General features: G+C 42.5%; 1 protein-coding gene across 1 annotated transcript; it reads right to left on the bottom strand.

Moving 5' to 3' along the window:
- Positions 1-10,937: 10,937 nt before the first annotated feature.
- Positions 10,938-40,623, bottom strand: TET2 (tet methylcytosine dioxygenase 2). Its single transcript, XM_010166688.2, has 10 exons — positions 40,441-40,623; positions 29,939-33,323; positions 27,567-27,657; positions 23,873-23,966; positions 22,517-22,725; positions 21,550-21,700; positions 19,285-19,374; positions 16,537-16,674; positions 14,350-14,710; positions 10,938-13,303 (listed from the first exon to the last, which is right to left on the bottom strand). The coding sequence occupies exons 1-10, from the start codon at positions 40,621-40,623 to the stop codon at positions 11,898-11,900; spliced, it is 6,108 nt and encodes a 2,035-aa protein (XP_010164990.2). The 3' UTR covers positions 10,938-11,897.
- Positions 40,624-51,550: the final 10,927 nt, after the last annotated feature.

The raw sequence follows: 51,550 nt of genomic DNA, 5'->3' as shown, positions 1-51,550 counted from the left end.
TTAAACCGTAGTGATAAGATTGGGGAGGGGAAAACAAGCAGAGGGGTGGGGGGCTGCCTTCTACATATATCAAGTTAAACTAAAGGAAGATGATTTAGGTGTCTTCACCTACAATTATCTTACCCCTGATGGACTAGAGAGTCTGAGTAGAAAATACCCTTTGCCCCAGGGCCATTTGCAATCCCCACAGCTCTTTAGAGATCACTGCTGATCAGTGGGGATACGGCCCTTCTGCCTGCAGAGCTACAAAGTAAGTTGCACGTCTCTGCTTTACCCTCTCTGCTTTCACTGAAGGCTGCTTGGAAAAGTTTAGCACGATGGGCTGTTTCATTCAGCATGTTGTGCAGTTGTTGCTGAACAAGGCAACACAGCGTGCCTGAAAGCTGGTCCCTTTACATTCAACTTGCTAGACAACTAGGAGCATCGCTGTTGGATTTTGGCACTTCTCTAGCTGAACGTTGATTCTCACCAGTGGGGTTTTATTTATTTATTTTATTTTTTCCCCTTGCAGCTAGCCAGTACTTGATGTGGTATGATTAGAATCAGAAAAGAAATAATGCTGTATGGATTTTTACTGGAAAAAAAAAGCAGTCAGCAGCTCTGCATCTCTGGGGGGGGTATTTTTTTCTTTTTTTTTTTTTTTCCAGACATAACAACACCTTTCCCATCTCTCCATGATGCAAATAGGATTTTATGGTTCATAATGAAATATTTTATTGATCATATTATGAAAAATCAATTAAAAATGTGTCCTGGCTGTCAGTTCTGTGCTACCTACTATGTATGCACTGACAGGTTTGACTGCTCACCACTGTGGCTGAGAAGAGAATACTTCGGGGTGCCCAATTATAGCAGCGGTGAGAGGAAATTCAGAAGAGTAGTTTTGGCTTCCTTCATTGCCTTTGTGTTGGCCTCTGAACAAGTGGCCATCCCCCTCCTTTCAGATTTCACAGCAGCAAGAGCTCTAATGGCAATTCTGTGCAATTTTGACTTCTTGTGTCCATGAGATTGAATCAATGCTTTTCCTGCCACATTTAGTAAAACAATTTTCCTTGCACACTGAGCAGCTCTTCTTGTCTATGCCTGCTTTGAGATGGGCTAGATGAACTGGAAGATTTTATGGAAAGCCATCTCTTTCATTCTTTCTCCTTTGTGCTCCCCCCCACCTTTTATTTTTATTTTTTTTGTAAACTGCAGCTTGACAATGAAACAGTTCTCTAAAGGAGATATTTCTAAGGCAAAGACATGGAAAAGCCAAGTGTTTTATCTTATCTGGGCTTATCTCATGAGGGCTGGAAGTTTAAGGCAGGAAAGAAGAAAGTTAATGTAAACAGGAAAAAAAAGCAGTTGAGCTCTCCCAGTTCAAGGATACGTAATTCAGGTGCTGTTCCTATAGTGTCTGAACACTTACATTATCAATACATTTATTGCTATAACATTCCCTTGTGTTTGGAGCAGACCCTTTTGCCAAGGGAGCTGTGACCAAGAAACCTAGTTAAGGCGCTTGGGTACCTAAAGCAGGTTCTAAGCAGATTTAGATCCTGAAATGCCATAACTGTGGTCTGTATATTCCCTGTTCAGTCACTCCTTACCCCTGGAGGTGATGCATCTCCCTGACATCTGTGAACAGCTGGATTGTGCTTTTGTACTCGCCCAGGACTGCTCAGACTGGGAGTCCCGCAGCACAGCTCATAAGGAAGCGTGACTGACCCCAAAATGAAGTGTTCCTCTGCCTAAGCTCTGATCAAAGTGGACTCATTGCTCAGGGGAACTGAGTTCCTGAAGAGCATCATGCCTCTCTTTTGGCCGCTTTTAAATTGTAACTGGGGAAGGAGAGAGCCTACTGGGGAAGGTGCTTGTCTGTGAAGAGCAAGGCAGGGATCAAGTGCAATCTCTGAGCGCTGTCTTTTAATGTGCTGCTTAACATTAACATCACACCCATAAGCAGAAATAAGAACAGGCAGCAGAGCTCTCCATTCCCATACTACAAAGTCATGCTTCCCCTTAGGCGTAGTTCTCTCCCTCTGGCCCAGCAAATACATTATTATAATTTGGGCTGAGTGGCAGGAGGAATCCCCTTCCCTGAGGAGGAGCATGTCTTGGACTAATGCTCTCCGCTGCACTGAAGTTTTGAATCTCTTCTGGCAGCCATTTAACAATGGTGACCCTGCTTCCTGACAGGAGCCCCGCTGCAACTTCGGAAAATTTTTGCATGCATGATAGGCAAGAGATCTCTTTCCAGCCTCTGTGGCAAGAGGTCATGTGTAATGTATAATCTCTCCTCTTAACTGTAACTGATTGATCAGAGTTAACTGAACAAGCAAGAATGTTGTTTGCCCTTTACCAGGAGCTGTTTGGGAATACTGGCTAGCAGCAGGGCCCTCCACGGATCAAACGGTGTCTGCTCACTGCTTGGGCCGTGCTCTGGAGGCCAGCAGGCAGAATCAAATATGCAGCAAATCTCTTTGGTTTGTTTTTATCAGCACATGTATAACACAACCTCCCACACCTCCAAGAGGGCAGTGGCTTTTCTAGAGTGAGAGTCCATAAATTATGCTGTGGAGATCTACATACAGAGAAATCTAACAGCCATGCGTGACTGGTAACTATCAACTGACAGCAAGCTGCTTTCTTAGGAAGAAAACGGCTGCTAATGTTCCCAGGTAGTCGAATGTCACCTCTCGCTGACTATATGTGTTCTTAGCTGTGTATTTGAGTGGTTCTGTAGCACCTTACCATAAATGCATAAAAAGAGCTCATAGGAATACTTGTTGGATTCACAGAAACTTGTCAGGTTCTCTTCAGACTTCGTGTAGTTTTCCTTTCCCTTACACTTAAAGTGTGTGTGGGGGTTTTTGGGTCTGAGTACATTTAAGTAAGCTGCTCCCCTGCCTTTCCCAAGGAAGCAGCTGCTGCTGTGCAGCAAGAGTGACTGTGGAGGAGGAGGAGGAGGCAGCACTGCTTTCTTCACCTAACAGGCACAGCTGCAGGAGCTCTGAAACCTCGTGGCTACACTTGACCTGGTTTCCTTGACAAAAGCACATCTGGTTTTCAATTTGATTTAACCTGGAAACTGTGCCTCTGCCTGCACCAACGCTAGGAATCCTGAGTCACAAATCCTTCTCTAAAACACCAGTGTGCTGCTGCTGGGAAGATTAGCAAGACAGCAGATCTAAAATGTTCCCCATGTCCTCTTGGTAGTCCTGTGAGAGAGGCTTACCTTTGTCTTGCCACCTTATATGTCTGGGATTTGCTCATGGCAATTGGAGTGCTGTGGGAACTGTCAGACCCTCTTTTCCCACGTGTCCTGCTTTGATTTGGCTGGTATCACCCAGCACCTCCTCACAGTGTCCTTGTCTTGATACAGGTGAGTTTCCTCTGTGCTACTATTGGATCAGCTGGTATCTGTTGCCTGGGGTTTGGACAGGAGGAACCCAGGGTGTCCTCTGCGAGGCCTGTGTGTTGTGCCGTGGCCTCAGTCCCCATCTTCCCTGGAGCAGCTCAGCTGAGGAGTTTCTGCAGACTCGCCAAAAGGTGCCACAGCAGCCCACGTGGAGGTGGAAATAGGCTGCTCTTGTTTGCATCCTGTACCAGAGACACGGGCGTGCTTTGGTGCAAATGAGCAGTGGTTTTCATCTCAAGAGCTAGGAGAATAAATGCCTGCAAGCTGCAGTCCTCTGACAAAATTCATGCTTGCTTCTGGTATGGAGAGTGTTAACAGCAGAGAGACAGAGGGGAGATTTGCCAGGGTTACTGATTATCAGACTGTATAAATTCTTGAAGAGCAGGCAAGCCTGAGGTTTTAAAATTCTACCTCATAAGGTCCTGTCCAGTATCCTGTCCTTCTGCCTTTGGAAGGCTGTGTGGAAGCTGCAAAGGTCCAAATACAGATCTGGCATGTGGAGTCTGGATGTTTTAAACCAGGGCCTGAACTGAAGGGCTGTTGTGCCTAACAAATGGGCTGGGGATGTTGGTGGAGGAGGGAACAGCTAATAGATGTTTTCCCCTTGCTTGACATCTGTCGCCTCCCCCCATGCCAACCCTTCCTCTGTTTATAGCAAACCATTTGCTCCCATTTATTAGAACTGGATTCCTGCCATCTGACCAGCTTTATGCCTGTACAAATGTCAACAGAGCCAGGACTACACAGGTGGGGAGAAGGGCTAGTCAGGGGAGATCTGTTACATCTGTTTGGGGAGGGATAGATGCTAAAAAATGCCAACCCCCCATTCCAAATCAGGCACGTTGACTACAACAGTAATTGAAATGTGGACTGGGAGCCCCAGGATGCCACTTTCCCCATCCCTTTTCAGAGCAGACTGCACTTTAAGCCATCCCCTCCAGTTAAATCTCTTTACCAAAGCGGTCTGTGTGAAGGCTTACATACAAGAAGATAATGGTGCTGTCATTTTTACAAATAATCACAACAGGAGCAGAAAAATAAGAGGAAGATGATTACGCCTGAAAATCCAATGAGGTTCCAGTTGCTAATGCAGTGGAAGCTAAAAGGAAGCTGAACCACGCTCCCAAGCTGTTCCTGCCGGGCACTGGGCTGGCTTTTCTGCCACGACTTAGGAGTGTACAGCGGTGTTGCCATGACATTAGAAGGAAATGTGCTTACCCGGATGGTTTTCCTTCTTGCAAACACTACGAAGACGAAGTATTTAATGTGCTAGTTGAAGCAAATCCTGAGTGGGAGAAACAAGTTAACCTTGATTAGCTTGGCTGGATTGTAAAAGCAAAAACCTGCAAACCCTCTCATGGCCTCCTCCAGCAGTGAGTGCTGTGTTTCTACTGGGTTTATGAATCAAGAGAATGGCTCTGTTTTTACACTGAGGATTAAACCCCATCTTGAAAAGAAGTGGAGCAGCAGGCACTCCCTCCCCCCTCTCCATGTAATGATTTCAAGTATTTTTTTATGTGATGTGAGGAGCGGGTGATGTGATGTGTCTACGTGTACCCCAGAGTATTTTCAGTCTTCTACATCCTGTAAGATGGTGCTCTGAATCTGTTCAGGCAAGGAGGACCTGAATGTCAAGGTTGTGAGCACTCAGACCAGAGAACTAATGGCAAAATGGTGTGGGGGAGAAAGAGCAGTGCCTCGTTCCTACATCTGAAGGAAATGGGTGCAGGCATCAAACCTGGAAGGAAGGTGACCTGTTGAAGTCAAGAATCAAGAGATTTCTAAATGGAAAGGATTTGGGTATGTTTTCATACCATGTTGTGGGAAGTATGTAATTCCCTTCCCCATGGCCTGGCATCTGGGGATCCTTCCATTGCGTTCCCCTGCCTGGACAGGAGCCACCAGCACCCTGCTCTGCTGCAGGGTGGCTACAGTGAGTGTGGTGTTTGGGGCTTGTCTTGCAAGTCAAGTACACAGCTTCAAGCCCTGGTTTTCTATGTTGGTTGAAAAGAGAAGAAAGGATAGCAGTAGGTCTTTAGCAGACTTTTTTTTTTTCCTCACTTTTTTACTCCAGTGCAAGGCTTTTCTTTCCTCTAAACAGAAGGAATTTTTTTTTTCTTTAAATTGGCAACACTTTCTGTGTTCTAACTTCATGCACATCAGTTATTCCCTTTGCTGGTTAGAGCTGAGGCAAGTAAAACATGGAGCTGACTGACTTATTTGTAAGTTCTGCAAGAATCTCTCCTAGTACAATATTTGCCATAATTAAACTAACTTAGGGAATCATTTACAGGTCAAAGTAAAGGGACCCACTTAATACATAAACTTAGCTGAAAACAAAATGTCTCACACAGGGTGATGAAGGGAGAGCTGTTATTGTAGCTCGAGGGATGATGGGGTTAAAATTGTCAGTCCTCTGAGACAAAATGGTCATTTATTTGAATGCCTTAAAACTGGTAGTTGTGTCTGCATTAGGTAAAGAGAGTTGAGTGTAACAGAAACTTGACAGATGCATGATTTTCAAGAAAAAAAATTACTGCATCAGTTAAACAGCAGAGTATTAATTTACTGCTGAGATGATGGTATCTACCAATTCTAATCTCAGTGCTGCTGGGCTATCAGCAAGCTTCAGTGAGTTCAGCATGACACTTGTCACGCAAATGTAGGAGTAATGGGAGAGCCCTGCCTTGCAGATCTGCGGGTGGGCACGGTGCTGGACCCTTCTGAACACCCTAGGGGAAAGAGAATGTGCGATTCTATAAGCTCTGTTTGGCAGCTAGGTGTAACCCAGAGGGTTCACATTTAAATCCAAGGTCTTGTTCCCCTGCTTTGAGTTTTGCTTGAGTGAAATGATTGGAGGTTTTAAAAATATTTCCTAATTTGTATTTGAAAGTAATGGTGAAAATGTGCATACAAAGAAACCACCATTACCCACTGCTTCTTCATCCCTGCCCTCTTCTGTGAGGTGCTTTACTTCACCAAAAGAAATACTTTTAAGTTTTTTCCTTTTCCCTGCTCCTCCAGGCTGGATACCTTTCTGTACCTTTGAGCACAATCACCGGTTGCTCTTGCTTGGGGTTTATTCACCCTGGCTCGACTTGTCCTCACAGGCTTTTCAGTCATTCCCCTAAAAAAAGTCCTCTCCACGAGATGTCCAAAGGCAGATAATGACAGGAGAGATGGGGGAGAGAAGAGGAAAGGCAAGCCAGTAGCTACCTCTGGGAGCTGGATGCTCACTCAGCTGGGCACCCCCACTTGTAACTAACTTGTCAGGGCTCGCAGCAGCAGTGGTGATGGTAAGTGGTGCCTTGGTCGTGGCCACCTGAAGCACATGAGCAAACTGCCCCTGTCTCAGGGAGAGCCCGTGTTTGTGGGAGAGATGCAGTTGGCAAGTAGGGTTTGACTTCCCAGTGGCCTTGGCTGGGAGCGCCGTGTGTCAGCGTTAGCAGCGCCTCTGAAGTGAGATCTGTCAAAGTGCACTGAAGAGAGAGCCACTCACGTTAAAAGGCGTCTGGTGGGAAAGCTCATTACTAACGGCAGGAATTTTTCTGGGGAAGGCTAAAGGGGTGACAGACCTTTGTGAAAGCGAGTGCATCTGTCGGCTCCAGCTGTCTGATGCATTAAAGCGCACCGAAAGGAGCAGCACCGAAAGGAGCAGCACTTGGCTGCTGCAGCGCGCTGGCCTGCCTCAAGACATTCCCACCTGGGAAGGAATGTGCTGAGAGCCGGGGTGAACGTTACGGGGGGTTTTTGAGTTTTAAATTGCTGCTTCCCCAAGATGCTTGGCTATGTGAGTGTACAGAGTAGGGGGGGTTTCCCAAGGTGTGTGCCATTGATGGATGGGGTAACCAGGGCTGACAACAAACTTGGGGGCTTAAAAAAGCAAGTCCGGAAAGCTTTCAAGTGCCAATTGTTGCAGAAACATTTTGCAGCCTTGGAGAGAGCTCTTTCTGTCTCTTCCTACCAAAGAGAATGTTTCTCGATTCAGTCCTGATATCCCTTGAAATTAAAGGAAGGGACCATGAAAACAAGCTTTTGCCTGGTGCCTGCAAGAATGTATGTCCTGGTATTGATTCAGACACACTTTCTTGTTGCTTCTGCTTTTTTCTAGATTATGTGTCATGTGGATTATACATGAGGTTTTAGGCTTTTATAATTTTATTTTTTCTTAATAATAGAATAATTTAGATTGGAAAAGACTCTTAAGGTCATTGAGCCCAACTGTAAACTTCACACTGCCAAGCCCACCACTAAACCATGTCCCTGAGCACCACATCTACATGTCTTTTAAATACCTCCGGGGATGGTGGCTTAACCACTTCCCGAGCAGCCTGTTCCAACACTTGGCAACCCTTCTGGTGAAGAAATTTTTCCAAACTAAACCTCCCCTGGTGAAATACTACTATCTGTTGGAGCATCCCACCATTTGGGAGTAATTTAAAATCAACCAAAAAATGCATAAATAGGTAAAGATAAATACCCCAAACAAACCAGTGACTCCCTGGAGTCTCCCCCTTGTCCTGCCTCTGCCAGGTGTGCATTTGTGGCTGTCACTCTGGCAGTGAGGAAATTCCAGCAGTGAATATGCCATATTCATCTGTGCCTACAAACACCAGTAGGAAACCAGCAGCGATGCTCTGCACCCTCTTCCTGCCCATAAAATGCCTCCCTGTTTCACTGTAAATGCAGATTTCATTGAGCAGTAGCCTGGGCTAGGTAGCTACTGTCCTAACCCATCAGAGGCAAGAGTCAAAGCGGAACTGGGAATAAATGTGGTGTCTAGATCTCCTGTTCTGAAGTCCCTAGTGATGCATTTCGTTTGAGTGTGATGCTTGAGTCAGGAAAGATGGAGGTGGGCTAAACCCTTGTGGGTGTGTGGGCCTGCTTCATTGAAAAGTCTGGGCTGTCTGGTATGTCAGTCGATGCATTAGTTCCTAAGCTGCTGAAGTATACAACTTCCTGCATTTCTCACGACACAGTCTTAGATTTGAGTTCCCCAGGCTAGCTGTTTCCCCAGCCCTAAAACCCTTGTCAGGTTCCCTTGGGGCTCTTGACCCATGGCTGGTACTACGGGCCACGTTTCACTGCGCTGGCTTTGTCGTTGGCTGATAAAAATGACAGGGAAAGACAACTTTCTGCAAGACAGACTTAGAGTGCATTAAATAAATATAAATTTTATTAAAAACACCCACATCTCAGCGTTATCAGGAATGATATAATAATAAACAGCTTTCAAATAACCTGCATTACATTACAATACTTACAGTATTTATAACCATCCTCAGATTCTCTTTTTAGACATACCAAAAGTTTCATGAAAATGAATGAAACTAAAGTAAAAAAAAAAAAAAAGAGTAGAACATAAGCATAGAAAATGCACACGGAAGTTCATTACCTTAGTGTCAAACTGCTAAAGTTTCCTACACAAGTTAACCACTAGCTTTAGAAGTGAACTTTATACCACTGTGCGTCAATCAAGATGAAAAATTCATTCAAGTAAAGTTGACACCACTCAGAAGCATCTTCAAGTATGGCTATAGTCAACCTGATAATCCTATACAAGCAATTTTATGTCTGCTTTGTCATTCGTTCCAACTGAGGCAGGGTTCTGTACACCAAAAATTACAGTTCGGGTATTTACAATACAAAACTGATTCCCCAACTAAGCTTCTTGCTCCTGCTGCCAGCAGTTTGGCAAATGACGGTGCACGGCATATTAACCGAACATCTACGATGGATTACGTGAATAATATAGGACTCAAAAAAAAATATAAATCACTGAAAGATGAAGATTTATAATGATTTAACTAATCTGACATATAACAATTTTTTTTTAAAGGCAAAACTTTTGTTTCAATGCAGTGGGTAAAGTCACACATTAAGAATTAAAAAACAAAATTGCCATAATAAATATTTGCCCATTAAACCCAAAGGCCTCCTTTGATTTACTTGAGTTAGGCTGTGATTCTGTTAGATAAAATTTCTTTCGACCAAACTTAATCTTACAGTATATTGCACAAGAAATATCTGGGACATGGAGGTTTGCATGTTTAGGGAAGCCCTTGTACAGACTGTACCTTTTTATATTTTACTTTATTCATTACAGTATCCAAGAAGCCTTGTTTAGAGAGTGACTTGAACAACTCTAGCAAACAGTCACTTGCCAAACCCCTGCCTTACATTTTTCCCTTTAATCAGCTCAGTGCATTCTACTTTCTTTTTGTTTATTCATTTGAAACAGGCAAAACATTCTAAATCTCTTAAACACTTTCATTACAATAAAAAGAGCTAACAAATTTACAAAATTAGTTTTAGTTACATCAATACATGTACAAGAAAAATTAGAGAAGGGATTCAAAAGAAAAGCATTAAATCCCTGAAAGGAAAAAAAACCAAACCCAAACAAAAAAACCCCAAGAATAATATATTTACCTACAACAGCTTTACATACACACAGGTGACACGTTGGCATAGGAGAACATGAGCTGAAATATCCCTGAATTTTTAGAACCAAAAAAAAAAAAAAAGTTGAAGTTCAAGTTATACTTGCTAAAATGTCAAGTATTGAGAGAGTTTTTTTGTTTCATTTTTTTGTTTGTTTTTTTTTTTCAAAGGTTATTGGGGGAAAAAGATGGTATACAATATATAAACTTTCACACTCAGTTCAATATCCTATTGCCAAACTAGTGTTGAGGTATATGACAAGTAGGAACATCACTCAAACTTTTAAATGTATTTTTAGCTCACATTATGATATATTTGTAGCAGGCTGAGTAGCACCATGATGTGAATTCAGCTCAAAACCCAAATATATATAGATTTAATATTTTTACAGTACTAAAATACTAAAGCATTGCGTTAAAAAAAGTTTTGTTTACAATTTAATTTACTATACAACTCTCCTGCTTTTTTTTTTTTTTAATAGAAATTAATGATTTAAAACCACCACAGCAAGCCAGCTGCCTATTTTTTTTTTTTTTTTCTATTTCATCAACGGAATCACACAGAACTAACCCTGTTTCATTCATCTTGTGTAGGCATCGGTCTGTTCAATCTTCCTGGAAAAGAGGACACTTGCACCGATAAATGACTTGCACCACAATGTACATAATTATCAACACAAAAGCAATCTGCCATTCAGTATTTGAAGAGCGTACAGATCTTTAAAAACAGCAGAAGCCCAAGCTAACTAGTTGTAGTCTGTCGCATGCTGCTAATTATTACCTGTGGTTAATATAAAATCCTTTCCTTAAAACTGTACATACTTGAGCAATGAACTTGCCATAATAATTGTAGAAAACAGTTTACAGTATAGCTGTGTGAGATGAGCACCAGAAAAAACATGTGTTTTGTGTACTAAAGTATTCCCTTATATCCAGTAAGCCCCATTTTTACTGTAACTGACTGTATTAAAAATGGATATGTAGCCCACTAGCAGATGCACGGCTAAAACAAATGTATCTGCCTATTTTTTTTTAGTTTAAAAAAATTATCTTTGCATTTTAAAATCAAAGTAAACTCTTTTTTTTTTTCTTTTTTTTTTTTTAATGTCTTAGTACCTTAGCATTGTTCAAGTTGCCAAGCTTAGGTAGACAAAGTGCTTTTGAAACACTATTTAAAAAAAAATATCTCTCTATATATTTTATTGTCCTTTTCTAGGACTTGACTGGATAAGCAAAATCCAGAGGTCTTTTTAATTCCCATACGTTAAAAAGTAAGCTTATTTTAACACCAGGTAAATTCAATACACACATGAATGAAAAGGTCCTCCCTGTTGATGAAGAACATTTGACTACATCGACATTTTGTTATAAAGGCATTAACTGTTCGACTGTTAAAATAAAGACACCATTCTCTTAGATAGCACCATGGTTTTAGAATATCCAAACAAATTCAGTGTTTTGCTGTCTATTCATTATGTTTTATACTTATCTACTTTGTTAAATAAAATCAAGACTAATAAGATTACAGTAAAAACTGCATGTTAAAAAGCCATAATTCCAGTATTTCAGTACATCATAGATTCAGCACCAGATGTTATTTTAAGATTCCTGCAGTTGTAATACTACAGTATTATTTTTTTTAGGGTTTTTTTGCTCCTGTTCCATGACTATGCGAACTTGATGACACTAAAAGTGGCCACAGATGTGCAAAACTGTAAGAAAAAAAAAAATCCATTTGCAGATTCTCTCTTTCAGTAATGGAGCCAGTGTTTTCAAATGTAAATTGTGAAACACTTTTTTGTTTTTGTTTTTGCATAGGATGCTTTGGTCTTGTTTCCTACGTGCCATCTGTGACCACTTAAAAAAAATCAGTGGAAAATAAGTGCTCTAGTGAGATTTACCTCTTTTGCTGGTGTGCTGAGGCTTTTTCCACTGATGAGTTTTGTAAAAACACTGTTTTCTTCTCCACCCTTGCCTTCCCCAAAACCTAAAGAAGAACTACCCTACTGACAAGGTGTTTTTTCAAATGAGGTAACAACAAAGGTGTGAAGTTAGATATATCGGTTGTAAGGCCCTGTAACCCGTGTAAAGGCATATGGAGATGTAGTTACTGTGGAGTCTGTGGTGACCGACAGTGTCCTTTGTGCAAGAGACTTGATGAAGCGCACGTATGTTGGCTCTGAGGGTTCGTGTGGCTCAACAGGCTCCCGCTTTGCTTTTTTGCCGTAAGACTTCTGAGGCACGTAGTCTGGACCGTACTTTTCACATTCCTCTTCTTTCTCTCTCGCCTTCTCAGCCATCTTTGCCTCCCACAAAGCTAGACCATGTTTTGGCTCATTCATACTCTTGTGCTGGTAAAAGACCAGGGATATTCTGGTGGGATGGTTCCTGTTGGGATTTTTTAAGGGAGTCGTTGCGTGGAGCTCACGTTTTGCACACTCTATAAGAATTGACCCATGAGATGGAGCAACTGCCACTCCTCCAATTTCTGGATCCAGAAAGCTCTGCTCACTATCTGACCAGACTTCATCGGGATCCTCTGCTTTTTCTGGATTCAGCACATCAGCTTTATCTAAACCACCCTGGGGAGTAGTCCTATCATGGTTTTGACCTGGAAGCATGTTAGACAAACCATTAACTGCATGTGAAATCATTTCACTATCCTTATTTTGGAGATGCAGTGAATTAGGAGGACCACTAAACATACTTGAAGCAGAATGGTAGTTGTGTGCTAAATGTGGAGGGGGTTGCACGTGGTGATGTTCACTGGTTTTACTCATGGAGGCATAATCCATGCTCGAATTACTCAGGTTAGATTTTAACCTTGAGGCAACCTCCATAAAATGGCCGTCAGCCTCATGGGTGGAGTAAGAGGAAAAAGACCCTACGTGGTGGACATTTGGTCTAATGGTGCAATTACTGAAGGAGTCTACCTGCATATTTTGGTTTCCGTAATTCAAGTACTTGGGACCAAAACTCTGGTTATTCCCAAACCTATGCTGGTATAATGTCTGAATGGGTGGTAGACTTAGTTTAGACATATGGTCTTGGCTCTGGCAACTATACAAGTCCACGTGCTGATGCTGGGAAGGGTAGGAGCCCAAGTAAGAGGGGCAGTTGTCCATAGGTATATTTCCATTGCATTGGTAGGGTGGATATTGGTTATTTTGACTCAATGATCCTGAATAAGGGTGCATGGGACTGGAAGAATTCAAATAAGACCCCGTAGGCTGTGATGAGGTTGTATAGAGGTTCATGGGACTGGACCCTCCATAAGGATCTGAAGTGTATGAAGAGCTTGGATAAGCATTGGCTGGATTAGGCAACCTTACATAGAGATTTGCAGAACCTGAACCCGAGTAAGAGTTAATGGGATTTGACTGAAGGTTGTTTGGGAGAGTGCGCTGTGGATGCTGCTGCTGCTGTTGTGTGGCTGGTCCTGAAAGACGTAAAAGATCTGTAGATGTGAAAAGAAAGAAAAACACAGCACAAACAAGCTTTTTTTTTAAAAAAAAAACAACCAAAAACAAAACCCAAAAAACCCTCAGACAACAAACTACACACTTTATAGACCTTTCATTATACATATCTATGAAACTTCTAAGATAAGTATATCATATGATATGTTGACAGAGGTTCCCTTTCTTGTATGTCAAACACCATCCTTTAAGAAGCTGAATACACTAAGGCTACTCATCCTTTTTGGCATGTATCCAGTGAGATCAGATGCTAGTGGCAGTGGGGAAAAAGAGGACAGTGCAATCTGTTCAGTCACATGCACAAAATCCAGAGTTGAATCATCATTTAAGTAGCCTGTGAAATGGTGCATCAAAGTGCTCCCAAACAGCCGTGCACAAGGTGACCTTCTTTTCCCCAAGAATAAATAATTCTTCTCATCTATATTAATAGAACTGTCTAAAAAAAACCATCCCTCACTTTATGTAAAAAAAGACGGTGACATTCACTGTTAGAGAGAACAGTTCAGTAACAAGTGAGATTAACGGAAGACGTAAGAGCAAAACCATCATTCACTAAAGTGGAATGGCACTATTTGATGGTTACAAGCCTAGCCTGGGTCATGGGACAGCTGACCACTACTTGTAGGTATTTCCCTTGGAGGTATCACTTTTTTCTTCCCTGAGAAAGCTGCTGTAACAATAAAGTAGCCATGATTAACTCCTTCACTCAGGACTTTGAAATCTACTGATGAAAACTGCCAGGGATTGTTATGTGGATTTTTAAACTCTTTCTCCGCTATGGAAAGACCTGCTGCTTTTGGTCTTGAAGCAGAGAGTATAAATAGTGGTAAAGAGGTTAGGCTTGAATCCTCTCAAATGAGGAGGTTCTCCGTAACAGCGGCAGACAGTGAGTGATGTGTAGGTCATACTTTAAAATTTTATTGGGATGAGAATAATGGTTTTATTGAGACTCATTATAAATGGCCCTGATTTCTAGGAAGCTTACTACTGTTGATAAAGATTCTGATCAGATCCATGTGTTTACCTGCTAGCTGCTTCGCATGACCTGCCGCCTCAGAGCTGCCTTGCTTGTTGCGTGCTGCAGCAGACTTCTCTCTTTCAGCTTTGCTAGACCCATTCTCCAAGGAGGAAAGCTTTTCTGCAGCTGCTTTCTTTGCTTCTAGCTTCCTTTGCCGACACGTCTTGACAGGCTCTGCTAACATCCTTACTTTCCGGCGAAAGGAGGTAAGGACCTGGATGCTGCCATTCCTCTTCTTCTCCTCCTGGCCCTCAGTGCTTCCAAACTCATCCACGTCAGAGACTTTGTATAACGGGAGCACGTGGAGCTGCTCATCTTCTGGTGTTTGGCCAATTTCACGATTGTCTTCTCTAGTTAGTGTGCAAACCTGTTGGAAGGGTGTGTTAGAGTAACTCTCTCAAACCGGTCTAAGAAGAGTAGATCTGACCTCATTAATAATGCAGACCTCATTAATGTTTATAAATATGTAAAGGGTGAATGTCAGGAGGATGGAGCCAGGCTCTTCTCAGTGATGTCCAGTGGTAGGACAAGGGGCAGTAGGTGCAAGGTGAAGCATAGGAGGTTCCATGTAAACATAAGGAAAAACTTTTTCACTGTGAGGGTGACAGGACACTAGAACAGGCTGCCCAGAGAGGTTGTGGAGTCTCCTTCTCTGGACACATTCAAAACCCGCCTGGACGCTTTCCTGTGTGACCTACTGTAGGTGATCCTGCTCTGGCAGGGGGGTTGGACTAGATGATCTTTCGAGGTCCCTTCCAATCCCTAACATTCTGTGATTCGGTGTGAAATTCTAGCCTGTGGGTTTACCTTGCCCTGCCACTGTCAGCATTGGCATCTGGCAAACTATTGGTAAACTGTAAGTTTCTGTGCAATTTATGCATATCACAACAAGCCTGCAATTTCATTTCTTCCATTGCTCTGTTGGACAATGTTAATAGAAATGGAAAGTACATAGTACCTATTTATTGTATGTGTGCTAAATGAACAGTATAGTTAGGGATTAGCCTAACGTGAAATAACTGTGTGATCCGTTGTAGCGTGGCCAGAGAGCTGAAACAGTGGAGCCTGGGACTTGGTACTCACCTGAAGGTTTTTTCACTATAATACATTAGCGAGCTACCTATTAGAAATAGCGTGCAAGATAACATATTGCCACTGTATTTCACACTCCCTTACAGCAGCTCCTTGCAAAGGAGCAACTCACTGTACTGTTAATAATAAGATTTAAGGAGGTTGCTGTTGTGTCATGCAGCATGCTCATTGTGTTAGCTCCAGCTAAAACAGGTATTGGGAGGATCTCAGTGGAAAAAAGATGCTGATACAGGCATATTCTGTAGCAAAATCATTGCATCAGCCAGTTTTAGGAAGAAAGCTCAGGTAGAAATAAATTGTATTGGTGGCAGTTGCCTTGTCAATTAAATCAGACTCTGGGCTGTAAAAATCTAATTGGTATTAAAAAAAGTAGATATTCTCTCTGGTTGTAATAAGAGCTGTACTGTGAATCTAGGTAGTTGCTTCAAATTACAACCATGATGATTATTCAAAACTGAAGATTATTCTTTCTCACATTTACCCTAACTCTATTGTCACAGGGAGAGTAGGCATGGAACAGAAATAATCCAATACGCATTGAAAACCATCTTGCTTTTCTGGCATCTTCTACAGAACCTTTGCTGTACACGCTAGAGATCAGAACTGAAGAGAATAAAGGGCGTGTGTACAATACAAAGGATGTCAAGGCTTGCAGACTTTCTGCTCATCCCAAGCAGGAATGAAATCCACAAGTTCCAAAATGCTCCTGGTTAAGAAGTTATTTGTTTCAGTTTTATATTTTATTAGAAGATATAATCCAAAGTTGTTAGAAAATAAAGTGTTTCAACAGGACAAATATAAACCACTTTGTGCCAGGAACACTGGCACAGGCACTTCAGCCCTGCTGGGACCTTCTTTCCGTTGTCTCCACGGTTTCTCTTTTACTAGTTCTACATTAACACTTTCTTTAATACACCGTAAGTCTCATTCATTTGAATGAAAAATTACGTAGGGGGTAATAAATTAGCTCAATTACTGCTTAATGTTTCTTTGTTTAGCAATCTGCGTTATGCAAATATAAATCTAAACAGACGGGAGATAATGAGTTAAATATACGAAATCAGTGCTGAAGTAAGGACGCTGTATGCATCATGGACTTACCAGTGTACTCCCGTTCTGCATGTTGTGCAAGTCTCTGTGAGCATGAGCACAGAAATCCAGGCAGGCAGTGACCCCTGAGAATGGGCGACCTTCTTTTAAACCCAGGCGACACTCGGGTGCTCTGTGTTCATACTCGATCTGGAAAGAGACGACAGGTATCACTGCAACTGAGCTGGGTGCTCCAGCATACAGAATTAGCCCTGAATGCTCCACCCTGACAACATGCAAGTCTCCCTACATCTCGGAGGTGGCAACATATGGATCTTGAAGGCAAATAAAATCAAGCAATTTGATGGCAATTTCATATCCGCACTTCATTCCTTCCTGCTTGGTTCCCTGTTACCTTCTGCCTCTGGCATGATTGTGAAATTGGCCAGTAATACTTTTCCTTGTGTATTGCTTTTGATTCTCTGCCAGTGGTTGGTGTTTTGACATGACAAATGCAGCACGTGGTTTCAGTCTGGCACTGCAAGAGTAATATGTTTGTGTAGACTGGAAATATACCGAGCTATTAAAGTAAAAAGGGCTTTAGAAAACTGACTTCAGAATGACTTAATGAAAAATAATAATTTGCTTTTTGATTTGTAATATTTTGGTGCACAAAAAGTATATTTCATTGGCTTAAGTACAACTCTAACCCCTGACCAAAAGGAGAGATAATTCAGTACTTTCTACCTGTGCACTCATTATTAAGGAGATTCACAAAGAGTTGATAACGCAGCAGTGAACCTTACACACACACAAAAGGGTTTTTATATGGAAGATCAAGCCTTAGACAAATGAGGGTTTCAGATTTTATTTATAAAAAATGAAACCATATTTGTAAAATACTTTGCTGAAATTCATTTCAAGTGAATGCAAAAAAATCTACACTTAATGAAACTGAATGGATCCCAGTTTAAGTTAAGGTGAAGTTAGAAGTTTTGCCAAGTCTTGATCCAAGGTCACTAAAAAGACATCTATTTGCTCACAGATCTTTATTTTTAAAATCTGGAATATTTACTTCCCTGGAAGCTGAAAATAAAAGCTGAACAAAACTTGAAGCATGTAAACTTCTTTGGAATTAAACAAGAGTGGTCTGAAACGTTAGGCAGACTATAATTTTCTGATTAAATATACTGGTTGGACCTGATGATCCTTGTGGGTCCCTTCCAACTCACAACATTCTATGATTCTGTGGTGCAACTGTTCTCTGAGATGTTCTGTTGGGTCTAGTTGGAAAAACAGACCCTTTCCAATTCTAGATTTTAATCCAGACTTGGATTACAATAAATCTGGGCATTTGGAATTTCTTTTCAGGATTCAGAGGGGGACTGGTTTTAGGGCTTCTTGATTTTAGAACCTTTTACAATATCATACAAATTAGGCCTTGATCATCTCTTTAAAGCCAACGACAGTAGCTTGATCAGGGTTTCCCCACAAATACAAGGTCTGCATGAAACTCCTGAAACAGGCCAAACTATACACATGCCTTATTAGACAAGGTAGAAATTGAAACTTGTAAGAGCATGTATTTCAACAAGTGTTGGGCAGGACCACGGCTTACATGGAGAAAAGTTCTTTTGTGAATTTTTGTGGGAAGAGAAAAGCAGCCCAAGCAAAGAACCATTTTATTGTTCACCACCCCCTCATTTTTTCTTCTTCCTCTTCCGTTTTCTCTTGCAGAATGTCTCTCAGATATGTGGACAGATAACCACAGCTAGTGGGCATACAGCCACAGTTTCCTCCATAATGAGTCTCCACACATTATCTGATCGGGTAAGTGAAATTAGGTACGTCTCTACTGAATCTGCTTACCCTGTCTAGTCGCTACTAATTATGCAGTAAAGGAGTGAGTTTTATGGCAAATAAAAATGGACAGGTTTGTGTTAGTTTACTGTTCCTGTTACAGCTGGTTGCTACAGCATAATGCTGTCAACAGGAAAGAAGGAAGATGCCACAGTCTGCGGTGATGCTGAGAGTCTGGAGACTGTAAATTCTGTGGATGTTTGTAATGGCAGTGAACCTGAGCAATGAGAGCAAAGGCCAACAGTTATGCTTTTGCATGGGGTATCTTGTCAAATTTTGATGTAAATATCTGAAAGACATTTGGTAAAGGAATGCAGATGAGGGACAGCCACACCGAGAACCTCATACAAGCTTTGAATGTGCTGGTATCTGTGAACACTACTTCACAGAAAATACATGCGCGCGATCCCCTCACGCAAGAAGGCTGGTGCAGGCGCTTGTGTGCATCCGCAGGGCTGTGTGTGTTCAAATATGAAACTTCATTTTAAAAGCGTGTTTGTAATGGCTGCTTTGGTGAAACCTAAATTAATCTGCCACTTGGGAGAGGACAACTGAAACTGCAGCTTTGTGACTGTAGTGCAGTATGATACACTGCCTTCTGGCACCGCTGCCAATCTCGCACCATCTTCATGGCTGTTTTACTAGTTTGGCTGGTGAATCATGCTAAATTCAGAAATTTGTGTTGTAGAGCTGAAGAGTTCTGCTCAACTGTGAAGTAATTTTATTGTGTTGATGTAGGTGAAAAGACTAGTTCTATTTAGTGGACCAAATTCTGCTAGTTTTACTTTTGAAAGCATTTTAAGTGGAATTGTTCATTTCCATTTGTCTTTCCCCTGATGTCAAAGGAATACTGACACAAAATTTACATAATGGTTTGGTGCAAGGTTGAAGCATTTGGAAGTGTGGTAAAAAGCGGGTTATTTGCATGACTGTTCCAATTCCTTTTTTTCCTCAGCATACCTGGTTGTTATATGCATCAGGTGCAAGCTTCTTGTAGGTAGGTGCCATCAGGGTTGACAGGTTCTGCAAATTGGATTCTAGTTTTTCTTCCTGTTAGGAGATAAAATTTAGTTCAATGACGTTTTCGTACTGTATGTATGCGATCGAAGAAGTTAGGGTCTTTACACAATTATGCTTACACTGATAGTTGTGTAAAGGCCTAAACCACTATCATTCTCGTTTAGACAATAACTCTTGTGCATCTCCTTTTAATTTTATTGTTTCACAACCTTTAAAGTAATGGAAGTAGTAGTGTGATCCTTGCAAGCAGACATCACATGCTATAATCTTAATTTGGTTTATATTAAAACAAATCACATTCTTCAACATGGAGATTTTCTGGATCCAAGCGTGATGATCCTCGTTATTTTCGCTATTGGAGTTTTGGGAAAATAATACTCTTCAGAAAACTTGAGAGAAATAATATCAGAATGGTCCATCAAGTAAGTCTGGCTAATTCAAGGGTTCTGCACATTGCAGTGACAGCGCTGAATATCTTTTCATGCACCAACTAAAAATTATTAAAATACTTCAAACTTCAAAAAGTTCCCAATTCTTAAGCAATGAGGAACTGTGGATGTGTCTAGTAGCTGGTGATATGGAGGTAGGAATGATCACATTTCTTTCTTTCTATAAGGAGAGGACACACTCTCAAGATGAAAGGCTCTTTAAAACTGAAGTGATAACATACTCCAAAGTTGCTCCCCATCATCTCAGCATGAGAATCCCAAATTCAAAACCTTGTTTGTTTGAGGCCCTTATTTTTAATTTCAAGTGCATAAAGAGCAGTGACATAGCAGAGTGGTATACTTGTTTTTAGGAGTATTTTAGGAATGTGTGAAGAGCTGTGAAAACCGATGGGTTTGAGAGAGACATGTTGGTGAATTAAGAGTTTGTATCTCCTGCTATGGGACTGTATCCTAATTTGGGATGCCAAAATGACATTATGAAATTGTCAAAAATATCTTGCTGTGACCTTGTGGCTGCTGCCAGAACTTGGAGCTTTTGTATGGCCTGTAGGTTACCATTTGTAAGTGTTCTAGTTTTTATTGGTGAGGATCCTATCTATATTGTCAATAAACTGTGTCTGTTCTATGGGACCCAGCTCCTGGTCTGGAAGCACACTTTGGCTGCCCCCAGCTTTGTGTGGGAACAAGACTGGAGGGTAAAACCATCTTCCCTGCCCAGCTCTGGCTTCTGTGGGAAGTAAATCCAGGAATGCAAGCTGGAAGAGTGCCCTGGTGGGCTCTGGCCAGGTATCCAGCTTAGAAAATTTAGGGGGTTTAGGGTTGCAGGCTATGATAAAAGGAGGCTTTGTGGCCACAGCATGATTGAAGGAGACCCATTCTGTAATTCTCTGGGCTGTAGAAGAGCAGCGGGGAGGAAAAACTGTATGTAAATTATTATGATATTCTAAATAGTGTGCTATTCCCAGCACATGGCATAGGATGCAGAAGCACCTGGCTCTCTGATCATGTGAAAGAAATGCTTGTATTGTGTAAGACACCAGAATACAGTGAAAGGTTGGACCTCTGCGTCAGTACACAAGCAAGGGACTAAATTTGCACGTGCTTGCCAAAAACCAGACTGGGCCATTGGAGCCTCCCAGACCCATGACTAGCTGGAGGTGTCCAGGAGTCGCTGCAGTCGTAACTTCAAAGGTATCTTGTGCCCAGGCTGAGGTCAATGGGTTTTTTTATTATTCTGATTCATTTAAAACAGTTGACAGTTTGCTGTAACACAGAGCCCAGTCTGGAAACATTCAGGGGGGCAGGACTGTATGTACAATGAGTCTTTCTATCCTCTTCCTCCTATTGTCATCTCAGAGTTTCATCATGCTTGTCTCCATGCAGTCTGCTCTGGTTCCCAGTTGCAATGTTATGTGCCTTTCCTTGGTAAACCTTCTGCTCTGCCACTGGGGAATGCCCAATTGCCGGCCTAATACAGCCACAATTATTCAGGCCGTGCCCTCTCCTCTAATTGTGAAAGCCTGCAAACATGGTTTCGAGTCTCAGGGCTTTTACCAGCTGTCAGAATTTGGACAGTCAATTCAGCTGGCTCAGTGACTGGAATCAATCAGTTTTGACTGGCAGTTATTTAATTACCCTACATGTATGCCATGCAGGCAGGGCTCTGGCCCCTGGTCTCTTGTACTGTGTCTCTATTTACAGAGTGCCAGAAAACATTTCCTTGCAAATGAAGCTCATTTTAGAAATGGACACCAACCTCTTTTGGGTCATCCCCCATCAGCTTAAACTTTCTTGGAATCTTGCTTCTGGCAAACTTACAACCATTGTAGTACATGCTCCAGGAGCAACCAAAGGAAAATGAAGCACCACAAGTTTCAGGGTCCAGCCCTTGACATGCGCAAGTCCGTCTGAAAAATAAGAGAATATGTCTGTTACCAGCAGGTGAGTCACCCCGGGGCACTCCCGCAGTGGGCATCAGTGTCCTGCCCGTGCTCTGGGGAAATCACTGGTCTTGGATCATCTTCCATCAGTAAATGACGAAGAAACGAAAGAGGGAGGCATGAGCATTATAGCAGAAGAATTTACCGGAGCAATCTGATGGTTGCAAAGCAAGGACTATGGGGTTTCTGTGCTTCTGTGAGAAACCTGGCTTTGCTCGAAAGAGAGTATGTTTGCGTGGTGCCTTGTTAGGTAGTGATATTCATGGTACCTGCAAGGGGCATATGCTGATGGCACTGCAAGAATGTGGGAGCCCTTTGACAGGGGCTAAACAATAATTCCTGAAATATGACTCTACCCATGAAGCCAAAGTTACATGCAGTGATAGCTATGTTCATTTTGGTCTAAATGTTCTTCGCTATCAGAAAGACATGGGAAAATGATATAGTGCAATTTCTTTAGATTCATGCTAGCTTCTGTAGGGTCAGAGTGTGATTTAGTGCATCTAGTTTTCATTTCAAGGTTGAGGTATCTGCTGTCCTGGGTCCTGCTGAGATCTCGTCCTTTAAATACACTGAGATGCTTCACAACTCTGAGAAGATGTTTTTCCCTGATTCCTAAGAACACTTACTTTGCTTTTCTCACAAGGTTTGCAGGTTTTCAAACTGCCTGAAAGAGCTGGAAAAGTGATGCATATTTCAGGGTAATACCACGAGCAGAGGTGCCAGGTCCAAAGCTGAAGGTGGGGTTGCAAGTTTGGTGAGCATACCCGTTGCTCCACTTACTCTTCATTCAGGGCGCAGCGCCGGTTCGTGAGCGTGCCGTACTTTCTCAGGGTGTCGGTGAGTTCGGAGTAGAGCTTGTCAGCCAGGCTTGTTGGGATTCCCTCCCAGACCAGGATGAGAATCACAATCACGGCCGTCTCACACGTGTGGCCTGCTCGTTCACGCACCAAGCAGAGTAGCTTTTCCTCCTGACTGCTTCTGCGGACTACCTGCATGCACAGCAACACACACCCCCAGAGCCCCAACAACACAAACAATGTGTTTCTTAGTGCAAAGAGCAAGAGAATAGGAAACCTCAGGATTAGTGTGTGTGTGGGGAGGTTACTTCTACTTCTGTCTTCCTCTTTGTTTCTGGCAGCTTGGTCCATTTTTCTCATTTAGTGATAGGGGCCCAGGCTACCCTTCCTGTTCAATGGAGCTGACTCTAAGAGGCTAGGCTTGACTGGAAAGCCATGGTGGTGGAAACCAGCTTTGTAAAGGTGTTCCCCATGCTCTGATTCAGGAGGAATGTTCTCCTGAATCTGTGATATGGTACAAGTGGCCCAGATTGATTAGCAGGCAAAAGGAAGTGAGCAGTGAGATGCCTCCCTGCACAGAGCTGGGCGGTAGACACCTGCACTTAGGGCAGAGCCATGCGGGGAAAGGCAGGCAGCTAAGGAAGGGACTAAATAACTGGACTTGGGAGCTCTCTGCCTTTCCCTTCCAAACTTAAGCAGCTATACTTGTAATCAGCCACTCAGTTTTGTGATCTGCCCTTACTACACACAAACATTACAGTGATGAGAGGAAAGCAGTAGATGTTGTTCAAATTAAAGTGTCCTTGCTTCTCAGTGGTTGTGCTGCTGTGGGGATTTCTGAAGAAAAGGTGCAGTTTAGCACATGTAAAGTCTATAATCATGGATCAGATTTTCCTCGTCCTGTCTTTCTGCAGCCTCCCCAAACCACTCAGTAATTTGTGCAAAGGTACCACAGTGTTTGCTAAGAGGGTGTCCTAATGCCTCTTGAACTGGAAGGGCATTTTAAAAACATCACAGTGGCGCTGTGGACTTATTTGTCAGCTAAAATTAAAGAGCAATGAGAACGCCTGGTGTTGTGAATCTTTAAGTGAAACTGCCTTCCTTCTCAGATTTCCCTAACTTTAAGCTAAATTTTATTCTTGCTGTTCTCCATATAACAAGGAAATGGAGTGTGAGAGACAGAGGTGGGAGCAGGCTACAGGCGTCCTGTAATGCTGCTGCTGCTGAGCTATTTTAAGTTTTGGAGAGTCAGCTAAGAGAAGGACATGTCACTGCTGTCTGCTTACATGAACCATCATACTGACCTAGACTGGTCTTAACATTTCTGTGCATCACTTACCCATTTAGCAATTGGACATCCTTGAGAACTTTTGCCTTCTTTCCCAGTGTAGACAACCCTCTCAATCCTTATAGCTTTACCCTTCTGTCCAAATCTTAAACAAACAAAAATATGTACAATAAGCAGATTGATTTGGTTCTCTGTGCACACTATAAAGATGTAGCACATTTGCCAGTCTTATCTTAAAAAATAAACACTATGAATTACAGGGAGGGATGTGCAATGCAGTTTATCTTGCTGATTTTATTATAGTGGTGGATTGATACATTAAGAGAGGGAAAAGTCTTTAATACATCCTAGAAGAGTAAAAATTATCCATATTGCATTAATATTCCCCAAACCCTTTAACTGTTTCTGTAGAGAATTTGTTATAGATGACATTTTGAAAAGTGGACTTGAAGTCTCTCTATTTTGGGGAGGAATTTTACATTTTTCTTTAATTTCTGGGTTAAACATGAAGTTATTACTCTGAAATGTATATAATTAAGTTGTCATGGAACAGCTGGCATGCTGTAGTCAATCTATTAATTTTCTGTGCTTGTTTCTGGCTTAGAAACAGTATGAATCACTTAAGTCATGATTAATTTGCATCATATCTATTTCCTTTACTTTATCATCTGCTCATAGACTGTTACTTATTTACTTCTGCCTGACTTCTATACTGAATTAGGATCACAAGGTACCCTCAAATGATGCCGTATGTGTGTCTCTTTTTGTGACTGAGGTGGGCAAGCTCGGCTCTTGCTGAAGCATTTAATCACGGTGATTATGCCATCAAGGCAAAATCTAGCCCCACATGCAAGTAGTGCTGTTACCCAGAGCAAACAGGATCCACTTTCCACATCCTCTGATGGACCAGATGGAAATACATGGCAAATGTTAAGTGAAGCAAATCTTGAATCAACAAAAAGCATCAGACCTGTTAAGCCATTTCCAGGCCCATTTTTGGCCAGGTCTCTCCCCAGGCTGCTGCAGCTGGGGGGTGCACACTTGCTGAGCCCTAGAGCACACCAGGTCTCGGGTGAGGCCGTGCGTTAGAAACCTCAGCGTCTGCAGCGTTACAGATCCAGCTGCCGTGTTGACTTGGCTGCATTTTGGGGACTGGACAAACTGCACTTCCATCACTGTTTCTTCAATTCTGCTGCTGCTCTCACTGGCATTGCCTTTTGTTTGGTTGTTTAGTTTGTTTTTTTAAAAAAATAACCAAGTATGGGGACTAAGTCACAATCCCCTTGTTCTTTGCGTGTTACCTATAGAGCAATCAAGATAGTTCCTTCCTGTTTTGCAGCCCTTTAATGATGCCTTGAGAACTTTTGACCTTTCATCCCTCTTGTTTTTGCACTAAAATCTTGGTGACATATTTAAGAGCAAGTATTTCTATTTAAACTTCTGTCCTGTAAAGGAAATGAAAAATGCTTATTTTTAGATGTGATCTCATTGTGAAATTTCAGTGTCACAGGAAATTATACAAATAAAATCAAGTTGTACTACACATGTTCTGCAGGCAGCTCTTAGATCTCTTTTTCCTAATTAGGCTTGGATGTTAGTATATATTTGTTTCTTTAATTAACCACATTAAAAAAAATCTTAATATTTTCTATCTATTTGCTAATCTGGATTGCAGGACAACTGTGCGGATGCAGCTATAGAAATATGTTGTACGTTACACGCTGGAAATGAAATTTGTGCCTGAGGTTTGTCGTGCTTGCTTTCAAGCCAAAGCTGATTGGCTTTAAAGCCAGAGCAAAACTCACAGAGCATGAAGTAGGGATTGGGAGAAGGAAGAGGTAAAATGTATGTATCCATTGTGGATTCTGCAAGAAATTTGTTCTGGTATAGCTAAAATATTAACTGCAAGTCTGAATCCAAATCTTGGTTTGTTTCACAGTGCTGATACCTAAAAAGTCAATCCATACTAATGGGAAGCCAGTTTAAAAGTGCTTCAGTTGTGTTTAGTGTCACACACTGCACACATGTGCTTGAGAGTATCTTTATAGCCAAGTGCTTTTTTAACTTAGGGATACAAAATTAACTAACAAGGAGGAGTTCTGGAGTCCTTCAGGCAGGGAATTGCACAGTTCACACTATATGAACAGTTGAAAACTAGCCATTGTTCAAATGGCTGCTGCTATACTCTGCTGAACCTGGCTGAGTAGATGCATGTTATCTATAATCTCTCAGGATTTCCTTCTGCCAACATGAAATGAAATTAAATGCAAAACAAAAAAAGAAAAAAAAAAGAAAACAGGTGAGGTCAATATTAAGGATGAAAAATTACATTCCAACGTAAAGAAATGAAAAAAGTTTCATCTCTAATAACTGACATAATGACATGAATGACTTTCCTCTTTTATTGTTATTTGTAAATACTAAAGAATTAACCAGTCAATGAGAGCTCTGGAGATAACAAATTCTAAGAAGATTCTCAAGAGGGTCAGCATTCACTCTCCCTTTGTAGGAAGAAGCTGATTAATGTATTTCACATGCATCTGAGCTGCTCACGTAGCTGAAAACAAGTATTGGGGTAAGCCCTGCACAGGAGTCACAGGGAAGGAGGTGCTAAGAAAGAGAAAGGACCTTGGGACTCAGTGGTAATTAAAGAGTTTAATATGCCCTAAGTGGCCCGTGGCTGTGCACTGATGAGCACAAGCTACAGACCTTGCTAAGAAATGGCCCTCCTTAGCCCAGACACAGCACTGCAGTAATGCCCATTTGCTTTTGGTTCTGCAACTAGCTGGAGGGAGGTTCTTTGCAGTTCTGGAGTCCAGATTTTTATGGCATTAACAAATCAAATTCCCATCTGTCTCTGACTTACTGGGGAGCTTTTTGTTTGCTTGTTTGTCCAGAGGGGAACTGAGTTCCCAGATACCTCTCAAAATCTGGCCATTAATGTCCATGCATGCCAAAAGCTACAAGTAATTAAGAATTCACAGTGCAGAAGTCACTTTTGTGACACTTTTAAATTTAAACACCTTAGAAAGGCTGATGGGTTTTGCACTTACACATATTTTTAAATAGCACACATCACGTATCTGCTCTGTGCCGTTCAAATTTCCTGGTTTGGTTGGCTTGGATGTAATGAATATATCATGGGTCGCAACACGATACAGGGATTCTCCACAATCAAGGCAAGGCTGGTTTTGTGCAGTACTCTGAGGAAGCAGGATGTTTTTTCACAAAACTACTTATTGATTCTTGGGCTGAAATCCTATCCAGCAACTTTCTGTCACTCCTTTGGACATGACTGAGTCAGATTTAGCCCTTTAGGGGTTGTACTATATACTTAGTAATTTGAGGGGAGGAAGCTAATTTTGGAGTGAGGTATTCTGCTCTTCATCTTCCTTCTACCTTGGCATTCTCCTACCCAGAGGGAGCACCAGGTCCATGCCTGCTTTTGCAGCCACTGCCAACTGTCTTGCTTGGCAGGCTGGTGAATACTTGTTCCTGCTTGGGTTTACTGGCATCTGTCTCAAAGTACGCAGCCTGTGCCAGCCAGCAGACTATTAGCTCTGTCAAATATTGTGACTCCCTAGTGAATAGTACAGTGCGTAATGTTGGCAACACTGGAGTAGCTAAGCCTACAAGTAATTACTTGATTTGCAATTGTTTATTTCTTTATGTGCAAAAGCTGGAAAAATTCTGACATCTACAAAAGGATAAATGTTAATCTGCCCTGTGCCTTTGCACTTATTACCTTTCTTCCATGATCTCTCTAATAGCTGCCACATTAGGACCGGCTCCTAGATGGGTATAGAAAGGACCTTCATCTTTTTCAATAATTTGCTCTGTTTAAAACAAAATAAAGGTTATTACTTCGAAGCTTAATTATTTAATGTAAAAAGTCACATTGCAAAGCTTACATCTAGCTCATTAGAATACTGCTGTTTGGGTCTGGGGTCAGAGTTTTCAAACACTTATGTCTAAAGTACACCCACGCAATTTGTACAGAACATGCAAAGCACGTGGCTAATCCTGCAAACAGCCGTGATACGGACTGTGTGCCCTTCGTTGGCAAAACACTTGTTTCACATCTTGAGCCCTACACTGAAATTCACAAGGCATTTTCCTGTTATCACCGAACAATTGTTTCTCCTTCTCCCACTTCCTCCTCTCCCACTATCTAGAAAGGAGGATAAACGGCATAACAACAGTAAATATTGACGTTAGTGAGCTGTATAGTACTTGTTTTTAGCAGACATGTTACAGTGTAGGAACCTACAGCTTGAGAAAGTGGCCAGTAAGGTTACATAAAGGATTTCTGCCACCCACAGAAAGACTCTGTGAAATGGAAAAAAATAAAAAAAAATAAAAAAAAGCAAGTTTGCTGAAAGAAATCCTGCACAAGGCTTAGTCAAAATGCTTGCTAAGAATGTGGCCTCAGTTTTCTGTGTGTAGGTAGGACCATGTCAGCATTCCCAGTATATGCTGCATGTGTTTTGATACCAGGAGGCAGGCTCCAGGAGCGAGAAAGAAATGGCCAGGCTCTGCCTGTGTTCAGGAGGAGACAGTGGAGCTGTGCTGACTTGTCTGAGGGCTGACTTTATGCTTTCTGCCATGCTAGCTGCAGAGGCTGCATGAGGTGGTGCTGCTCTTGACATACAGGCTCCAGAAGCATGATGAAGGCTTCCTATGAACATGAACGTGTCAGTGGGGGAATGGCTTAATTTAATCTTCCTAAGGACAAGAGTTGGTAGGAAAGAGCAATAAGCCCTGTCAATTATGCTGTGGCACTGGGTTCTTCAAAAACGACAGGAACTAAGTTTCATGCTCCTTTACTTCCTAGAGGGTCTGCTAAGACTGAAGAATTAAAATGCAAGTTGAGAATAAGCTCTTTTGCTTAGTTAGCAGTTGCAGTGCTGGCTAAAAAAGTTGTGAGAATAATGAAATGATTGCCAGAAAAACTTGTGCCAAATACATTGGAGAAACTGTCTCGTGGAAAAAAAGAGCAAAAAACCAAAAACCAAAAAACTTCAGTATTTTTAAAAAAACTACAACCTACTTTTGTAGGTTGTTTCTTATAAAACAACAATGAACAGCAAGAAACTGGCTTCCAGTTTTCTTCCTGGGAGCTTTGGAAATCCATTACCTCCTCTTTTTGTTCCCATGAATCATCTCTGAGACATAGCCCCAAGCACTTGAAAAGACAAAAAGGTCCATTTTGCAGTTTTGGAGGAGCATTGGTTCAACCTTCCTCTTTTATAGCTAGTATGAAATCCCAGTACGTGAAACTATAACAAGGATTTCCACCCCCACTCCCCCATTTTTGGTGCTGAACTGTCTCAGCCTGAATAATTTATCCAGTAGAGTCTGAACGTGCCTGTTAGACCTGGCTACATGCAGTGTCAGTGCTGTATGGAAGCTCGGGCTACAGGGCCATGCCTGTCACACTCCACTCTGCTTCCCTCTGCCCTGTTCTTCCAGCTTTTGGAGACCAGGTATGCCATGAAGAAACTTTGAGGATCCCCTCGCTGCTTTTTTGGCGCAGCTTGCATAGCTTCTCTAATAAACTGCTGGTCTCTTTAGCCTTGCAGGAGAAAGGGAGGATAAACTCTTGCAACAAGTGAGGAATAATCTGTCATTCCTTCTTTGCTTAGGCTTTACTGAGGGGAACTTCAGCAATTTCACTGTCAGAGCAAAAAATGGTGCAAGGATCTCAAGCTTTGGACCCAGGACATGTTTTATAAATGCCATATCTAACCTTGATGAATAAATTAGGTTATAAAGTTATGACCTACTTTTTATCAGCATGTTGTCATTACATGTCTGCTGCTCAAGGAGGATGGAAGTGAGGGGATGCATTACTGGCCATAAGCATTCTGACTGAAAATCAAATAGGTAATTGCTTTATGAAATATTGAGAAAGAAAGGGCCCATGTGTAGGCTTGGATAAGTGCAGTAGGCATAAGCGTATAAAACTGCGATTTTGTAAGTCTTTACTAATTACCATTCTAAAAAACCAACCCAAAAAATCCTCAGCAAAAACATCCAACTAACCCTGTGATCCCAGCTTGAAGGCTCATTTCCTTCCTGTGAACTAGTACGTTTTTAGTATATCTCAGCACTTACCAACACAGCTGCAAGAAGGGAAATCATACTGGGTTTTGGCAGGTGTGTCCAATAAATTTTTTACAGGAGTATCTAATAACTTGGAAGGTGAGTCTAAAAAATTATTGAGAACAGTTCCAGCTGTTCTTTTGGTCGGGGTTTTCTCAGCAGACACATTTGCTTGCTGATCTAAGATTGGGGTCTGAGTGTCAAAATCTGCAGCACCGGTATTTCTTGTTAGGATGGTAATAGGGCCTGCTGTTTCAACCTTCACATGTTTAGGTGATTTGATAATAAAAGTCTTGTGATCAAACAGTGATTTGACCTGTATCTGTTTCAGCTGCTGTTCCATTGTCTCGATGATGCTCTTTTGTTGCATGTTCTCGCAGCCAAAGTGCTGATTCTCTTGTTTAATTGTTTTTTTCCACATTTTGTTTTCCAGCTGCCCAGCTGAGGGACGCATGCAGACATTAGACTTTGTGCCAGCCTCAATTTTTATAGGCTTGCGCGCTGCACTGGGACCAATCTCGGGTTTGGGTTGCTGGTATGCTTGTTGCTCCTGCTTTTGCAAGAGATGCCACCTTAGAGCAGCATGCTTTTGGAAATCCTTAGGGGTCTGGGACTGCAAATGACAGCCTCTCTGGTCTTGGGAGTGTGGGGCAGTTTGCTGGCTCTGTGGTAAGTACCGCTGAGGAATCTGCGTGGCTTGTTGGCTTGGGAGATCTTGGTTCAGGCTACCACCGTAGCATTGTGTTTGCTGGAGTGGCGGTAGCTGTATAACTGAGGCTTGTTTTGTCTGTTGCTCTTGTTCCTGAAAACAGTGATTCACATCTTGCTTTGCGGTCAGGTTATTTGAAAAATACTGTGCGTGCTGCAAGTCCTGCATTTTGCTGGCTCCAAAGCGTTCAACGTTGGCGGCGTTTTCTTTCTTCTCAGAAATCAAGTGCGCGTTGTTTGGGCAGGGATGCTGCAGACCAGCACTTGCTTTCTGAGCGTAAAGGGGAGCTTTGCTGTTCACGCTCTGTACCTGCTCTAGGCCCGGCTGGGGGTTACGCACTGGGAATGCAGTTGGTTTCATGTACTTATTCCCAGTTTGAAAACATTCATCTACTTTAAGGTGATTGAAGGATGTCCTGCCTAGCAGCTGCTCAGCATTGCTTTGAGAGTGGGAAATGTTTTGGGGCAGGTCTTTATTTTTCATTTGCAGAGCCTGTTGCTGGTTTGGGGTTAGCTGCGGACTGCACGGCAGTTGCACCTGCTGTGTCTGTTTCTGAAGCATCTGGTGCAAAATGTGTGAATTCGGGAATTGCTCGTTTTCCCCTGGCTGGGGATTCAAGTGCTGCTGTTTCAACGGGGCCCCTAGAAGCTGTTTGGCTTGTTGTTCTGGTCTCTGCTGGAAATGGAGCTGCTGCGGAGGGTGTTGCTGCACTTGGGACTCCAGTAGGGAATCCATCTTCATGAGATGTGGCTGCGGTGAGTGTTTCTGGAACAGCAGCTGCTGGTCAGCTGTGGGACGCGGCTGCAGCTGGGAGGTCTCGCTTTTGTACAGTGGAGGAATTTGTTCCTGTTGCATTATCTTCTGGCTCTGGGGCTGTCCCAAAGGCCCCTTTAATGCATCAGGACTTCCAGCATACTGTTTTGTATAGGCTGTTTTGGCTGTTTTTGCCTGGAACTGAAGAATTGATCGCAGTAACGCTTCGCTGGGCTTTTGGGGAGGCTCTCCTTGGCGGAACTGGGTGGAAACCAGTTCTATCCAGGCTGGTTTTGAATAACGTTGAGCCTGTTGCACAGGCTCTTTCACTTGGTCCTTTTCTTTGTTGGGAGGAATCTCGGATTCTCCCTGTCCTGGGAAATGCTGATAGTGTTGCTGCAATTCACTCTCGCTTCCGCGCACTTGCAGGTTTTGCGGGGGAGGCTCCGACGCCGGCGTCATTTCTTCCGGGCGCTGCTGAATCGAGGCGGCCACAGCAGCTTGCGAGTTGCTTTCACTGGCATCTTGTTGTGGCGTTTGTGCCTGCTGCGGAAGTTTCTGCTGAGGGTGAAGTTGCTGGCTGAGGCTGGGACTTTCTGATGTTGGTCCCTGCTGTTGCCCTTCATTCTTTATCTCCCCAGGAAGAGTTTCATCACATCTGTTGTCGTAGGAATGGGGTCCTTCTCGCACCACGACAGACAGTGCACTGTTCATTTCCGGAGCAGGAGGAGTGGAGGAATCTTTGTGAAACATTGAGTTCTGTTTAAAGAAAGCACCATTTTTTTCTGCTTGCTCAGAAAACCTTTCCAGAGTGGCGCTCTGAGCTTGCAGGTTACTGCTGGAACTTAGAGAGAGGTCTTGGTTGGGAACCTGCCCTACGCTTCCACGAACAGTACTGTTTCCTACGGGTAACTGGTGTGGATCATAGCCTGGAATCTGCTGCTGTAGCTGTAGTTCTGGTTTCTGAAGCGAACAGCTACCTGGCAATACAGGTGGTTTACTGGAGTCTTCTGCGTTGTAGACCTCAGTAACCACTACAGCTGGCACTTGAGGCAGCTCAGAGTTTGAGGTCTGTGGGGAAGTGATCTGCCCTGAGGTATGGGATGAATGCGTTGTCTCATAGGACAACTCATTAGTAGCCTGACTGGTAATGGCATTGATATGAGATGTGTTCTGCATTGCTATGGAAACATGTTCTGGATAATATTGAGACAGTGTTTTCTCCAGGAGTTCACCATGCATGCTTTCCATGGAAGAGGCAGAAACTGTAGCACCATTAGGCATTGGCACTGCCTTGTTCTTAAGTAGTAAGACAATGTCCCTGTTGTGGCAATGAATGTTTTCCCACTCCGGCTCATCCTGAATCAGGAGGTCATGAGGGTTTTCTGAACCACCACTGTTGCACCTTGTAGACTGCCTCAAATCTGAAACCTCATTTTCTTGTTCTGTAAAACTCTCAGGTTTCTTCTCACTGTAACAATTGGAGACACTTGGCTTTTCATTCTTATCCTCTGGCTCAGCTTTTTCTCCGTTTACCTCTTTGTCTTGTTTCGCTTTCTTGCTCTCATGAAGTCCATACAGAGAGGGCTCACTAAAAGTGCGTTTTATCCCACCATTTTGCATATATTTGGAATATACTTTCTTTTCTTGTAAAAGGTCGGGGCTAAAGCGGCTGTTTGGACTTTCCTTCAGGTGGGGCACTCCATAGTTGCTTTTAATGAATAGCCGCTTGTGGTCTCCATTTACTTCAACTTCAGGCCTCTCTGCTGCTGGACTTCCATTCTGTAGCTTCACCGCAGAAGGCTCTGCCTGGCAAACGTGAGAAGATTGCGGTATTAGAAACGGACTCAATCTATTGCCGTCAACATGGTTGGTTCTGTCCTGTTCCATCTGGCCTGCTCCGGGGCCATCCACAAGGCTACCCTCTGAACGTATCTGAAAGAGACAAGAAACAGGAGAGGATCTAAGTCAATTCTAGTTTCCACTGATGGTCGGCCAATTACCAACAGTTCCTGCAGTGTTCAAGCACAGCTGTGTCCTGACCAGCTCCCACGCACAGCCTGAGCTCACAGGCACATCTGAGCGGTGTTTCGCTACTCGACCACCTTTCGCAGCCCCGTGTCTCCCTTTTTCTTGAAGATTTGTTCTTCAAGATGGAAAGAGTAAATATACAGAGTGGCTCCTTAACCCCATTTAACACACAAGCAGATATTTTACCAAAAAAATCTCTCCTAATGGTGCAAAAAATATTCTCTGCTTTCGAACACTTTGCATAGACTCCTTTGTCGTCACTTCTCTGTGGTAAGGCAGAAAGTCATGCCAAAACCATGGTTCTCAGACTTGGTGCTAATCCTGTTATTTGATTAAGTGTGCCAAACCTCTTTTGTGTGACTTGAAGGATTATTGCCACCGAGATTGCCAATTAGAGAGGAAAAACCTCCTTTTTTTTCTGTCTCCAGCTGTCTGACAAGGTCTTTTAAAACTGGCATTCCTAAAGACTCCACAAGTGGCATGATACATATGTGAGACAAAGCCACGCTTGACTGCTGTCCATAGGAACTCGTACACTTCATCAACATCTTGGTAATGTTGACAGAAACAAGTTGAGAGATTTCTGAAAAGTTTGATGGAAGTGGTATTTTTTCAGGTATCAATATCCTTACAAATTTACCAACAGACATCAAGCACAGCTTAAACTGTGCATTTGGGTTTTAAATGGAGCCCCACAGCTGTGGAGCTAGGATTTTTTTCTTCTTTGTTTGGATGGAAAAAATCCATTTTCTCATATACTCTTTATATATTATTTATAAAATGAAGTTTTTCATTGGATAAAAGTACTGACAATGTGCAGTGAACAAATTCCATATAATGACAAGCTAATCCTGTTCACATGGATGTTCCTGGGATTCACAATCCCAGTTAACATAGATAAAGCCCTTGTTTAACTCTGCCTGTAATTTATTCTTTGTTGGCTTTATGGTTCTCAGCCAGTCACAAATGACAGAAGACAGACTACACGTGGCTGGTATTGCCCCTACATAGGAAGAACTACCAGACTGTAAAATTTCTCCCATCATGGTTGCTCTGCTTATGTATTTACCCTACACTATTTTTTTTTTTTTAATTAATGCCAAGGAACATGTAATTTATCCTTTCAGTGCAGTATTGCCTTACTCAGTTGAGTAATATGATTCTAAAATGCTTTTAAAAGTAATATGAATTCATGAGATACATTACATCCAGCAGAATCTTCTCTGCTTGCACATCTGATTTCAGTATCAGGACAATTCAAACATACATTTTGACTGGCAAGCAACTGTATGGCGACTTGTATCCCCTTCCTCCTTATCCCAGACTTGGTTTTAGATTTACTTTTGACCTCCTGAAGTTTTTTTCTTTTCTTTCTGTACTCAATTTATATTTTGTATGGCAGAAGTAGAGAAGTTCTCTCTGCAAGTAACAATACTTTAAAAAAAGAGTTTTTGAAGGGAAAGGTAAGACTGAGGAGATGGAAAAGAATGTTTGTCCATCTTACCTATTTTCTTGACAAGGTAAGGTAGGCTTCTTCCCTTCTAGATATATTTTAGTATATTTCCCAGCCTAGCTTTCAAGTACCACAAGACATGAGCCTTTGCAGCTTTCCCACGGAGATGATATTCCACGTTTATCAGAAAGCAGCGAGAAAAGGATTCCTCTGATGTGTCATTCTCGGCCGGGTGTCAGAATTATGCTCCCAAGAGTGTCTCAAAAATAAAATGTCAGCCTAATTTGGAAACCATTCTTTGCCTTCACACCTTTCATACCTAGAAATTGCAGCTGAACCACAGCTCAGACATGAGTGTGTAGGCTGCTGTATTTTGCAAGTATGAAATGACATAAAAGGCACGATAGTAATCAACAGTCTGCTGTCAAGCTGCTTCTAAAATATTTATTTCTTTAAAAGAAGTTTTAGTCTGTGTGTGATTGAGCCATGAGAAACTTCCTCTGGCCATCAAAGTCTGCCTTGCTCCTTGTGTTCTGGTGTGCCATGTGGGTTGCAACTAAATTCCTTCTGGGAGTTCCCAGACAATCTTTATTCTGAACTCCTTATTGATAGGTAAAAACACCTTTTTGTTTAGAAGTGGGAGCTGCCCGACTTCTCTAAACTTAGCTTGCAAACCTGTCAAAGGAGTACCTCTGTGCTTAGCAAAGCGTCTTAGGTCCATGCCACCCTTAAAAACCACAAGGTTACCTTCACTGTGTGATGTGGATTATTACTCATGGTATTCTCAAAGACCTCATGGTATGAGACAACCAGTTCCCCCAAATGCTGATCACCTCCAGGGTAAAAGGCAGTGGTGTCAGACATTGCCAAACACACGGGACTCATTTGGTTCTTTAAAATACAAAGTTAATTCATCGATCGAAAGTGCCAGACTTGTGTTCTTTGAAATGCCTCTAGGATTGCGGTGACTTTGCGTTATAAGCCTTTCTCTCTCTGTCTACACTCAGTTATTCACAATCCTCAAGTCACACCTAAGAACAAATCTTACTCGAGCAGCTACAAATCACAGCAATTATTTGTGATTTAAAACTGGCAAAAGACAAATGACAGCAACACCTTTATTACTGGTTTTAACTGTGACACCATGAAGATATTTTTGATGCTGCTGCTAAGCAGACCTGGTTGCGCCTTACAAAGTCTCTGTGCTGCTCTCTGTAATTGTTGTGGGGTGAACAGTCTGCCTCTCAAAGTAAATCTACCTTTCCCTAAGCATAGCAGTTAGCCTTTTTCTCTTTCCCATAACTATATTTCATCCAGACCATTTAGTAGCTCTGCATATTTTTCTTCAGCTACAATTCATTAGAAATTCAAGTCACAGCAGCAGCATCTGTGAAACAATTACTGCATCTAGGACTGACTCTGCAGTCTAATCCATCATAATTATGACTGGCCTCTTTGAAGATGCCACGATGCGTGACTTAAATATAGCACATTACTGTGCAAATGGATCAGCAGCTCATCCCACCAATATGCATTCAAGTTCTAATTCAGTCTGCCACCGTTCGGCTTTTTCAGATGCAAGCAATGTATGTACATTTATTTTTTGCCACATATGGGGCACAAATTGGAAATTGGCTACTGAAAGAGAGTTTAGATTTTTTTGTTGTTGTTGTTCTATGGACAAGCTTGGCACACTCCTGCCACCTCTGTCAATATGGGAATACTGAAAGACTATGGAAGGTGGTATTATGAGCACGACAAACATTTCTGTGGCAACACAAGTACTCTTAGTTCTGTCATTTTCTTTCATGGAAAATCTTTCTTTACTTTTACCCAGTTCTGGAGGTTCATACCTTATTTTATACAGCACCCATACCTGGGGAGTTTGTGAATGCAAAGCAGCTCAGATGAATGAATGGACAAATACACCCCCTGCGGGGAGTACGACATTCTGCAAAGCTGAGCAAGATTCCTAGCAGAAAAAGCAAGTGGAGGGATGCTGTGTTAGAGTACTTGTGGCCCTAGAAGAACTGAAAGGTGGGAGGTCAGATGGGTTGTTTCACCTTCTGGGCTTAGCTGGGATAGAAATAGATCTCCTCAGAGGTTTTTCTCCCCAGCAGAAATATACCTGCTCAGATCATAACCTCAGCTGACCTGTGCTCGAGTCATTATCAGGATAAGACTCAAGAAAGCACAAGTTGGATACCCACGAGCTTGTTGATGGCTCGACTGGGCTGTCCCTGGAACGCTGCCACAGCCTCCATCCTGCTGGCACCCTTCTGTCACTGCCAGATGACACAGGGGTCTAAACTGCTCCCAGACAAGAAACCTCTGTAGCTCTTTCTAAATAGGAGGTGAATTTACCTATATGTCTTACCAAACTCCAGTTTGGCTTATGCTCTTCTGCTCCTATCACCTGGGTACAGTAGTTGGCTTCACTTTTGGCTTAATTTGCTCTGTATTATGATGTGCTGTTGTGCAGTTGCTCCTCTCCTCTGAAGTTCATGACACTGGCAAAAAAGTCTAAAACCTGAACTTCCAACAAGTGAGAAAGGTCATAAAGGGATTTTTTTTTTTCCTATTTCAAGAATGAATGAAAATTCAAGAAAAGGCACGAGTAGAGTTATTCCCAAGTAAGGACGCTCAGACATGGCATTACCAGAAAGCTCAGTTTCTTCACTAAAGCATTGAATCTTCTAGACTTGCACACATGTGAAATTGTTTCTGATTAACTCTGTGTCAGAGTTTTCTCTTTTGTAACTTCAGAACAAGACGTGTAAGCAGTTATAATGACGCTCAACACCATGACTTATAGCTGTGTGGTTATCCTGGGATGTCATTTTTCTGTGGCCTATCGAAGTAGCAGTTGCTTCAGCTCTGCCTTGGGTTAACACCTGTAGGCAAGCTGCAAATGGCACTAGAGGAGAAAAGATGTGCTAATGGGCGATGCAACACAGCAGAGCTCCTTATTAGTGAGACATTTCCATTACTGCTGTGATAAAATGTTGCACACATGGAAACTGTGCTATAGTTTAAGGATTTCCTGTATGTTTTGCACTTAAGGTGCCCTGTGTTTGTACACTGAGACACAAAGCCAGCTTCCATGTGGAAACTGATGGGAGAGGCGAGACCAGGACTATGCCTGCTGAGATTTTGGGAGGTGTGCCATTCGCAGAACAGCTTCTTCCCAAGCCAGGGTTGCTGGTAGTTTGTATTAAATACAATACCATTAGAAACCAAACCCTGTGTGGGCCTGTTGCTTAAATATGGGTCTAACATGCTTTTCTGAAGCCAAGGCACTTCTGAGAGAGAATTTTAATCCTGTTGTCCAAAGCAGGTTAGAAAGAGAGATTGTGTTTGTGCCCAAGGTGAACTGAGGCTCTGAACCCCACAACATGCCCGAAGGATTTGCTCTGCTCCCTGCCAGCGGCACTGCTGCCCCGCTGCAAGTGTGGTGGCTGAGGAAAACACAGTGAAACTTCAAGGCAGATGTAAAGGGGGCCCCAGGAGAACAAGGACATGCTGTTGTTAGTTGGGCTCTATGGCTTACAACGGGGTCCTTTTGCACTGCATTCAGCTGTCTCTTCATTTGGATAGTATATTTATTCAGTGCATTAGCAATGCTTTGGAAAAAGCTCACGTAAGGATGCCATGCATTCTCTGTCCCTTTAAGTTTTTAAGTTAAGGCTATATTCTTTCTAAAATCCATGCATTGCTTTCTCATTGGAGCTTTAAATAGCAGTTAAGGGGTTAATCTAGAAACTACTGGATGAGACTGTGACTGTATTCTGCAGGAGGTCATATTACATGAATATAATTGTCTTCTCTGGCATTTAGATCTACAAATAATCTGTGTCAAAGAAAAGAAAATGTGGGATGGCTAAAATTTGTTATCTAATTTATAGCTAATTTATCCTTAATTTACAGGGAAAATGGTGACTAGCGACTATAGATATAAGCAGACATAAGGGAATGAAGAGCATGGGATTTGTGAAATATGAGGATTAATAATTCATTATATCTTATCCAAGCCAGAAGACTCATAATTCATGCATTTTAAAATCAAATAGTGCTAAACCCCCCTCCATTTATTGACACCAGTTCTTGCATTTCAGTGATGCCATCATCTAATTGCAAAAGCACTTGAATCAGTTTGAATTTTGACCTTAATGCAGAGGGCAAGAGAGTAAAGCTAAACTGGTCTGCACAGTGACCTTCCCCTTGCTACATTACATAACCACCAACAAGACTGGATACTGCATAATATCTACCCAGACATGAAAAATTGCGCTGTTTTAACAATTGCATATAAGCAAGGGGAGTGAAAATTAAATGCCTCTACAATATGAGTGGGAAAAAACCAATTATGTGAAGGAAATGAATTCAGGAATATAAAATGCGAGTAAATAGGAATTATAATGTTGCATCATACAGCTCCCCAGTTCCTACTTTTTTGTGATTTATGTTCTAAACAAACTTTGCACCTAATTGTGCCATGTAACACTTCCAACAGAAGAACACAACTCTTCGAGTTGCTGGTAACGCCACCATAGTATGACCAGATTAGAAACATTCCCGAAAGGTCAAACGTGAGAACTAGGTTGGATTTAAGAGACAAAAGGACCTTCCCGCTGCAATAACCAGAACATTCAAGATGAGGTGGCACCTATGCTTGTTCTTGCCAGTTGTAAGCTCGTTTCTGTGGTTTAAATTTGGTGGATCCAGGTGGTTTACAGTGACAGACTATCGCACAGAGCTGTATTCCTTCTCAGGTTAGCCTGTTTGACATTACCTTGGGCGTTTGTATGCCGACACACTCCAAGACCAGCATTGCTCAATTTCTTGAGCACCATCTTGATTATGAGACATCTTTCACAAATACAGGGAAGCTGAATTAAAACACCCTTCTGTCTTTGCTGGTTTTGAGAGTCACTGTAGTTGATAATTGTAATAGGAAGGCTGCGGGGATGGGAGTTACAGTCTTAAAGGCTGAGGATGCTCAAAGTGTGCACTGGGTGAGATGCTTCTATGCCTGGGTATAATGAGAAACTTCTCTTGTGTGCCTGTGAAGTCTGAACCAGCAAAACTGCTTCAAATTGTGACCCACACAGGGCATCATTTGGAGAATTCAACGGTGCCTGTGGATTCAACATCAGGGAAACATGTTGGAGTAGGAGACCAGAACCAAGTCTCTTTTTTCTTCATCTCAGCCAGTTATCATGCCAGGTTAGGTGTGCTGAGCAAAGGTTGGCAAGGTGGGGTGGGCAGTGTTATTAGGTGCACAACTGGTGCTCAGACCTGTTTTTGATTTCTGGAGAAATGGTGTAATTTGAGGGATGATTTTCCTCTCAGTACTTCAGCTACCCCATGTGTCAAATGGTAATGATGATACTGGCTGCTGATTAAAATCAGCAATCCGAGAGCAATAGCTCCCTGCTCATGCTGTTCTGACCAAGCTCTGCAGTGCAGCGTGCCTCTGTGTGAGCGCCAGAATAAGCAAGCGTTGGTGGCTGAACCGTTCTTCAAGACACGCTTGATGTTATCAACCTGCCATTTAGGGAAGGTTACCAAGAGGTCAGTGTCATCATTATCTTCCACTTTCTGTGATCTTTGTCCATCTGGCTTCAAACCTGGATATAGCATGGATTTCTTGGGTTGATGACTTCCTGACACCAGTTGAAGGTTGGTTATCCATGATGATTTCATCACAGCTGTCGGCAGAGTTAAGTAATTGGCTGTTAAGTAGTACATCCTCCTTCAGAACTAGCAGCGCTGGAAGAGATTCTCTTGGCTCTCTTCACCCCATACTATAAAGAAGAAAGGGAGGACCCAAAGGAAAGACCACTGGCAAGCTAAAGATTTCAGGGTTTCATAAAGCTGGGACAGTAACATTAGAAAACAGGAACAAAAATGGTCCTGTTGGCATGTGGGTGGAAGAACTGATAGAAGAGAGCAAAACGTTGTGGGCTGCAGCGTCCTCGGAAAGCCTATTTACACAGCTCTGTTTCCCATTATCCTTTGAACTTCAAATAGGAAATCCTGTTGGTCTCCCAGTTCTCATGAAAACAGAACTTTGGATGAAATGCAGTTTTCTTAAATTTCTGCTCCAAAAATTGAAGGTGAAGGTCATACCAAGAGGAGAGTGGGGAGAACGCCGAGACAAGGGTCGATGGGTCCCAGGATTACTCTGACTGTTGCTCTGGACATGCCCAGAGGATGAAGCATGGCTTTCAGCCCCTTCGCTGGCCACACTAGAGGTAGCCCTTACACCCCTACACATTCCTCCTCCTTTTTTCTCATGCCTCTGCCACACGAGGCTGGGGCGCTGTAGTGAACTTCATTTTCAGCTGCTATTTGCCCCGAGGGGCAGGTGCTGGGGATCCCTGCCGGGGGCGGCGCGATGCCCCTGTGTCCGTACGCGAGATGCCGTGTGCCACTGCAGCTTCTGTGTGGTGTCCTGTGTCCTTCTGGGGATTTACTTCCAGATGGTGAAGTTGGAGGAGTTGAGCCAAAACAAGGGTACTTGCTTTGGAAAGATCTTGTACTGTTTTATTTGTTGTGTGATTTGATTTTAAAATGTGTTTCCGTGCCCACTTGTGATTTTTTTTCCCCCCCCTTCCTTCCAATTTGTGCCTTACACAACTTACAAACCATAAATGCAGGGGAAAAATAGGTTTGTCAGGGGCCTGAGGAGATGACTGCCCTGCTCCTCGGCTCCAGGGCAGCACCAGCCAGACCTGTACCAGTCCATTCCAACCTGTTCTCAGAGGTCTCTAATGATGAGGGTTGCATAATAACCCACAATAACATGCAATGCTTCATTAACCTTACTTATTAGAAAGCTTCTACCATTTAAAACATAACCCTAGATTGTCTCTTCCCATCTCCCACAGACTCGCAGAGGAGTTTCTTTTCTTCAGTGCTATGGCTTCTTTCTCCCCATGTAACTGAAGACGGATATTAATGCTCCCCTCTTAAGACAGAATAAATAACCCAGTTTGTGACACCTGATCTCCTCCCCGGGTGGATCTGCGTCCATACCATTTGTTCCCTGACCAGATGCATGGAGGTCACAAAGCAAATGCAACAGTCTGTTCTTCGGAGACCTTATGCACATGCCACGTTCTGCTAGATTTTCCCCGAATTCAGATATTTGATATACAAGCAGCTATAATATGTGCCTATATAATAATTTCAAATACCTGTATGAATTAACTTGGCTTTTCCCCCAGTAACTAAAACCAGTTTTATTCCCTCAGCATGAGAGGAACTGTATAAATGGCACTGAAATCGACAGAACAGGCTTCTTACTTCTAGAAGAGCTTTATAGAAGAGGTTGTTTCCTTAAAACCTCCAACTTCAGTACGTTTAAGTCTGTGAGCTACTGGCACAAACATCTCTTCTGACTCCTACTGTTGCTGAGGATCCACAGAAGATAAGAATCTAATGCATTTTTAGAGGTCTATTAGAAGATGCTCCCTGGAGCTATGGTTGCCATTCAGCTTCTTTCTGCATTCGTGTGTGGTCTTCAGGAGCAGTTTTCATGTGGGTTATTGCAATCTACACACAACAATGGCATGGATTATCGTGCTGAAATCTACATCTGAGAGAACAGCTACAATTGCCTCTCCAGATGTACAAGAGATGAAAGACAAGGTGTTTTTGATGACCAGAGCCGGGTGACGACCTAAGAACAGTCAAGATCTACCCTTGATAAAAGCACAACTCTAGGAGAGAAACGAAACATCGGAGCTGGCGCTGCCTTGCCACAGTTCTAGGCACACAAGAGAGCTTGGCATGGGTACTGTTGCCATCCCCTCCAGTTTTAGGCTGGAGATGAAGATATGGGGCTACATTTTCATTTTGAATACTCAACACGAGCTTGGAAAGAACTTGATCATTGACTAATCTTAGATAAAATTGTTCAGGGCCCAAACAAATTGTAAGTCAAGAGACACCCACTTCACATCATGCCAGCATTTATCAAGGAGTTAGAGCCTCATTTCTTAAGGTTGTCTTGAAAAACAGATTTTCTGTAGTTACCATCTTGGCTAAAGTCATTTTCCCTTTCTAATTTTTGGTTTTTTTTTACTTGGCAAGAGAGTTTTTAGCTTTTTATTTAGGCGGCCACTATTAATCCTGTTCTGAGGATCAAGTGATGGGCTCCAGTTCGTGCTTCCACACAACTGAGGCCATTTCCGAGTTCCTTCTTGTCTGTTACATCCTCACTTACATAGAACACTATATATTATCTGCAGCCATTTAAAACTTTTTAATATTTAAGCATAAATGGGGGTATGTGGGGAATTTTTATGTATTTTGTGGCAAGAAACATTTAGTTAGAGAGCAACTAGAGAAAAAAGCTTGTTACAGGGAGACAGGCATTTGCCTTTCTACGGAATCTCCCTTCGGTGTTTCAGGGAAACTGGAAGCTAGCAAAACGTCCAGATTTTGTGAACAGGATTGTTTGTTCAAAAACACAGCTCTAACATGAAGGTTTCTCCCTTTAACCAAATTACAAGACTGGATGAAAACTTGGGATTGCTCTGCCGAGAAAGGGTTGGGATCCCAGAACGAGCTGGCACTCCTGCTTTCCTTTAATTTCCAATAATTCAAAGCACATTCTTTCTCCTGTTTAAATTTTCCTCTTTATGGCGAGATGCAACATGAAGAGACAGAAAATTCGCTGCTGCCAAGCTAAAAAGGAGGGGGGGAAACTGGCAGATTGTGTTTTAACTCTCGCTAATACTTCCAGGCTCCTGCAGCTGACACTTGTACGAACGGTATTTGAGCAGTCGTGAAGGGAACTGCAACACTCCTCTCTCTGTCCTTCCTTTCAAACATTTTCAAAGCTTTGAAAACAGTCGGTTGTTCTTCGTTCTGGCAACTCGCCATTTGCTGCCAGCTCACATCAGTTCATAGTCTTCGGAGGTATCCAGTGACTCACATGGATTTGAGAGAGTCTGAGGCGCTAATGAAAGACCTTTGATATTTTGGGATATTTAAGAGACATACAGAAATGGGTGAGTTAAAAGAGCTGTTGTCAGTTCCTGCAAAGCCCGCTTCATATTCTTGGTCACGAGATACCGTTTCACTAATTGATTATTGTCTGTCCATAACACAGTCATGCTCTTAGTGCACAAAGAAGCAGTGTGCATGAAAAGCTCACCATTGTAAAGTACACACTCAACTGGATTTAGAAAGCTGGGAACTATAGACACATCTAAGATATGGGGCTACTCTGAATGCAACTCATAAATCATAGCTGGGACCTTTTTCAGCTTAAGTAAACATCTTTACTACAGATGGTGAAAATTAATGGAAGCACTTTAAATGCCTCTCTTCACTCTTCCTTAGAAGGCTGGCAGGTGAGGTCTCCTCAAAAGGGTCAGGTGACTTTTTGTTATTTAAATCCACACTTCCAGCAACGAGGACCTGATCCCACAAGTCCTGCAGAACTGCTCCTAGCTGGCAAGGATATGCGAAGCGTTTGCCAGGCTCGTCCTTCAGCCAGAAGTTTAAGAGCTGAGGTGGTCCTGAGCTCAGGAAAGCAGGTGAAGGGATGGACGCCTCGCACTGTGCTGGTCAAGTTCCCCTAAGCTGATGTGCGTCCTTGTGTGTGAAGTGTGATTGCGCAGTATAGTTGCTGCTTTTCTTGCCAACACAAAGCTCTGCTCCCTCTTCCACCCCCCCCTCCCCCAAAATGCATCAGGGAGAGAACAGGGCTGGGGGCAAAGCAAGCATGACAGGCATTAAGCTCTGATATATGCAACCAGTTTTGCTTAGAAGAAAATGCAATGCACTCTGTGCTCAGTTGTATTACTTCTGTACCGCCTTTGGGGGCAATGAACAGCTGCTTTTCCTTTAAAAAAGGAAAAAAAAAGGGGGGGGGGGGTTGGGAGAAGAGAGGAGACAGCTATCAGGATACTAAATGTCTAATGCAGTTACTTAAGCTAACATGCATGCCACTGTCGAATTAATATAAGGCCACTTTATTTTTGGTTTGTTAACAATCTGAGGGGCAGCCAGGCTGATTATGAGAAAATGAGCTAATAATTTTACTGTGGGAAAGGTGGGGGACAACGATGAATGGCAAAGTTTATCTGCTAGTTACACTGCCCAGCAAACAACTCTTCATACCAGCCTCATCTAGCTGGCAAGAGCTTGTGTGTAATTGATGTGTAATAAACCAGAAGTATGCCCCAGCTCCCCAAACCAAAACGATCTTAAAAGTTTATGATAGGTATTGATGATTAAGCAAGTGTTCTGAAAAGTTAGTTGCACCTGAGATTAGAACTAAAAGTGAGATGGGCATGAAAAAAAAAATTCTAGAGTACCTGCAGTTAACCTTTAAAAAAGCATGTGGAGGACCAAAGCAAATCAGGTGAGCACTAGAGACTGGATAGGTGTTCCCATACTGCTGTGCACCAGCTCTGCAGCATGCCAAGTCCTTCAGAGGAACTATGGCATGAAGCTGTTTGGAGTCTCTGCTCAGGGCACTGAAGCCTCCCAGCCCTTCCAGTTTACGCCCTCCTCCCATTGGCACTGTTAAGGTCCTTTCACTGGCTGGTCCCAACCAAACCACGCTCCTCTCTCTTCAAGCCTGGCACACGGGCCCCGGGCACGTGAGCGATACTGGGCGTGTGTCAGCGCTGCCCCACAGGGCCCCAGTCCGGCCCTGGAAACCCACGGGGATCCCGGCAGCTCCCGGCCTCCCCCAGCCTGAGCTCCCTGCCCCGGCCCTCCTGCCCAGAGGTGTGGAGGTAGGGATGTCTTCAGAGCTGTCAGAACCTTATGACAGATGACTTGTGCGATCAGGATGCTGGCTACTCTGATGTTAAATATTTGTGTGCTCTTTTTCCTCCTGTCCCACTTCCTCATACACCGCAATGTAATCAGGCAGCACAAAGTCTTAGTTTATGCTTCAGTTTTTCTGGCTTCATTGAAAAAATTCAATGTCTTAAAAACAGCTGCTACTACTTAATGATCTTTTGGTAACTAAGGCTGATTTCTTTTGTTATGCTCTCTGAAGATTAGATTTTGCTCTGGACTCTATTGCCTGAAGGAGGCTATTGTAAAACAAGATACTCAGAAATCGGCAAAAAGATGTTAAAGCTAAAACAGAAAACCAAAACACTTTAACTCTAGCAGTGCTGTTGCCAATGAGTTTGAGAAAAGATGCAGAGATTATGCTAAAACCAGTCTGGTATTGTGGGCTGATGCCTGAGGAACTGTTTTCTAACAATGTACATAGCCTTGCAAAAGAATAAAACTTCCATGATATGAGAGACTCTTCCTTGATGTTGGGTTTTAAATCCTGATTTGATCAAATAGGCTATCATGCAAACAACTAGATGCTAGTAAGCACTGCTATTGCTTTAGACTGTGAGGAGGGAAATACAAAGCTCAAGGATTTGCAGTCCCTTTTACAGGAGACCTGGTGGGAAGAGCCTGCACCTACTGAATACTGAAAAGCTTGATCAGGATTACAAAGGAAATTGCTACAAAAGATTAAAATATACTGTCAGCAATAATAACTCCCCCTCTGTTTGTTGTCTCAGATTGTATTTGTGTTGGAGGAAAGGTTGGTGTACTTCAGATAGCAGCAAGGAAGAGAGAGAGAGGTTTGGAGAGAGATTTTTCCATGACAAGGTTAACAAGAGGAAGTGGATGGGGACAGGGGAATGTGCTCCACAGAGCTGGAGGAAGTTGAAGATGGGGGAAGGCAGGCAGCAGCTGGGGACTAGAGCTAAAGACTTTGCTGAGTACAAACACTGACAGTAGTTTTTGGAGATGAAGTTACGGAGGGTTGCCAGCTGACCCAGTCTTCAAGTCTTCCCTTGTTGGGATGCTCCTGCGTTACCCGCTGGGGTCAGCCTGTCCCCAGGGCCTGGCAGGCAGCGACCTTTGCTGGGTGTTTGTTAGAGAAGGCTTCCCCCTTGCTCAGGTCAGCTGGGAACTTACTGCATAGTTTGTACTGGCTGTGGAACTAAAAGTTAGCACTATTTTTATTGGTTATAAAAAGCTTTTGTTTAAAAAAGAGCAGAAGGATACACACAAAACACCTGTGTGTGCAGAGGAGTCAGAGGAGGACTGTAATGAAATTCTGGCTGAAATCACAGAATGTTGGGGATTGGAAAGGATCTGAAAAGATCATCAAGTCCAATCCCCCCGCCAGAGCAGGAACCTAAATGAGATTACACAGGAAGGCGTCCAGGTGGGTCTTGAATGTCTCCAGGGAAGGAGACTCCACAACCTCCCTGGGCAGCCTGTTCCAGTGCTCTGTAACATTTTATCTTCTGTGCTCTCTGTTTGTCTGTTGCTTAGAATTACAACAGTGATTCAAAGGCCTCAAAGGCAGGAGAATCAAGCTAATTCCACCAGATATGGCTGATGAGAAAAGCCTTCCTTCTGAAGTGAAAGTTTAAGCTCTTGCTTTGCAACTATGGCACTTGTTTCCAAGTAACTGAAAAAAACTTTGATTCAGATCAGTCTTTATAGGAACCTGCCCACATGACCCTCTCTATCTCCCAGTGCAGAGCGACTCTGTATGGTTCCCTGACCCTGCTGACTTGCACGGAAATCCTCTCCTCTGATCTAGCCTGGAACCAGGAGACATGCTCATTTGACCTGAGATACCAGCTGTGGGATTTATAAAGCCACTTCTTTGAGACTGACTGTCTCTGGGGAGATCTCCTACTCCCCACAGCAAGCAGTGGTTGCTGAATGATACTGGGGCTTGCATGTGACTCCACTCAGCCCTCATTTTATATTCCAGCTGAAGCAGGGGATCAGCCCTCAGTAGTGATTTTGCTCATACAGGTCACCACTGCAGATAGAGATTCACAGGGAATTACAGTAACCAATACGTAACCATGTGCAAAATTTAGGAAACACATTTTGTAAGCACTTTAATTACTTGTTGTTACCTCTTGCTGTTAAAGGTACAGAGACATACTTATCTGTATGTATCTGTACAAATTAATTAAGGAAAGTACTGCCAATGTTATCTTTTAAGAGCAGATTTGCAGTTGACACGTGGTAACTAGCGCACGTTATGCTGAAGAATAACTCTCCTCCAAAGGATTCAGGGTGGCCAGACTGCCACCTCATCCCAGACTGACATGACTGGGAAACCCCAGCACCTTTTCCATCCCTGGGGAGTGCAGCTTGCAAAATGCTATTTCCACCTCTGGCTCCCTTTTGGGCACCAGGTAGGGCACTAGTGTTCTGTATCTAGCACCATTCTTTATTTGAAGACTTCTGAGATTTAGAACCTAACTTGAGAAGTGGGAGGCTGTGCAGCTTTCTGTTCAAATCACAGCTCGCCTGTCTGTAAAACACTAGCCACAGGCCACGCAATGTGTACACCTTGGCATGGCAAAGCACATAGCACGGGATATAGGGTGGGTTTTTTCTGACTGGAAACTATTCACAGACATTGTAAAAGAATTTTAAGTTTTAAATGAACTTCATTGATTTGCGATTTAGTGGGTTTTCAATAAGCAGACTGAAAAGATGAGTAGCTGTAACATCTGTTGTTAACTTTTGTACTCATTTGTGGCCTTACCACCATTTAGATTTAGTTTTAGGTACAACTACTCAAGTGAGTGCAAAGTGATTTGTTACTTTATTTACACTTTCATTTCCATGTACTATACATGGAAAAGAGGACCATAAACTTTTGCATCCGTTGCAATGGACAGGAAAACTGGCGTTGACCAGACCAGAGACCAGATTTTGCACAGAAACAAAAAGACTTGTAACTTAGAGGTGCTACTTTCAATAACAGGAAAAGTAGTCAGTGGTGGTATTTTTTATATTGGTCATGCCCCAGTAACTCCCACAGTGCTCTTCTTTTGTAATACTGAGTCTTTCATTGCTTGACAATATTTATTTGCATTCTTTGTAATTTTTTGCTCGAAGGGAAACTCTTCTGTGAGCCCTTTTTTAAAAAAAAACCCCAAAACAACAAAAAAACCACAACCACTTTAATTTTGAAGTCTAGTTTCTGTATTTCTCATCTTCACAAAGGGAAAAAAATAAGATTTATAATACCTGAATGAAGAAGACAGATAATCTTAAGCACCTGACACCTCCAAAGAGCAAAGATCATCAGCTTTCTCTTTAAGTGTTATAGTTAGAAAGTGTACTTGAGAAAGTTATGCTGTCAAATAGATCATCTGCTTGGAAGATTTCCACAGTTCTCGCACTTGTTATCTTTTAGTCATGACACAAAGCTTAGTTAAAGTGAAGTCACCACAGATGACAAACAAGAAACTGTTTCTTCACTTAAAATCTTTGTTGATTTAAAAATGCACGAAGTAGTTGCATTAGAGTTTCCTGCAATGTTGCTCCTGAATGCATATTCCAAAATCCCACTTGTCTGTGTTGCTGCATTTCTGCTCACAACAGTTTAGCATCTGAGCATTTGAGTCAAAGCTGAGGGAAGTCAAAGTGACACTGCAAGGTCTTAGATAAGAGGGATATTCCTAAAAGACACCCCAGACCCAGAAAGGTATATATTTTCATATCCTATATGACTTTGGTCCATGGTTAGTGTCTGTCTTTACAAGCAGAATTGCAAAATGTTTTACAGTGGGAAACTGAATCAGTAATGGACGGGGAGAAATCTTTTTCTTTCCTCAGTTCCACAGTCCTCACAGTTGGTTGTTTTTATTGTTTTCATTTCAACATTAGTTGTATTTGAGAGCTGCTGATGAAGAAGGAAAATCTAGGCAAATTTCACACTTCTACTTCTGTCCTACAGAAAAAGTTCTATATTTCTTTTTATTTTATTCTTCCCAATTTTAAAACAGAGCTAAGATTTTTCTTGGCTATCTTTAGGGGTGAGGGAAGGGCATTATTTCTTAGCTTTAAATGGCATTTTAGCAATCCAGAAAAACAAACCTCTGTCATAGTGAAGAGTAGTATCTTCACCTTGTAGTATGCAATACAAGTGGTGTAGCAAGATTATTGTTTTTGCAAGGGTAAACTCTAGTTCAGACATAAAGTAGGAATCTTTGCAGATTAGGAGAAAAAGGAGTTACAGAAGTGCATAATCCTTGTTAGAGCTGACCTTTTCTCTCCTTGAGCTTATGGGTGTTTTCTTGAGAAGCAGAAATTCTCGTTCTTGCTGTGCATGGAGAAGATAAGGGCAGTATCACAGGGAGAGGCAGTTGTGTTTTCCTAAAAGGTAAGTTACTATTTAAGGAGGGAGGGAAAGAACAGACAGAAACTGCTTGGGGGGGATGTTTTGCCCAGGGGAAGAAGAAAATATATAGTATCACAGCTGAGATCAACTACACTGAGAAGAAAAATACTGTAAGAAAAAGAGATGGAGACACCGTGGGGGGCGGGGGGGGGAATCCAGAGTTTGTAAAAGAAAAATGCACCCACCAAGGGTGGAATGGCAGACATAAGCATTCAGATTTGAAACTCCTGGTTTTTTTAAAGAAAGGATGGGATGAGATTTTTTTATCATCATCAGATGAAGTGTTTATTCAATACAGAAGGGAAAAAAAATTGCAAATACAGGAAATCTTCCTGTGCCTGGGTTAAGAAAACCCTCAGAGTCACTAACGCATTGAATAAATCCTGTTTTAGGCAGGTAACGACTTGAAACTCCCCGCTGAAAACAAAGGTGGTTCACAACGATGCGCGACAGATGCAGAAGCAATGTGACTGTGAGATGGCACAGTTACTCTAGTTTCAGGGATGATGGGAGTTTATCTAAGGATAAAGGAGGGAGGGATTCCCTGTGCAAGGTCAGTGTGGGGGAGAGACTCGGGGGAAACCAGCTGTCTGTACTTACTAACCTCTAATCCAGGAGGATGGCTTTGTTGTGCTGCTCCAATACAGAACGGGTTAGACTCAATGCCGATGAGGTACCGGCCATCTAGGAAGTAATTTTCTGTTTCACTGATTTTGGTGCTTCTTGTTTTGTTTTCCCCTCTCTTTGTATGTAAAACAAGCGTTCAAGGAGCTCCTGAACAGAGGTCACCCCGCTCCTCTGCAATAGCGGCATCGCGAGCAGCGCGGCTGCTGCTGGCCGAAGGGCTCGCCAGCGCTCCACAAAAAGCCCCGATAGTACATAAATCCAGATCTTCACCAGATAGATAGTTTTATGTGGTCCACAGAAGAATAGGCCTTTGTCAGAATGAGAGGATAGCTGACTTTGTTTGAGGAGGGAGGAGGGAGTTTTCTCAATTTCTGTGTGTTTCTATTCAGCTGCTGCAGAAACATCCCCATCTGCTTTGAATCTACATTTTAATTCCAAACCCTAGCAAGAAATGAAGCAAGCTGGCTTGCTCTGCCTGGCAAAGAACAGACACAGCAAGTTGCTGAGATGAAAGCTGTTCCAGGATCCAGGAATGTAACAAACTTAAAAGCCAAGTTACCTGGCTTTCGTAAGTCTGTCCTTTCAATGTTGTCACTTACTTAAGACTAGGTGCTTTCTTTGCTATCTGCTCTGTCAGGACAATTTGGTTTCAGGAAGTGACACAGTAAATAAGAAAACCCAAACCCATTTAATTCCTCTGATGAAAGCAGGCAATGGAACTTTGCAAAATTAAATTGCTGCAAATTAAATTGTTGATTACCCTCATTTATCACACCTATATCTGAATTAATGTATTATGACATGATTTTTGCCACTAACAGTAGAATCTTTCATATT

The sequence above is a fragment of the Antrostomus carolinensis genome, unplaced genomic scaffold, assembly GCF_000700745.2.
Source record: "Antrostomus carolinensis isolate BGI_N321 unplaced genomic scaffold, ASM70074v2 scaffold6414, whole genome shotgun sequence".
NCBI classification, from domain to species: domain Eukaryota; kingdom Metazoa; phylum Chordata; class Aves; order Caprimulgiformes; family Caprimulgidae; genus Antrostomus; species Antrostomus carolinensis.
This window is presented reverse-complemented; position numbering and strand designations above follow the sequence as displayed.

Bases quoted from the DNA above. Each gene is read 5' to 3' on its own strand.
- TET2 (XM_010166688.2), bottom strand. From the start codon at position 40,623: ATGTACTACTTAACAGCCAATTACTTAACTCTGCCGACAGCTGTGATG. The intron at 22,726-23,872 runs GTAAGTGATGCA...CTGTGCATGCAG, and splicing joins GATGTCCAATTGCTAAATGG to GTAGTCCGCAGAAGCAGTCA. The intron at 19,375-21,549 runs GTTGGTGTCCAT...ATCTCCTAACAG, and splicing joins TGGGGGATGACCCAAAAGAG to GAAGAAAAACTAGAATCCAA.